Source organism: Halichoeres trimaculatus, unplaced genomic scaffold (assembly GCF_033239565.1).
Source record: "Halichoeres trimaculatus isolate MK-OKI-2021-1 unplaced genomic scaffold, fHalTri1.1 fHalTri1_scaffold_12, whole genome shotgun sequence".
In the NCBI taxonomy this organism is placed as follows: Eukaryota; Metazoa; Chordata; class Actinopteri; order Labriformes; family Labridae; genus Halichoeres; species Halichoeres trimaculatus.
Window position 1 is genome coordinate 27,324,547 of NW_027437190.1, and position 55,904 is coordinate 27,380,450.

Below are 55,904 nucleotides of genomic sequence, written 5' to 3' on the forward strand. Positions count from 1 at the left end.
CCAAATGTTAAAGACAAGACACCACGAAGAAAAAACTGACAGGACAATGAGGCTTCACATAAAAAAACTGAATCCAGGATTTACAGAGACTCCACACAGACATACATGTACACAGGCAAAATTTTTGTAACTGTAAAGAAAATAAAAAGTGAGACTTTAACCCAGTTACACCTGGCAATCAGTATCTGTACTCAACGTTATCAATTTTTGGTACTTGAGTGTGTGTTTATGTGGTAACAAATATGGTTTGATAATAAAATGTCTTTCTTTCTTTTTTTGTATATAACACTTTTTTTTCAAAATAAAGGCTTGAAATGCAGTGTGCATGTCCAAACATGGAAAATCCCCTGCTCTTCCACTCCCTCACAGTCTCAAGGATGTGTTTTTAAAAGTATCTAAATCGGTGCCCATGTCAAATTAGACATTTTAAATAAAAAATATTTTTTTCTCAAACATACTTAATGATAAACTTGCTGGGGAAGTTTTGCTTTTCTAGATATGTCATCAGTGCAGTATGAGATTTATTTGATGATAAAAACAACAACAACAATAACAAAAACAAAAACATGATTCTAATTTTATCTGACTGCTCTCTGGTGCTACATAGTACATCCAAAGCTTAGCTAGGAAAATGAAGGTTTACTATAAAACAACGCACTGAAAGACACTAAAATGCTCACTGAAGAACTGCTGGGTCTGAAACAACCTCTTAAATATTTTCCTGTGATTCTCCCTGCTATTAATGAGTGATTTTTAGACATCAAGTGAAGCAAAACTTGTCTGTAATAATATTAAAATCTGACTCCAGCTTTGACAGATTGTTCAAACACATATCTTGTAAAACAGAATAATACATAACTGATGCTGGAGCTCATCGACGTTGTCACCAAAGCATGTGAGAGTGAAAAAACATGATAACAAAGCCCTAGGGCTGTTTACCGAACTGTCAGAGGTGTTAAATTAAATCATATCTGAGAATAAAGTTTGTTGAATTGTTTGACAGATCCTTTTAAAAGTCTCAGCCACCGTGGAGGGATCTGTCACACTTTTTTCTTCAGCACATTACATAATCTAATAATGTGACTGAATCAACTATTGATGCAGCAGCAATTTAGGCAGTCAACACTTAATCATGATTACCAAAGCAGCAACATAAATCATTCTGATTGAAATAAACACCAACTGAAAGTATATGTCAGCTTCAATACATCTCTGAGTCTTTATTTGTACAAACCAGTTTATGAAGCAAATGACTGTAGAAACAGGTGTCTCTAATGGAGGTGATTACATGAAGGAGATGGAAAAATGCTGATCATTTGCAGTTTCTCTTTCCTCGTTTCTCTCATTAAGACGTCCAAGTATTTACGTTTACAGCAGTAGTGGGTGTATGTTAGCTCCAAATTCCTTCAGTGAACTGCACGGCTTCAGTTCAAAGTGTCGGGGCTGGTGATTGTATATAAAGCGAACGGCGTGCTTTCACTTCCTCCCATTGTGAGATGTGAAGCCAAAATACCTTCTCTTTGTAAGGCTTTGTAAGTGATCTTAAAAGAGTCTCAGTTTTATATATTTACCTGTTCATGATCTACAATTTCCAAAAGGGGATTATCAGCAACAAAATCTGTTATTTCTGAATCCCATTTCTTAGAACTGTGGCTGGGTTTGAGCTCTACATAGACAGCAAGATCTGAAAAAGGTTCTGGACTGTCAAAAGGAAAAAGGACGTCAGAGCAGAAGAAAGCTAAACAGAAGAATGATAGAGCGCTGGCTGAAACATGCAGCAGTTATTCTACAGTGGTCAGTTCAAACCTGAGAGTCTATCAATACAATGAAGAGGGAGGTTACTTTAGCTCTGTTTGGTGAGGTTGGAGTTGGTAGATGAGCAGTGGTAGGACTAGGGATGGGTCAAGATAACTGGGTACTAGTAAGAATCAATCAGAAATGGTTCAATCCATCAACATCATTAGCTTTTATGTTAAACTATTCCCTTGTTGATTCTTTACATCACACCAGAGTGACCAGATCTTACAGTGACTGTTTATTCACTTATTCATTTATTCATTTATTCACATTCATTTATTCTACTGTTCATTTGGATCCACATTATTCACGACTTGAATAGCGACTACTCTTACAATCAATTAAAAATTCAAGAGCACTAATACAGAACCTATTACAATCTACACACACACACACACACACACACACACACACACACACACACACACACACACACACACACACACACACACACACACACACACACACACACACACACACGCACACACACACGCACACACACACATCTATATATGTAAAATTTAAGAAGACAGTGACATCACATGATGTGCGATATGTCAATCATGCTTGCCAGTCAGCAGTGGAATTTCTAGGACAATAGCAGAGAGATCGAAGTGATTGAAAACTTGATGGAAAGGACCTGAACAATGAAAGTGCAACTTGTGCAATGCTGTAATGACATGCAAGGGTGACAACACCAGGAACATGTTAAAATATTTATCAGTGCACCATGTTAAATACCAAGAGTGTCATGTTATATTTGTTTACTTTTTCTCCCACTAAATGTTGACAGAAAACCTGTAAAGCCTGCTCTTTGTACACAGAAAATTCACAAGAGGAATTGAGAAGTGAAACAATAAGAATTGGATCAACATCAGATCAATAATGGCATTGGTATCAATAAAACTTATCAATACCTATACTGAGGTAGAACACAACCAGGATTCACTCGCCTTAAGGCAGGGATCTCAAACTGGTGTCATGGAGGGCCAAAGGCTGCAGGTTTTCTTTCCAACCAAGAACTCTACAAGCTGATTTCACTGATTAGTTCCTGCTCTCTGCTTGAAGGAGAGGTGATCAGTGAAATCAGCTGGTGGAGTTTTTGGTTGAAAAGAAAACCTGCAGCCTCTTGGTCCTCCATGGCACAAGTTTGAGATCTCTGCCTTAAGGAGATGTTTTACAGCATTGGTCTGTGACTAGCGCTATAGCTGGCTACAAAACTGCGCAAGAAACTGAGTATACCAAGTCTGATTGCAGTCTTTTTCAAACAGCATTACAAAAAAAAAATCTTGTTGCACTGGAGCAATGGAAATGGAGTCTTCATCCCAGAAAACACTACTGACTTTGTCCAAAGGTGTTGCTGCTACCAACACCGAACAAAAAGACCTCACAGCATCTTTAAGTTTATCCTACAATCACAACTTGACAGTGTTAATGAAGTTACTTTAAAAAAGTAGTGTTTGCTTGTTACACATTACTTCTTGAAAAAGTAGTCCCTTGCTTTACTTAGTTACCCTCTGTAATAAGAAACTTTTTACGTTACTCGTTACTTTAATGGTGCTCAACTTTGGGCAGAACCCCAACTTATTTCCTAAATGTGTATAGGCCTACAAGTTCTACTATGGAGAATATACCATAACAGGTAATTCTCTTGTGCTCTTTGTTCTGAAAAATGCAACAGAGCGCTTGACAAGAGAAACAATAATGCTGATGACTGACTGCTCTCTGAATGCTATTGCGAGTACCAGCCTCAGTATTAGGTGGCAACTATTGTGCATGAGTGCAGCTGAGGCAATGTTGCTGTCAAATCGGTCCGTGGGAAAAGTAATGTTGTGCCCAACCAAAAAAGGAACTATGTTTCTTTACTATATTTTCAGTAATAACATGTTACACTACTTTTTACCCCCAAAAGTAGTTACATCATGGTAAAGCGTTACTTTGTAAATCGTTACACCGAACATTGCAACTTGCTTATGCTGCAAAATGCTGCATCTTTGTAAATAATAAAACAGAATACAGACTACAGCTGCTTTTCTCTGTAAAGTGTCTCTTGATAATTTAGAGGATAAGATCCTTTGCTGCTAAATCCAACCCCTTCACAGAACATTCATATACTGATACACAAAAGCTGCTATGTACAGCCCCTGTTCATACTCTGTAGATCGTCTTCAGCAATCTACCTCCAACCTTCTGATTAAGTGACAACATCTCTTCAGCTGAACCTCAACTGCCCCCAATTTCACCTGGGTAATTGACAAAAAGTCTGAGTCAGAGTTCAGCTGAAGGACGTTCGCTTGAAAATGTTTTTGGGGGAAATAAAAACATCCAAATGGTCCTTGTAATTTTCTCCCTTGAGTGAAAACACCAATTTTTAATATTTTTGTTTTAGAAAGAAATTAAATCGAATGAACATCTGTTTACTTAAATTATTATTTAGCTGAAAGCCACATTTCCTGATAGGTTGAGCATTTATCACGTTAATGTGAATTGCAAATTAATTATGAGAACCCATTTTGTACAGTTTTTGACTAAGCAAACATATTTCAGTTGAGGCAAAATACATCTTTTTTTTTTTTTTTAATTAGACGAATGTTCAACAAGAAAAAACTCACAGATAGTTTATTGAAAAAATAATGATTCTTATTTGAAGTAATTATTAGTAAAATCTTTCATTTTAAATCTGTTTGCTCTGTTTATCTGTTCCCCATGCAGTCCCACCTCTTACCACCAGGGGGAGCAGTTCACTAAGAGAAAGCCTGCTCTCATAGTGTGGACGTGTTGCTGTGTCCTCCTCAGGCCTCATGAGAGTGATGTGTACAGGATGTATGGAGAGTGTCTGTGTTTTCTGAGCCGGAGCCAGGGGTCAGGTACTCCGAGCAGTCACGTCCAGGCCTGGAGCGAATCCACAAAGTTCCCGTGAGGACAGAGGGAAATGTGGACATGTTGAGACTGAGGCATACAGGAAAAATCACGCTTGATGGCATAGCTCCCAAAGTGCTTCTTTCCACGCCACAGGATGTTGATGTCTGTATCTCAGAGCTGTATCTTGACTGTGACGTTTTTATTTTACCTCTAACCTCCAGCGTTGTTTTTGTCAGGACCATGATAGAGAGGGAAAACAACTTGACTCTCAGGCTGCACACCGCCACCTCCACCACCTCCTCCTCCTGTCCTATAGATGACAAATGACTTGGAGGCACAGGCACTTATGTCAACCTGCGAAAGAGGATCCACCAGCTCTAGAAGAACATCCCAGTCCCTGCACAGGACTTGGCGTCTGCCGGGCACAGTCAGCAACAAATACTGAATTAATAAGAGCACAGGCTTTTGTGGATGTAAGCATAGTTTGTGATTTAGTGTCTGCTGACTGAATCTTCGGCTTTTTTTACGGATTCTAAAAAGTGATGAAGGAACCCAGGTTTGTTTTGATGTACTTTGATTAAAATTCATAAACAAATGTTCAGTGTTTGATCCAAAATGACATTAACTTATGGAGCAGTTTGGGGAAATATGCTTTTTCATTTTACTGCAGGAAGTAATAACACAGGATTTATGCCACTGTCGCATCTTTTCATTGGGTATATTTATTGCTACAGCCAACAGCTGGCAGGGTTGCTCGACAGCAGTTTTTTTCAGTCACCCATTGGGACATGATTTTTCTGAAAGTTTCCTAATATTCCATCTGAAAATTTCAGAGGATTATACCCACAGAAAATGTAAAAGTCAAAGAAGCTTGCATCTTAGATTTTGCATCTTTCCTGACAGCTCAGCAGCACTGTTTGTGTCGATTTTGGCGCCCTCTGTGGTTAAAATTGTAATACTTATCTTACGACTGATCTCGTCCTTTACTGGAAGTGAGTTGTCTCTTTTGACAAATAATCTCATCCTGCAGTCTTTTAACAGTCAAAGGTATCACTCGCTGAAGAGGTGGTGTGCAAAATATGAATTAAGTCTGTTTCCTCAGCAAGCTGTCAATCTTTGGGTCTGACACCCCCTCACAGCAGTTAAAGGCATTAAAAATTAAATATAGAAACTGTCGATCTTGCAGCGGAAAGTCTCATTTGCTTTTGTAGCTCAATAAAGTCATCCCCTTTTATTTCAGTCCCTTTCATAACTGAGTCAAAGAGTCTCACAAGGGCTTTAATAAAGTTTTAAAGTTGCCATCTGTTTCAAAGATCTTTTAGCTTGAAGATTTTGGCTCGGCTAGACCCTGTGAGGACTTTAAAAGTCATCTTGAAAAAGTTTCACTTGTACATATTGCTTGTAGAATACAAAGACTGTATAAAACATGGACGTAGTCTCCCTGACGTCACGTTTCGGAAACAGAACATGAAGCAGATCGGCTGTTGCGACCATGATTGAAGTGACAAGGGCTTCTCGAACAGCTATAGGGCACCTGTCAGTGACGTGAACTGAACTGTGCCTCTGATTGGGCAAGCTTGGGACCTTAATATCCTCCGAACCCCCAAGTTAGAAAAAAATTCACCCCCTGTACAGTGTGTGCCGATAATAAAGTTGACGATTCAGACGGGAGAGGTCTTTTTGAACCAGGCTGTAAATAGGTTAATTTCTTCTTTGAAAACTGCTTTTTTTTGGCGTGGTATGCAGTTGACTTCCGGTACTTTCGGAGCCAGTCTCAAGCAGACACTCAAGAAACAGCAGATTTTAGCACTTCCGCATTGTCTCATGTTCTTAGACCAGAGGCTGCCGCTTGGTAGCATATTGACACCAAAACCAGTATCCATGGTCAGATTTTTCTAGGAAAACACAGATTCGTTAATGGCGTGTAGGCCAAAAGTCCATATAATGACACCACTCTGGCAGGCTAAGTTTAGCAGAGAGAAGCAAAAGCTTTCCTTATTTTCTAAATTAAACAATTAAGCTTGTAGAAAGGGCAGACATAGGAGCTGGACTGGCGAGAAGAAAAAAGATGTTAGAGCAGAAGAAAGCTCAACAGGAGAGTGATAGAGCAGGAGCTAGAACACGGTCCAAGCTGCAAGTTGAAAATGCAGAAACAATGCATCCAAACAAGACCTGCAGAAGTAAACAAAAGCAAAAAGCAAAATACTGCGCTGACATTAAATCAGCTGAAAATACACAAATGATTTGAAGAAAAAAAAAATAATTTAACAGCTTTAAAAGAAAAAAGTTCTTCAAAGTAAGGCTTGAAAATGCAGGTACTCCAGGCCTGCAGGGGGCAGCAGCCATGCTAAGTATAGATGCTTTTGTTTGAACTTTTTGCAACATTATATTTCATTTGCAGTGTTTTTCCAGTTACCTTTAGACAGTTGCATGATTGCAATTGAACATTACCTGTCACTGTATGTAAGCATAGCTTATGGTTGTCTACTGATAAACTGTACAATACTGGTTATATCTCAAAAAGGAGGCAAAAAAGGGGAGTATATTTCACTTGGGGTTACGTGCAGGAGTTAGTGGTTTCCCTCCTATTACAGCCAAAATACACCACGTGCGGCTCTTGTCCAGCTCTGCTCCATCACAGTACTTGATCAGATAGATTTTTCTTCAAGTCAATGTGTCAACGCACACTTAATCCCTTCCATCGTGGTCCAGCTGCATTCCTGCTCCAGCAGGTTGCAGCAGATTAGCAACCATCCTATGATGCTGAAGCTGTGATGCATAAATTCAGGAAGTCGTGAATGGAAACTACTGAAAAAGAGCAGGTGACTTTCAAAATAAAACAAACCATGTCAAAACCAGATCATTGTTGGCTTGACTGCAATACACAAAATTCTAATCAAACCCTCAGCACTAGGAAAGCACATTTATAAAGATGTTTACAGACTGTTAGATCTATTGCTTGCTTGTTATTCTCATCATTGCAGACTAAGCTACAGGCTAATAAAAGCTTACTGTCTCCTGGCCTTGTAGCTTCACTTTGGAGTAAATGTATTTAAGTGTTATCAAATCCATCCCTGGGTAGATAAACTCTCCTCAGCTAAGTAGCTCATGAAAACAGGCTCAGATTGTGAAATGACAAACTCGGGGAAAGTATTTAAATGGTTTATTGTTTCGTGTCTCTAATCACACCAGGCCACTCATTTTCCCTTTGTTGGGCCTCTCTGCTCCCTTTCATTATAAACATGAATAGGTATAGTTCTGCCACGGAAATCGGGCCGTGATAAAACTCACAGCTGGAGTTTGGAGAGAAAGGTTGAATAATTGGGGTCAACAGAGGGAAGACTGGTCACATTTGATTCTCATGGATGTCAGAGAGTAGTGCACTGGGAGGCAGGGTGCACCCAGGACAGGTCACCAGCCAATCCCAGGGCCAACATGAGAGACAAACAACCATCTATGCACACACAGAGACTAATTAACAAAGTATGTTTTGAACTATGGGAAATGTGAAAAACCAGCAGCCTTGTCTTTCCTCAACAACAGTATGAATTTTCTGCTTTTACTCAATAACAAGTTTCTCTTGAAGGCAACATGAGCACTGCTGTGTCTGAAGTGCAGCCTCATAGAGCTGACTATGTGCCTGAAAAAACCTGCTTTGAGGAGCAATTTTCTGGGTCTCAGAGCACAATGATGTTAGATATTTTTGACCTTTTCTCTACAGACAGCTGGTCAGGGCCGTGCAACTCCAAACTGGCATAGAAAATACAATTCATATACTTTGGACAGCAACTGAAACGGTTCAGTGGTGATCTTTTTTTTCAAAGTACTGCATGTCATCCTGATCTCTGAGCCTAAGGGTTGTGGCTGGGAGTCGAATGCAAGACCACTGCCCATACCTCAGTACATGGACCTTTCACTTAGGCCATGTCCACACTTAGCCAGGTATTTGGGAAACCGCATATATTTTTATACAGTTAGGCCTGTCGTCCACACGAAACCGCAGCTTTACATCGTTGAAAATTGATGTTTTCTGAAAACTCCGGCCAAAGTGAAGATTTTGGAAAACTCTGGTTTAATGGTTTCTTGTGGACACCGGTAAACAGAGTTTTCGGGAGACGTCAGCATTAAATGACAGGGGCTCATTCAGATTGGCACGGGTTTATGTTTGGAAAACACTGCCAAATATGGGTTTGACATGCCTCGAGCTGCACTTTAGTGTTTTTAAAAACAAACAGGGTGGGTGGGTGGGGGGGTACCTGTTCTTGAAAATACCTGGCTACGTGTGGGCTTGGCCCAAACCAATAGACCGTTGAACGAATATGTAATACTTCACAGGTGGTCAGTATGCCAGTGTTGTCACATGAAGTTGTTAGAAAAATTGTTTAGCAGTCTGTAAACATCTTGAGAAGATTTGTTGCCCTTGTTTCTTTCAGTTGTTGTGGTCTGAAGTAATCTAGGACATCGTCATTGTTGTGCGTAGACTAGTAAAAATGAGCGTGTTAAATGATCGCATTTATTTTTTCATGAACGGTAAACTGAACTGCTCAGTTTTTAACCCATATGTAGGAACATGAGCGAAGTTCATTCCTGGGGCAGTCAGTGGCCGCTCACAATCTGAGAGGTGCTGAAAGGTGCCGAGAAATAAGGAAGGGAGTTTCCGACAGGTGACAGGAGGTGCCGAGCACTGTGATCTACGGCAGGCTCTACTCTACTCTCAGATCTACTACTACGGCACTCTCCGTGCTTTCAGGATGGCTTATCCCGCTGACAACTCACACAATACAGTTGAGGTTTGTCTGTCTCTGGGAAATTAGCTCGAGGGATATGGATTAAAGCACCGATGGCTCTACTATAAAAAATAAATTGTAGCGAAAAATGAACATAAACTACTTCATTTTGATTGGTGTGAACTGAACTTTGAGCTAGCTCACTTTTTGTATGAGCTGGCACAACACAGGACATCGTAAGCAGAATCATTGACCTTGTTCTTGTCAGTCATAAGAGTGACAGAATTCTTGTCAGTCTTTACGGAAAGGGTCGTAAGGGTCATAGGGTCGCAAGAGTCTTTTGTCATCTGAGGTGATTCTGATCAGGGTTGTTGACCCAGGTCCTATCAATGGATACATTCTTGAGTTGTCTTTGGACATCATGAGCAGAGTTGTGACCTAGTTCCTATCAGTCGTAAGGGTCTTTAATGGTCTATAGACATCTTGAGAAGAGTTATTGACGTAGTTCCTGTCAGTTGTCTACAAGCCTTTTTTTTTTTTTTTACTTTGGATTTGTTAGCAGAATTGTTGAACTAGCTCCTGTCAGTCTATACAGTCTTTAGTTGTCTGAAGACATTGTGACCTGAGTTTTCAACATCGTTCCCGTCTATGGTTGCCATCTGGGAACATTGTGAGTTGACTCATCAACCTAGTTCTTAGACTTTAGGGTCTTTTGTCGTCTGTGGACATCATAAGGAGAGTTGTTGCGTAGCTCCGGTCAGTCAATACCTCCTCCATTTATCTGTTGACATTGTCAGTAGAGTCGTTGACCTAGTTCCTGTCAGTTGTTGCGTTCTTTAATCGTTTGTGGATGAAGTGAGCAGTCTTTGATGTAGTTACTGTAAACTGTTTGGTTCTTTAGTCGACTGTGTTCATCGTGAGTGGAGTTACTGACATTGCTCCTCTTGGTCGTAACAGTTTTTAGTCTCTTTTGGCCATCATAAGCAGAGTCGTTGACCTAGTTCTTGTCAGTCTTTATGTTCTTTAGTTGTCTCTGGTTATTGTGAGCAGCCTTGTTGACCCAGTTCCTGACAGTTGTAACATCGCAAGCAAAGTTGTTGACCTAGTTACTACGAATCGTTGGGGTCACATGAACCTGGTGTGAAGGCGGCTCATTCATATGATTTTTTTCTTTCACATATATGGAAGATTTTCGAAGCAGGAAGAAATTGATCGAAAGCTGAAAGCGATAATACTTAGCCTTTGGTTGTGTCAGGCTTTGTGTTGTGTAATTTTTTCTCTGTTGGGACTCAGCATTAGTCTTATAACAGTGTTTGTTAAAAACTGAAGTCATAAAATGTTACCACACCTCTCCTGATCAGATCTCTTTTACTCCTTTATTCTCTTCAGAGCTGTTAGGTTTCTGACACCTTGAGTACATCCAGCTTCAAAGAAAGCGCTGCAGCTAGCTGGATCAGCTCCACATGATGGATGTGCCTTTCCTGCACCTCCACCTACTCTGTAGCCTGACAGGAGGCACATGAATGCAGAGGAACACATGGTAGTACAATGGGAGCTGCGCTAATGGGCTCCTGACAGGGGGGAGGATTTTGGCGGGAGGCTGGGTTAGGGAGCCGTTTGAGAAATGATCCTTCCTCCTCTCGTGCTCACATTGTCGTCTTGAGAGAGTGTTTTCCACATCCTCCACATTTACCAGCTGAAAACTGTTCAATAAATGTGTGGGGCACTTCCAGGCGGGTAGAAACGATGCAGGAGTCTGACTTTAGCAGTGAGTGATCTGTATTCAACACATATCACTCTACATTTCTCATTCCATTTTCATAAAATTTCATCATTGTTTTTTTCCTCCTCGGGATAAAGCCTCAGGGAGCTATAAGCTGTATCTACTATTCCAGCAAAATTGAGGACTTTTAGCTGCAAATGGAGCTGCTTTCCTTTGATATATTTCAAATTATCGGCATATGGAGCTCTTTGGTGAAAACTCATAGTGGCACACCTTAACTTTCATGACTTGTATTTGATTACTTTCTCCTTCTAAACATGAGATATAACTCATCCTGTGTTTGGCCTTTGGCTCCTCTGGTCTGACTTCCTCCATGTGGTCTAATTCAGCTCTGCAGGGCAGCCATAACACTACTAGGTGCTTGTGGGGTCCTTTCTTTTGATGCATGATGGGGGAGCTGTGAAAACTGATGGTGGATGATGTGCAGAAAGACAAGTAGCCTGAAAAAGAAGTGTCCCGCCGTGTTCGTTGTATTGTTTTCACACAGAGGAACAATTAATTTTCAACATGCAGCGATCATAACCAATACATATTAAAAAAGTCAGTGCTGTGTGAGCGTTGTGCTGTAAAAGCAAAAACAAAGAAACCAAAAGCAAAGCATAGTTGTCGGGTCAGCTGCTGCTCTAGCTTTATAAATGAGGCACACCGAGCCCAGGTGTGTCTCATCCTGCAGATTGGCCTGCTCCCAGGGCTGCAGCTCCAGAGACTGAGCACCAGGACTGTGTTAGCAGAGGGATCCAGATAGTCACAACTGTACAAAGAGCCCACTGTAACAGAAACATATGTACAGGATGTACTGTAACTTGCTCCACAACAACGACATAAACGGACCAGAATATCCTGTTATCCATGTTTCTTAGGGGCCGTTTACCTGACAGCGGTTTTAGGGTGAAATGCAAAAGTATTGTTGCGTTTCAGCTTCTGGTTTACACAGAAGTGGCATTTTAGCTGACCTAAAACACAACCTTTTGAAAACAGCCTCCAGAGTGGAATTTCTCCAAAACGCTGCCAACACCGTTGCCATGTAAACAGTAAGCCAGCGTTTTCAGAAATGCTGACGTCACACTCCGTTTCGTGCAAGTACATACAACGTCCATACACCGTGCTGCTCTATCTGCTGAATCTTTCGACGGTCTTTCAACAAAATGTGCATCTGTTGCTCCTCTTCTGCACTTAGTATTCCTACTACCAAAAGAGATCAGATCTACCAAAAGCCTTCTGGACAATACACGGCGCCAACTACAGGCCTGGCATGCTTACTACAGTGTTTCTGGTCTCTCAGTGTTTCTATGTAAACACAGATATTTTTAACTGCATCTTAACCATAGAATGTAAAAAAAAATGGACATCATCTTGCTTGGCTCGAAGAGACATCCCCACAAAAACTGCTCCCCCTGGTGGCTGGCTGCAGTATAGGTCAAAAAACCTGTCTCTCCAGTCATTTCAGATGGGCTGTGGTCAAACTTTAAAAAATTAATACACCTTGTACAAATGTTTCTTACTTCCGATTGTTGTGGTGATTTGAAGACATCATTTTGTTGCCTTGTATTCGAGTCGTCTTTTTTTCTGAAAAGCATTGTTTTCATTAGTTATAGGAGGTTAAAAACAAGGTTTAATGTTACAATTAACAATGATTGACAGCTGCTGTTCTTGTGTATTTTTTTCAGGGATTGTAAAATATGTCGGGAGGGAGAACCAAGAAGTGATTTGATTCTTAAAGAGAAAAATAAATCTCCCAGAATCCTTCAAAGTCTTTACCGCGCAGACTCTGGCTGCAATGGCTGTGCCTGTGAGGGGGGACATTTGGCTTCAAAACCGTACACTGGTAAATGGCAGAGCCATGCTGTCCACTCTATATACAGTCTATGGTCTTTAAGTTTTCGGATGAAACGTTGTCTTGTAAACAGGGTCTTAAACTGCAGTATACTTTAAACATCACTGAGATGTTGAACACAGCAATCCTGACATCCAGTTTGAACCTGCAAAGCTCCCATTGAGCTCAGAGAGCTTGTATTTCTCCCACCCATCCTTCAGATGCCACTGCCAAAACAAACACAATCTTGGGTGACAGAAATCTAAGACTCACTGACTCCAGGGAGTCAAAGGGGGCTCAAAGTTTTTCCTCTTCTAGTTGGTCATGGCTCCATCCTGGCTACTTCAAGAGATAGACAGAAAGCTCTTGCCTTTTTAGCTCTTTTATGGCATCCCTACACTCTTCTTTAATTTAAGATGATCTAAACTCTGTTGGATTTCACCCCGAACACCAGGTTTCATCACGTACATACTTTGGAAAGGAAGCTGGCATTGCATCAACCTAATTTTCCTACCTACACGTGTCGAGCCTGGCAGGAAAGTCGTGACTAGGAGAATCTTTTAGTTGGGTTAATTTATAGAACAGTTATAGAAGCAATGAAAAGGGGGAGAAATTTTTAACAGTACAGTAAAACAGCATTTCTTGTTTTAATCATTTCACTGTTCAGGCCAGAGACATGGTGTGGTTCCACCTTAAAGGGATACGTTGGTGTTTTTTAAGTGATTGAAAGGGTGTGCTATTTATACTCCTGGTGTCTTAAAAATGTTCCTCCTTGTCCAGTAAATATGTAGCATGCGACTGGGTGGAGAGGATGTTTAATATGAAAGACAATAGGTGACGGAGAACTGTCTCCATTTTAATCCAGTTCTAACAACTTCCATTTGTACTTCCTCCCCATTTCTTTTGGAATTTCTGAAGGCGTTGTCGTGATTTCTGTTTTTAAAGAATCCATTGGCTGTCTTTTTCTTTTCTTTTTTTAAGCTCTACACTGAGATTCTTTTCAGTCAACCATTGTTTTAGGTTGTTTTAATGTTTTTGTCACGTGTGACGATAAACACAAGGAAAGGACTCACGTGCAGACTTCCTTAAGATTTATTCACAAAGACAAAAACAAAGAAAACTTACTCACGTACTGAAACTCAAGGGCATTTGGGAGGAAACAACAGCAACAAGGGGGATAAAAACACAATGACCTGACAGACAGTGAGGCATGTGTGACAGACCTGCCAATGACAGCTAGCATTAGCCAAAGCTAGCTTCTTGTATGTAACATTTCCTTTTTACAAACTATTTTCTTGCAGATTTTTTAAAAAACTACAAGGATCACAGAATCTCATCAAAACTCACTATTATAAAAGGAAAAAAATACATTTCAGGACGATTCCCTGATGAAAAAAAAAAAAAACTTGATTCCACAGCTAGCTTCTGACTCTGTGGTGAAATGTTTAAGAAAACAGCAGAATCATCAAATATAAATGAACTTTTATCATTTAAGTTGGTTTAACTTGAACATTTAGGTGTCAACTTTTCACACCCAGCACAACCACCTTGTTTGAGCCCCTAGTGTTGGCACCAATAAAAAAATATGTTATTTTACTTAAACCTATAAAAGCAAATTTTAGCATCAGCTAAGATTCAATGCAAACAGCTAATGATGATAAAACAAAGCAAAGTCAGGCAGATTCCGTCCTGTAGGACTCTGTTTAACGCTGCACTAAGCTGTTTTTCACAAGCCTCACAGTAGAAAAATGGTCAATAAGCTGGTTTCAAATCATGGTTTCATACAGTTATAAAGATTCATTGTTTTTTTCTTGATGCTTAAAGCTCCTGTGTGGAGTTTTTAGCTTGCTATGAAATGCAATGACCAACAGTAATAAGATCCTCTGTGTCTAAAACAACTGCACTGAGTAAAAGCCAGTTAAAGTGATTATTAGAACTCTTTAAACACTACCAACATGAGGTATAGCTTTGACCACCGGTGGCGCCAAAATCAACACAAGCTAAAAGTTCCTCACAGGAGCTTTAATGTGTTTCACACTTTTGATATCATAAACATACATTTTTGAAACGGATATCCAGAGGCTGCATTTAGTTATGTTATAACATGTGCAGTCCAGCAGGGGGCAGTGTAAAGTCAAATCTGGCTCAGCAAGTTGAATATCCATTTTCAGATATTTTTATTAGCCCGCAAGCAGTTCACTCTTCACATTGTTTCCGTGCAGTGTAAGGTCATGCTGCTAGCAAAACAGGAAGTTCCTCCCTCACACTCTGCTCTCCACCCTGAGACCTCTGAACAACACGTGTGACCTCAGTCGTCATTTAGATGGCCTCATCCAAATGTTCATGCAGCCACTGTCCTCTTCTATTCTGCCTGTGTCTCCTGAAAAGAAAACAAACGCTCAATCCAGATCAAACAGCAGAGACCAGCTCAAGCCGACGTGACGTTTGTTTTGTCAGCCAACAGTCTGGACTGTCATATCTCATGTGTGTCACTTATCATGTAGGAGGAGGCTTGCTGTGTGGCATTTCTGGCACAGACAACCAGTGTCTGATCAAGAGCCACGAAATGAGAAGAAATCAAAGTACAGCCTGGAATGAGTGTGTGTGTTTCTGCCAGTGTGTGTTTGCAGGATTTTACCTCCACAGCAGAAATGCCAGCACTCCTCCAACCAGCAGCAGCAGGAGGACGAGACACACCACAGCCGCTGTCGTCCCTCTGCCCTCTGTCTCACAAGGTGCTGTCAACCAGGAAAATGACCCCAATGAGAAAAAAAAAACACAATTCATCCCTGAAAGCACTAAAAATATCCTCAATAAGATGTCTGTGAGAGGGCTAGAGTGACTCAAACAAGCAGGAGGATCCCAAAATACTCTGGTATGATCATCACAGCTTTTGACTAACACAAAGAATTTCAAGCAACAGCGATTGCAGCAGAAGCAGTAGTGGTGATTCATCAGTCGTTCTGTGAAATCTCCTTTATCACTGAAACATCAGCAGTGATGCACAGGGGCTCATTGTGCATTAGGGCTCAAAAAAAACTCAGGGAGTGGTATGACATAAAACTTCTCAGGGACCCCAATCTGCTTGAGTGTGGTGTGAGTCAAATATAAAGATGACAAGAAAGTTTCTCATTGTACCAAAAATGAGCATGATAGAAAATAGCAGGTACAATGCAGATGAATAGAAAACCTCTCAGTGAAGTACGATTCTTACCTTGTACATAATTTATCACTAACAGCAAGGGCCTGACCCTGGCATTAAGAATTAAACAATAGAATAATAAAATATATTTATATGTCGGCATGCATACACAAAACAATTCCCACTTTACTAGCAGCATGAAGTAGTTCAGCTTGAATGTGTACTGTGAGGAAAAAGAGCAAAAATCACAGTATGCCAAGGATACCCAGTTGTATGCTTAAAACAGTCTAAAATATATTCATAACTTCTAAACAGCTATCTGTTTCTGTAACATTATATCTGTGTTTGTGCAATGTGATCTATCTTAATAATCAATAGATAAATAAGTAAATGGCATGAAAAACAAAAATACCAATCACAAAATGTAGATTAGAGGCACAGAAACTTTTTTTTCTCTCTTGAGTTACAAATACTTTGGAGACTGGTTTAAAGCCATATGGATGCTGCTGCTAATGTTGATGTTCTTCTTCTGTTTAAAGAGGGTGACACTCAGTTTTAGACACATTACTGCCACCTACGGGTGGCAACTACAATGCTGTTACGCTAACGTTACATTTACACTAAAGTAACACAAAAAAAAAAAATCACTGATTGTCACTCATTATTGTTACGGATATGATACACAAAAATCCTAATAACATTATTACACTTTATAAATCAGAAGTTGATGCTAAACAGAAGCAGGTTTTCTATATGATTTACTTACACTTTCCAAAACCAAATACAGCGTCCATAATCCTAGAGCCATTTTCCTATTTTGTATTTCATTTCTATTTAATAATTTTAACATTTTTAATTAAGCATTTTACTCAGGGGTAACTACCAAATGTAAAATTTGATATACCTTAATGTAACAGAAAACAAAATTTTGATAACTAAACATCTCTGGTACAGAGGACATGCTATATTCTTCTGCAACCAGAAGAATACCAAACCTATCGTGTCTATAGCCGATTACTCTTCTCTACTACCAAGTACAGCTTGATTTCAATTATTTCCATAATACTATAAATTTACAGTGGACACAGCAAAATACTGTAAATTCAAACACAATCACTCACTGTCTTTTATTTTACCCTAAAAAGTTTAACACCGAACTAATACAGGTGGTCCTTGAGTTACGAACGAGTACAGTTCCTACCATGTATCGTAACCTGAAATTCTACGTAAGTTGGATTTTTACCCTAAATCTTTTAACAACTATCCAAATACATGTATAATACTTCATATTCATGGGAAAACAGTACAGACAAATAAAATAGACATTTCAATTAAAATAAATAATCTACACTATGACGCGACTCAAGACAAAGTGGACGATGCTGATGACCGTGTAGCACTGCGAAGTTGTGTATTCATATGCACTCAAAAACTAGTGCATAATCCAGGAGCTTACGCACAGAGCGGCGTAACTTAGAAACCTTCTCTATTTTCTTACCTGCATATATTTATTGGGGTCATTAACTTGAAATGACGTAAGTCAAGAACCGCATAAGTCAAGAACCTCCTGTAACAGTTTTGAAAACAGAGTCCTGCTCTTATTTAACGTGGAAGTTCATTTTATATGCCTTTGAATTTTGTATTTTTGAGTTTGTGATGCCTCATAACAAATGTCAAAATTATTAAAACACTATTTTTGAATCGATCCATGTCTTAATTACGACGCATTCAAAAAGAATAGTTTGGTTCTGTCCCCCCTCTGTGAGAAATGCCACTTTCTGCTCTGTGTTCCTCTACATTCACCAATTACTCAACTGTTTTTTATGTTTCTGAACAGGAAACAATAAAAGGTTAGACTGTAAGAAAATTTTGCCTCATTATTTGAAGCAGAAACATTAGGGTGTCATCTGGTACCTGCGCTGAAGGAGGCAGAGCTGTATCCCAGCTTGTTACTGACAACGCAGGTGAAGTGTCCACAGAAAGGTTTTCTGGTTACAAACAGCGTAGTTCCATCTTTGGAGACTGTCCCCACAGCCTGACTGATAGCAACTCTCTCATAGAGCCAGCTGAAGTGAGGATCTGTCCCCCAGGCCTCGCCACAAATCAGCGAGGAGTGAGACACGTTGATGCTGACCGAGACGTGGTGAACCGCCTCTGCAAAGACAGATGGGAAAAGGCAAAGGAAGGAGTGAGACAAAGGGACAAGGATGAAGGTTAAACTCAAGAAACGTGGGGATGTGAGGTGCTGTGTCCTGAACTGAGAGTAATGGCAGACGGCTGTCTGAGAGGGTCTAACACAAAGAGTCATGAGAGACGTTTAATGCTGTCAGGAGAAACTGGCTCGTTTTCAGAGACAATAATGAGACCGCAGTGAGGCATAATGTTGCAGAGCGGGATGATGGAAAACCCTAGAAGCTGAGAGAGCAGATGTAGAGGAGAGTAGAGCTGATGAATTGATACTGTTAGAGCAGACGGATTGAGGTAAAAGCAAAAGAGCTCTGACAGAAAACTAAAAGCTACGACAAGAACAGAATGATCCAGAAGACCAGAAACAAAGACAGGATCCTGTGAGCAAAGCCCACAGAAAAATTAATTCCAGGAAATTCAGAGAGAAACAACAGGCGCTGATGGGAAATTAAATAGCATTCACTAAAAGCTATAATTAGTAATTGTCTAAATCACCTCATGTAAGGCCAGGACAAAATCAGCCTATCAGTGTATGAAGAATTTCTGCTTTCATGACATAACTTTGCTTGAGCTGGTGTTCACATCTCTTCAGCTACCGATGGCAGCATTTAAAATTCCCAGAGGCCTCTAAAAACCGCCTGACAAAAAAGGCCCAAGGTTAAATGAGAAAGTGAACCCAATTATTACAAAATTAAGCTTGAAACTACTTGTTTTCATGAGGCATAAGTTATACCATATTTCATTTGAAAATTATTAATTTCTCTGATGTAAAAATATAAGAAATCAGAGAATTTGGAACAATCCAAGTTTTTAAAAGCCTTTGTTTGCTCAAAGACTGAGAGTAAAATTAGGGGTATGGGTGTAATTGTTCCATACACTGTAAAAAAAATAAACATAGTCTCCTCGATGTAACCTGTCTGCTTCTGAAACAGATTTTTGAAGCAAATGGTTGGTGCGACCATATTGGAAGTGGGACAGGCCCTGCGTCTCCACGCTAACAGCTTTAGGGCACCCGTAAGTCATGAGAGCTGAGCTGTGCTTCTGATTGGGCGAACTCTGATATCTTTTAAAGTGTTGAATTAGTAAAATATTCACCCCCTTACCTGTGTGCCGATCGTGAAATTAGCGATTTGGATGGAAGACATTTTTTGTACCAGATTGTTGAATAATTTCCCGCCTGGGGATTGATGAGTCTTTTCTTATCTTTAATACGCCTATTTCAGCTCTGCAAATGGCTTTTTTTTGGCTTGGTGTTTATATAACTTCCTGTACTTTCAGCCGAGCCACAGCAGATTTTAGCCCTTCCACATTGTCTTATATTTTAAGGCCATGACGGCACGAAGCTGGGTATTTGGAAAACCGCATTTAATTTTATACATCTAGGCCTGTGTTCGACACGAAACAACAGTTCTATGTCACTGAAAACAATGTTTTCTGAAAACTCCCGCCAGAGTGAATATTTTGGATAACTCTGGTTTTGTGGTTTTGTGTAGACGCCGGAAAACAGAGTTTTTGGATTTCGAACATCAAAGCTGAATACAGGGGGTTCATCTTGATTGGGTGGCACAAATATGAGTTTGGCATGCTTTGAGCCACATTCTGCGGCAGATTTGCCTGGCGCGTGTGGGCGAAAGTATTTTAAAAACAGATGAGGAGGGGATATTCGTTCCTGAAAATACCCAGCTATGAGTGTACAAGGCTTTAGACTGGAGGTTGCTGCTTGGATTGATAGAAAAAAAAACATTTGGAACTTTTGAAAGCCAAATAAATGCCAAAGAAGTGTTCAGAAAAAAGTATTTTCAAAAATTAAAAATTATCTACTTACAAGATTGGTTTGTCTTCATATAGTGTGGAAAAATGTCAAGAAACTTTCATATGTCCTGAAACGAACACTGCTTGAATCTGCATTCTTCATAATGTCCAGCAGGGGGAGTCCCAATTTACCGGGAAAAACTCCCAAACCTCACCAAACTGTAAATCTAAAGTAGTCTAGCAGAAAGTCAAAACTGATTGCAGAAAACCTTAATGCTGAAATCCTTAAAACTAGCAGCCATTTAATATAGAGCAGGAAAAGTCTCATGTGATAACAGAAATAGTCAAATGCTAAATAAGTTGCGTTCTTTTCTTACGCACAGAAGGAGCAATCTCCAGCAGTTGCAAAAAATGTAATATCAAATTACTCAAAACCTCCAGCAGTCTCCAGCAGAGAGAGCCTCAACTAGTTACAAGTTTGAAGCTGAAGTATATTTTTCAAGTTGCCAACAGGGGGAGCCTCAACCAGTTGAGTGTGGTATTACAACTGGCATTTTCACTGGAGCCCAGCAGAGGGAGCTTTGGCTCTGGTGTGACACACAAAAAGACAAGCAGAATATTTTGTAAATAGACTTTACAAATATTGTTTGGCTCCCCCTGCTGGATGTCAGAAATAATGCAGGTTTTAAACACTTCCGTTTTGGATTTATGTCTCAAACAATGAAAAAATGTTAAAAATGTGGAACAGTTCTCCCTTAAACGATAAATCAGTCATGCACAGTGTTACTTAATTTAGGATTCATGATGTAACATGCTGCTGTCATACTCTACCATACATCCTGACGATGCAGTGTGCAGTGGTATTGACGCCTCTTTGATCCGTCACCATCACAGCGTACACCCCGCTGTCTGTGCTGCTGTATCCATTAATCTGAAGTGTCGTCTTTTGATGCTGCATGTTCCCATGGACGTTTGGCCTTTTACCAGCACATTTGGAGCCACTGCCAGGGCACGTGGCCAGAATCTCCTTCCCAGAACCGACTCCAGATTCAGGCTCCCGTTCCCAGGTAACAAGAGAGATCCTCTCCAGGGGTCCCAGCTCAATGCGGGCTTCCAGAACCAGCGATGAGCCAGGAATGACATACATGGGCCCCTCATTGAGGATGTGCACCGACATACAGTAGAGCCCACATGGCACTGACAACAGAGATCAGTTTGTTATTGCATGCTCTCATTGTTGTGCATATTCAGGCGACAAGTAAGCTGCAGGTTTAATTGAATCTGACCTTATGATCTTTGTATGGTTTGCACGGATTGGTCAGAGGTGGATGCTTTTAAAACAAACATTACCATACATCATCCTTCTTCTCAGCGTGTACCTCATAAATATTTATGGCTGCTTCCTGTCAAACAGCAGTTTATAGTGCATGACAGCCATGCCTAATACGATATCCATCAAAGCACATCAGAATCCTAAAATCTGTGTCAGAATTCCACTGCTTAGTCTTTGTGCTTTCACCACGCAGAAGATTAATCATAAATAACCTTACAAGCAAACGTTAGAAGAGTGGTAAATAATGCAGTTGGATTAGATGCAAAATGCTGTTTTGCTAAAGATCTTTTGCACTTAAAGCATTGTGTTTAATCACTGCCTTGAGCTCTCTCTCAGTCTCTTCTCTCTTGCACATGAAAAAAAAAAAAGAAAAAAACATTTTGTTTTCTCTTTGCAGTTTCATGCAGTGTTTTCAAACAGAAATCATTAGGATGCTGGGTTACAACCAAAAAGCCTTACTCAAGAGAAGCAGCAGGGCCGCTCTGCAGCACAGGAAACACTGAAGATCCATAACACCTGCTGATGTGGACAGAGAACACAGAGAGGAATCCGTTCATGACCTGAACACCAGCACTCTGCTTCACCCTGTTCTCGTGCAGCAGCTGGGGTGCAAGAATAATCAAACCACCTCCAGAGAAAATGCAGATTCAGAATAAGAGCAACAAACAATTAAAGTAGCACGCCTCCCCTATTAAGAAATGTAGACTAAATGTGTAAGGTATTCTTTCACTTTCTTATTTTTTGTGAAGTAGCCACAGAGCAGTACTACTGGCACCGCAGATGGTAAAAATTGGAACAACATAGGGGGACAGGTTTGGTGCCAAAACTAAAATGAACCCCTTGAAGCACAGCTGCTACAACACAAAAAACACACACACAGAGGAAACTGTGATAGTCATGCAGGAACCCAACCCATACATTGCATATCACCAATTTCCTCCTGTTGTTTACATTGAAGCAACCAAAAAAAAAAGAAAACTCAAAGTTTGGTTCACCTACCGCTAAAGTTGATACAGAAGAAAAAAGTTAAGGTGCAGCGCACTTCACTCTGCAGCTCAGAATTTATGGCTCTAAATAAAACAATATCTTCAAAGCGTTTGCCATCGCATTCCCGAGGAATAATCTAGTTAAAGATGACAGCTCCTCGATCTACAGCTGTCACTGGAAACAACATCAAACACAGTGAGTAAAGCCCAATGTTTCAGGGACTTTCCTCACTCCGCTCTGGCCTTTTTCTCTGCCTGTCAGTTCTAGTCAGTGTACGTTAGCACTGTAGGCGTCACCTTGTTTTCAAGCAGTTTCCTCCCCGCCTTTGACTCCCCCTCTTTCCTGTACAGTAAACGTTTTGTGTCTGCTTTGTGTTTTTAAATAAGTGTACTTTCCATTGTATAGCCACCCTTCCTTATCCCAGCATTTTCCTCTCTTTGGACCTGTGTTCAGGCTCAGGCATCCCACAATACACAGTGTTCCATCTGGATTTTCACACCACTGTTTGTAAACAGAGATAAAATGTAATGGTATTCTTCAGAAGGGAAACCAGTGACAATGTTGTAACTCAGTCTTATGAAACAGGCTTTGTACTGCAGGCTTCTTATCCAGCACGTACACTGTTTGCCCTGCAGACACAATAATACACTGTCTTTGCTTTGGATTGTAAAAGAGGGGGGAATACATGAATAAGTCTATTCTTATTTTTGTTTTCAATAATTGTGCTGCATGCAAGCCAGAGATACCTTCAAGGGGAATGCCGACAATTGTATTCTCTTTTTTTCTGGGAAAGTTCTGCAGAGAAAACCTCATAAATTTAAATGGGGTTGCTGAGTTTGTTGTATCTAATTCAAACTAGTTTCATATTCTGGCTTTTTGACATGTTTCAGTCAAGTTTCAAACCCTTGTTGGTCACATGACCTCTCAATTATGACCTACAGTCAAAAAAAAGGAGAAAGTTTCAGTAATGAGATCAAAAGCCACAACATCCACGCTGAGATGAGACTGTATTGTCAGTTAAACACCGCTCAGAAACATCTCTTATTCAGGATTTCGCTCCACCGCTCCTCACTATATGAAACACATCCCGGGGCACAGATGTAACAAGTGATTTTAAACAGATTATAAATCCATTTGTATTTGCAGAGTGTTTATGAATAATCATAGGAAACACAGCTGTGGCTCCCACTGTGCTCTTTGACGACAGACGAGCGCTGTTAGCAGGAATTAGCCAGTGGGTGGCACTAATACATCAGCTGAATAATGTCAACATTTAGCTCTCACTTAATGCTCAGCAGACAGCATCACAAGCTTCTGGTTCAATTGCAGCATCATTTATGCCTGGTTTTGCTTCACATTAATTCATGTCATTGCATAAGAAAGCAAATTGAGTAATAAATTGATTATATCAGTCTATTATGTGCTTTCTCAAATAGTTCAACTCTTCCCTAAATCCAATCTTATCCGCACTGTAACAGCGTCAAGGGCACATTGAAATAAACCTCAGGCATTCATAGCAAAAATGTGACAATTAAAAAGATGGCAGAATATAAAAATAATACTCACTACAATCTTTAAGTCTCCAAAGAGCTGGTCTTCATGAGAGTTTCACTGTCTCTCATGGCCTCATCCACATAGATCAATCCAAAACCCCTTTTGGACGAGAAGGGCAGAGAAAATTGGTTTTAATATCCCAAATTTAAAAACAATAAAACACTTTCATAATATTTACATATCACTTTATGATGATAACATTAAGGCTTCTGCAATTAATAATGCTGATGAGAGTGAAGATGATGATACTGCAATTAATAATGACAATCGACTTTGATGATAACCATGAAGATGATGGTAAAGATGATAATGATGACAGCAAATATCATAACGGTCATGATTACGACGGTTATGTTTATGTCCATGATAATAGTGATGATCATATAGTCATAACTGTGATGTTAGTGCTCATGGTGACTATAATGATGATCATTAATATGATGTTGATAATTGTAATTAATACGGTATAGAAAAATATGATAATAATGATGTTGATAATGGTGATAATGGTGTTGCTGACAAATATAGGACCAGTAATTGTGATGATGATGATAAAGTGATGAGACAATGATAATGCAATCTAAATCATATTGATGATGATCATGACTTCAAAAAACAATGATGATTATTATGATCATGGTGATAGTGTTAATGATGATGATAAGTTTGAACTGCAGAGTTCAATAAAAATAATGATCAAAACAGCAGCTGCTGGTTTTAATTCATAGCCTGTACTTATTTTAAACATCACTCTTTACTTTCTTGTTTTGAACCTTTTTCAGCTGTCCAATCACATATAACCGAAAATGTCAAACATTTCGAAAGCCCTCACTTAAGATCAAGTCAGTTAACTATTAAAAAAGAAAAAAAAAATTGAGAGGAAAAGTCTGGCTATTGAACATAACATAGTTAAATTAATTGTTTGTTTTTGTATATGTTTAATCTGAAAATGTATACAACTTTATTATTTTTCTTTACAAAATAAAATTTCAATATCACATATCTACATGTGAATCAGTCAAAATGTGCTTTACATGCAGACTCTGAGCTTTAATTTGAGGGTATTTACATCCAAATCAGGTGTACGGCCTAGGAATGACAACACATTTTATATGTGCCTTCCTCCTTTTAAGGGACCAAAACTAATTGGACAATTGGCTTTTCAGCTGTTCCATGTCCAGGTGTGTGTTATCCCCTCATTATTTCATTACCAAGGGGTAGATAAAAGACCTAGGCTGTTTTCGAATTTGCATACTATACTAGCAGTGCCTACTGATTTGACCAAAATGCAGTATGCGGTGTGCAGTATGCAAACAAATGTCAGAGTTGTAGTATGGGAAAAACAACCGGATGACGTACTGAATCAGGTAAAATCCACAGTATGCATCGGACCAGTCTGCTTCGCATACTGTTACCCACAATGCAGCGTGCCTGGTCCCATATCAGAAGTGAAAATGGCAGAGGGCGGAGCAACAACAACCGGAGTAGCAGAGGAATATAAATATAAGAGCCATTTCTTTTTTTTTATCTTTAAATCCTCATCATCTCCACCACTGAAAGTTAATATAAAATGCTCTTTCTGGCAATATATTTGCAGATAAGTTACTCGTGGTTCGTTTATTTTCTACATTTTCAATAAAGTTTTTTTGGGAAAAAAAGTCAGCCGTAGCCGACTTCCGTTTTCTTCGAACTGAAAACCAGCGTAGCATACTACAAAAATTAACCCAACTGAACAGTCATACAACATACTGCTTATGAAAGTAGTATGTAGTAGGCAGTGCCTACTACATACTACTTTAATAAGCAGTATGTAGTAGGCGAATTCGAAAACAGCCCTAGAGTTCATTTCAAGTGTGTTGTATTCATTTGGAATCTGGTGAGGTCATCTCTCAATATGAAGTCCAAAGAATTGTCACAATCAGTGAAGCAAGCCATCATTAGGTTAAAAAGTCAACAAAAATCCATCAGAGAGATCACAAAAACATTAGGTGTGGCCAAATCAACTGTTTGGTACATTCTTAAAAAGAGAGAACGCACTGGTGGGCTCAGCAACACCAAAAGACCTGGAAGACCACGGAAAACAAGGGTGGTGGATGACAGACGAATCCTTTCCCTCATCAAGAGTTGGCCAGATCAAGACAACTCTCCAGGAGGTTGGAGTATCTGTGTCCGAGTCAACAATTAAAAGAAGACTCAACTAGAAGAAATACAGAGGTTTCACCACAAGGTGTAAACCGTTGGTGAGCCTCAAAAACAGGAAGGCCAGATTAGAGTTTGCCAAAAAACATCCAACAGAGCCTGTTCAGTTCAGGAACAATGTCTTATGGACAGATGAAACAAAAATCAACTTGTACCAGAATGATGGAAAGAGAAGAGTATGGAGAAGGAAGGGAACTGCTCAAGATCCAAAGCATACTACCTCATCCGTGAAGCATGGTGCTGGTAGTGTAATGGCGTGAGTGTGTATGGCTGCCAGTGGGACTGGATCTCTTATTTTTATTGATGATGTGACTTCTGATAAGACCAGCAGAATGAATTCTGAAGTGTTTTGGGCAATATTATCTGCTCATATTTAACCAAATGCTTCAAAACTCATTGGACGACGCTTCACAATCCAGATGGACAACGACCCAAAGCATACCGCGAAAGCAACCAAAGAGTTTTCAAAGGCAAAGAAGTGGAATGTTCTGCAGTGGCCAAGTCAATCACCTGACCTGAATCCGATTCAGCATGCATTTCACTTGCTGAAGACAAAACTGAAGAGAAAATGCCCAAAGAACAAGCAGGAGCTGAAGACAGCTGCAGCAGGGGTCTGGCAAAGCATCACCAGGGATGAAACCCAGTATTTGGTTATGTCCATGGGTTCAAGACTTCAGGCTGTCATTGACTGCAAAGGATTTGCAACAAAGTATTAAAATGTGACAACCTGGTTAAAGATTATGTTTGTCTGTCCAATTAGTTTTGGTCCCTTAAAGGAGGAAGGCGCATATAAAATGTGTTGTCATTCCTAGACTGTACACCTGATTTGGACATAAATACCCTCAACAGTGTATATGCTGAAATCCTGAGGTTAAATTCAATACCTTTTTAAGACTTTTTAAAAATCTTTCACGAAGTCTTAAGACCTTACTGCAACTTTAAGCTGCTGTTAGAAATCAATCTTTGATGATTGTAGTTTTCATTTCAACATAAATTAGATAAGCTGAGAAGGAATAAAGCTTGAAAGAATAAATGAAACTAAAGGCAGGTTAATTGACATTCCCATTACCACAACAAGTAACAGTTATTTAAGGCCAACTTGCATAAAATACATACGAATGGCTACTAAAATACTGCACAAACTGAGTTTGTTGTCACATTAGCCACGGATATGTTGGGCTGCTAGCGATACATATAGCCTGCACCTCATAAAATGACAACTTTGCTTGTTGTCACGTCTCAAACAACAGCGCTACGTGACTGTATTGATAAATACCGTATCTCATCACATTGTATCCAGTAAAAAGGTGATTCTAACAAAGAAAATTTGTTCCAAAACAACTGAGATCAGGGGAAGCTTTCTCTAAATCGTAAGAATCCAAGATCCCAGGTGATCAAAAGTCCGAGAAATTTTCTCAGGAGGCTTGAGAAACTCTTATGATCTTGAGTGAAATATTTTGAGCTGCTTTGAGCTTTTTCCAGATCCTCACGCTGGTCTGTGATGAGAGTGATGAGCAGAATGATCGTCCAATCACCAGATGTGGTTATTTTTGAAGGTTCAGACCCTGAAAACATTTTTGAAACAGATGGACTATTTCTGTGGCGGATATATGGAGCTGTCTGTCTGGTATGTCAGGTTAGTTTTAGGGATGCACGATATTATCGGCACAATATCGGTATCGGCTGATAAAAGCTTAAAAACACGTTTATCGGTATCGGCAGATATGAAAATTTCTGCCGATATGCACAGCCGATAAGGTGCTATTCAGTTAGGATTATTATTATTTTCCATCTGAAAAATAAGCTCCTTAAATAAAATGTAGCACTTCATTTATTTTCACTGCAGAGCTCTGTGTCTGTCACCAGGTTGTTACAGTAGCTCCAAAATAATCAAATGCAACTTGGTTATGTCTAAAAATACACTGTACATTTAAAGTTCATGTGATCTAAAGAAATTATTTTTCTGTATTTCAATACTGAATGCGTTGAGTTTGAAAAAATAATACATTTCTTATTTATGGTAAAATCAAATGTTTTTTGTCTTGTTTAATGTGTTTCTTAAACAAATAAGACCGTCAAAATTAGAGTAACATATAAATCCCAGTACAGGATAGACTTAGCTTTCTTAACAGTGAAAAAAAACAAACTTGTGATTATCGGTATCGGCCAAAAGGGGTTCCGATATATCGGCATATTGGATATCGGCAAAAATCCAATATCGTGCATCCCTAGTTAGTTTGTAACAGTCACAAGAAGAAAAATAAATATTCATGGATACGTTTGGAGTCAAAGCTTGAATACCAATAAAATTTAATACCTCATAATATTGCGATTAATACTTTTTAATACTTTTAAGGGCCTTAATTTTCCCACAATTGATTTATCAACTTTTAATACTTTTTAAGACCCAGCGGACACCCTGCTCAAACTAAAGCTCAAAGTCTGCATTTACAGCACATTTTGATTGTTTCATTTCAATTTCATTGTGGTGTCATAAAGAGCTGGAATGCTGAAAATTGTGTCAGTATCCAAATATTTATGGACCTGACTGTATGTCACTACAAGTGATTGGTAGACCTCCTCTATTTTGTCAGCTGATGTTTTAAAGCGCTGCAGGTAAAGGCTGCTGGCCCTTTAAGAGAACAGGTGTGGTCTCATAAGGTAAAAGTGGAGTTACAGGAAGTTGATTCATTAGTCAACAAAGTCGAAACCATACGGTGCGATTTTTAACACAAAACAAATATGAGGGCAGGAGGAAAACACTTTGGTAAGTTCCACTTGTTTCGTTACGGTTTAGCTTGCTAGTTTCTAATGTTTTTAAAGGCATGTACATCCTTTGTGAAAAATACAAGCTAAAATACGTTTTAAATTAAACAATTATGCCGTTCAGTCGTGGTATATTACTTTAAAGAGTGTAATCTCTCCGCAGACTGGCCTGACTGACGACATGAGACAACCTCTGCTCCTTATCAGCCTGGTACTGGCAGGTAAAAACAATTTGCACTGACAGTTTCTCTCCTCCTGCTCCGACAGCAACGTTCAAACAGTTCAAACAAAAGCAGAGTTTCTGTTGAGTCTGTACTGTGGGAAATAAAACAGGTCAGGGGAGAGAAGCCGCGGTATGCTGAGCACGTTTATAAAACAATTGCATTTCAAGCAGATAGCTCGTCTTTACCGCTCTTAAACCTGCGAGGCAGCATTCCCGTCTGTGCTCCGACTGCTGAGTGAGGTGGTGCCTTCACGGACTCCTCCCAGGCTCAAACATGTGAGCTCCTAGACTGACGCAGAGTGACAGGGAGCGGTTAATGTTTCTATATTTGTCTCTTCGTCATTTAATGTTTTGCTTATGGGGATGGGCACTTTTTGAATACAGGTAAAGGAGGCAATGATGCTCTTAGTCATGCAGAAGCAATGGACCTGTTAATAACACCAATACTTGACTATTGTCACTTGAAATAGTTTGTTTGCATCATTTTAAGGTAATTAAAACGGATAAAACGACAGTAAACATACATAAAAAACATTAACTTTTTAATAGGGTGTCATAAATAGGTACTTAAAAGTCAGTATGATGCGTTCATGTCACAAAATGTATATTATTGGATAGGATATTCTATAGTTCATGTCCAAAAAATGATTCAGTTATTCATCCAGGTTGCAGAGATCAGTAATTTTTCAAAAGCGCTCACAAGCATTGTGCTTTGTAAATGTTTCATTCAGCAGTAAATACCCCGAAGCCTGTCAGTACAATGTGTGTTTTTCTGCACATAAAGTAGTGTCCAAGAGATTTGCTAATAAGTACTTTTCCAAGCTGTTGGAAGACGCTCAGCATTCGACATCACTGGTAGCGCTTAGAAGCCTGTTCCAACTTTGATTTCTAATTAATTTCCTCTCTTGAATTGCAATCAGTTAATGAAACTTCACTTCATGGATGTAAATGGAACTTTCTAGTGAGAATACAGCTCTGTGAAGCTGAGCCTTTCAATCCAAGCCAGAATCCAAATGCACAATGCAACCTGGTACATGTAAGTCATGCTGGCACAACACCAAGTCAACATAAAATGCACAGAGGAATTATTTGGTTTGCAATCTATTCAGACTGAAATGAAAAGTGATGTCTTTATATGAAAGAAAAAGCAAAAATAATCAACAGGAGCAACATTCAGCACTTTTAAATAGTTAAATTTGATGCCAAGATGACAAGATAATTAGCATGCTGCTAAAATAGACTTGGCTCAAATTTGCTGAGGTTAGAGCGTTGAAGACAACAAGATGAGATGTTCTTGACATTTAAAACAAGTTTTGGACGAAGATCAGAAAAGAGACAAATCTGTTACTTAATATAAAAACACAAATAAATCCCTGTGCCGAAAAGATACCTGTCAAAGACACATCGTCCTATCCCCACTTTGACCACTGGGGGCACCAAAATCAACACAAACTAAAATTTCCTCACAGGAGCTTTGAGTATAGCAGGAACAAATGGGCTCAATGCAGGGTACTTATCAACGCTTCCAAATGTGTTGTTGTTTTTTTAATTGAGATTTCTTTTTGGTATCAGTAGCGTAGCAACAAAGTGCGAAATGAGAAGTTTATCTCTGACTCTAGAAGTTATTTCCTTTCCCAGCACAGTGTTGGCTGCATTGATATGAAAAAGAGCCAGCATTCAGCTGTGTTTTTTTTTTAACAAGAAAGTGAACCCCAGGAGTATAAATGATGTTTTAATTTGTCTCTTAACTAAGGTTTGTTTTTCATGCATGAAAAAAAAAACAATCAAAGCAAATTATCTGTGATTCTTTCATAGACTTTAACACTTATTTTTGCTTTCATGTGGCACCTGAAACCAACAGGAAGTGATTCTGCTCACATTGGTATCAAAGATCTTGGAGTTTGTTATCACAAACCTGCAGATTAGTGGATGTGTCTTTGACAGGTGTCCTTTGGGTACAAGGATTTATTTGTGTTTCATTTTCTGAAGCAGGTTTGTTTTGAATTAAGTCTAAACAGTGTTGACTTGAGTGTGCAAAGAGCCTCCTACAGGAAGGTGTCCAGCTATCAGAGCTGCAGCATCACAGGTTCCACCATGACCTTTTTTATTCAAAGGTTAAACTCACCACTGAATATATTTTCTCAGATTAATTAGTTTTTAGTTTAACTCTTATAGGATCTTATTGAATCTTACACTCACATGTTGCTTTATCTGTAAAAATCCATGTTCTGTGTACAGCTCACAAAGGCATCGATACTGTGCTGCGTCACTCCTGGGTGTTACTCACTTCTGACTCATGACTCTTTCTCTCTGTGCTGAAAAAAACACACAGCTATTGATATTTATAATCAGACATTGAAACACTTGTCTCAGGAGCCTGAATGTAATCCATCTCACTGTTGGCTCCTGTCATTTTATTCCCTGCTCCCCGGCGAAAACCGTGTCAAGGCAGTCCAGCGAGACTGATCAGGACCATATTGATTTAATTCACTGTAATTTATTGGCCAGAGAGTTTCTGTGTGGTCGCTTTATGTAGCAGTAAAAGAATATTGAAAATTCATCCCGGGTTTCTCTATTTGAATCTGTAATACCACACAAACAAGAAGACGAGGGAGCGCTGGCAGCCAAATAGAAAAACACTCTTTTGTTCCATCTGTATTCACTCAGAGACTGCAAATGAACAAATGGCATGTAGCAGTTAAATGTCTGAATGTGTACAATCAATTGTTCATTAAAATATTGTGCAAACCTCTGAATCTCAGTGAGAGAGACAGCAAATGTAATTTCAACTTGGCTTATATTGAGTCAGGCTAACAAAACACAAAATGTTTAACATGGGATCATTTACAGTCCAAAAGACATGGTGTACAATCTGAGTTGGAGCAAAAAGTGTGTATGTTACTAATGGCTTCTCAACCCCTGAGCCCAGTCTGTGTATATCTATAGATTTTCTTCCTTGTGTGGTGGAAAAAGTCCTTTGTTTGAGTAAAACTTTAAATACAGTAGTTTGAAAAATCCATTAGAATAAAAGTTCTGCTGTAAAAGTTAACTCACACAAAGGATTTATGAGTTAAGAAGTATCAGAAGTCACGGCAGAGAAACGGCCTCCTGCATTCACAGTTGGAGCTCCACAGAATGAAGCTATGACTACTTAATACCCCTGAGTTCACAAGCTCACAAACTGATTCTGAAGGGTTGTAAAAATAGATGAATACCTTATGATGAAAAACTGTAAAACTGTCTCACCAGCCTGGTCTCTCTTCTCTCCAATCTTTGGTTTTGAAATGTTTGATATCTTTCTCTTTTGCCCTCAAACTCTTATTCAAATCAAACCATTAGAGAAGTTTAGAGGGAAAATACTCCTCTGGGAGCGATTACAAATCACAGACATCGAGAATATTAAACCTACACTTCTATTTGTGTAATTGATACCAAGCCAAAATGTGTGGACTGCATGCTCTTTCACAATCTATAATTGCTTATCCCATTTCCTCAGCAGCCTAGTCTTTTTCTAACAGACTGATATATCATAAGATTGATGCTCCAAAATTTGACACTTACATTCCTGTTCTTTGGAGGATATCACTTTGATTTTCTCTTCAAGGATTAGGTCAGTGCTATCTCATGGACTCACAAGATGCCTATCAAAATATCAGTGAGAATTAAATCAGAGGATATTGTCAGCAAAGGCAGCTACAAGCGCTCTTGTGCTGAAGTATACAGCCTTTTTGAGCTGCAGCAATGATGCTGGAATCTGAATATTGTCATAATTTGACAGTCTGGGTTTTTTCAGACTTTAAAAGTCACTTGAATGAAAGAAACTGACAAGTTATGAGGGTTAAACCAGTAAGATGTTAAACATATGTGATTTTAAAAAAGGTATTATATTATTCTACACTAACCTATTTTAGCTTGTGGCCTCCATTAGGGTTATAATAAAGCGTACCAAAGGCAACACGCAGGATGAGTTTAAAACAGAGAAATACACTGCCTGGCCAAAATTTCGCTTTGGTATGGCACGCATTTGCTGTGGCATTGTTTTGATAAGCTTCTGCAATGTCACAAGATTTGTTTCTATCTAGTGTTGCATTAATGTTTCACCAAGATCTTCACTGATGATGGTAGAGTCTGACCGCTGTGCAAAGCCTTCTCCAGCACATCCCAAAGATTCTTGATGGGGTTAAGGTCTGGACTCTGTGGTGGCCAATCCGTGTGTGAAAACGATGTCTCATGCTCCCTGAACCACTCTTTCACAATTCTGGCATTGTCATCTTGGAATATGGCCATGCCATTAGGGAAGAAAAAATCCATTGATGGAATAACCTGGTCCTTCAGTTTATTCAGGTAGTCAGCTGACCTCATTCTTTGAGCACAGACTGTTGCTGAACCTAGACCTGACCAACTGCAACAACCCCAGATCATAGCACTGCCCCCACAGGCTTGGACAGTAGACACTAGGCATGATAGGTGATCACTTCATCTGCCTCTCTTCTTACCCTGATGGCCCATCACTCTGGAACAGGGTCTATCTGGACTCATCAGATCACATGACTTTCTTTCATTACTCCAGAGTCCAATCCTTATGCTCCCTAGCAAAATGAAGCCTTTTTTTCTGATTGCTGACATCCCTGATTGCTGACAGTGGGCAGACTCTACCATCATCAACACAAGATCTTGATGAAAAATTAATGCAACACTGGATGGAAATAAATCTTGTGACATTACAGAAGCTTATCGAAACAACGCCACAGTGAATGCATGCCGTAATCAAAGCTAAAGGTGTGTCTAATGAAATATTGGTGTGTGACCTTCATTTGGTGGCAACTTCTTTTTGGCCGGTCAGTGTAGTAATTAATATCTACATACATGTTAGCCAGAAGGGCTTCTGCACAGGTGTGTGCATTCATGATTTGTCTTTGCTGATAACTACAACAGCCTCTATCTGCTTATGGAAAGAAGTGATATTCTGCACAAGAATAAAAAAATCTTCTATATGTGTAAATAAGCTAAAATTAAACTCATTTTGAACTTATTAAATGCCTTTGGTTGAAGTTTTCCTGTCTTTATTTCCTCCTCAGGTCTCATCACTGCCCATGTGCTGGCACAAGATCAGGTCCAGATCCAGTTCCAGACCGACCCAGTCCTTGTCCAGACTGGCACTGAGATTGTTTTCACAGTCCTGACTGTGTCCCAGGTCCTGTCCATGTCATGGTCGTACCAGGGAGTTACTCTGGGTCTGTGGACTGGAGGGAACTCAGTTATAAACACAGTGGCCCAGTTCCAGGGCCGGGTCACCATCACCGCCACCCAGTTGAAAATTGGAGGCGCCCAGCTCCGAGATGCTGGAAACTACACGGTGGAGGTGGACCCCATTGATACAACAGGCCTGGTGGCTAATTCCAGATCAATACAGCTGAGGGTGTTTGGTAAGAGATAAAGAAGTGCGTCTGCCGGAGGGAGACGAGGGAGGGGAAGGTGGGCGAGGTGGTGAAGTGTGCAAGAGAGGGAGGTTTTAAGGGAGGTGATAATGTTAAGGAGGAACAGAAGGGAGTAAAGAGAGGAGAGGGAGGATTTGGAAAGTAAGAGAATTAGTCTGGGAGGTGTAATGAAATTAGTGACCCATCGTAGGCGAGCTAAAATTAATGGAAAAGGAGGAGGGGATGGAGCTGCAGGCTCAGGGCTTTATGCTAATTAAAACTCATTTGATATGCAGCTCTCATGCTCTTAGATGTTTGATTTTGAAGTAGTCTGAATATAGCGTTACATACAGTACATACAGTATCTGCATCTATTTTTATGTAGCACTAAATTGGAGCCTGAACAGCTGAGTGTCTCTTCACGCTGGATGGATGACATACAGTCTCTTTTATCCCTCTTACAACGACAATAATGGGAAGTCAGAGTGACCAAATTGTTTGAAGCACCGGTCTATTATTACTGAAAAGGTCACATCCTCCAGCAACTTTATATCAAGGCATATATGCATCCTTGAACACGACTCTCAGCCTCCCACTTACTTGCAGCTAAAACCCAACAACACTTAGTGTTTCTGCTGAGTCACAAGCAAGAGGAAAAGGTGCAAAAATCCAAGTGATTAGCAGTGATTTTGTTGTTGCTAATGTTTTGGTTGTCGCTGAGGTCCTCTCTTAGTCACAGCCTCCTCTGTCCTCACGCCCCCCTCTTCTCCCTCTCCAATTATTTAACTTAGGCTGCCCGCCAAGAGGCATCTCGGCTACCACTCACACCGTCTGCCCCCTTACTCACCATCTGTGCCTCTATCTGAAACCGTGTCCCTTCTCAGCGCTCACTTGCTTTGATTACAACAAATTATCCTCAACAGAATCATAAAAACTGCCCAGCATTATTCTGTCAATCCAACTTTTGTACTGAGCTCTTCTATTCCCTCATTCTCCAGAGGAATACTATTTGGAGGACTTTTCTTTGTATTTCTTCTTCTTTGTTAACCCTTTTTTCTTCTTTTCTTGGTAGATGCAGTGACGGGGGTGAGTCTGCAGATTCCCACAGTGGCCATAGAAACGGGAAACGTGTCTCTGAGGTGCACGTGGACCGCAGGGACGGAGACTTCCGTCTTATGGGGGAAAGGAGGTGCAACCATCACCTCAACCACCGACTCCAGGATCACAATCTCGGGTGGCTCTCTGGTCATCAACCCAGCCAGACGCGGGGATGCGGGGGAGTACACGTGCACTGTCAGCAACCTTGTCAGCGCCCAAACTGCCACACAGAGCCTCACTGTCTACTGTGAGTTATCACTGATCAGGACAAGTGGCGGCTAATCTGCTGCAGCCACTACAAATAGCACTAGCTTATCTGTTATCCACTGTACAGAGCACTGAATTAGACAGGACATCTTTTCACAAGCTTGTTGTGCTGTTCCCGCTTTGTCTTGATCATGATTTCTGAACACTGTTCAACATCACCAAAGCGGCTTCTTTAACCAGGTAAAAATACCCCAGTTTAATGGTGCTGGTAAAATTAGTTGGAGCTATGAATGAAGAAGCGTTTAAAGATGTGTAATTAAATAAAGTCAAAAGCATGAATACTGGAGACTGTCATCAACAGGAGCTGTTGAATTCCTGCTCGCTGATCAAAGCACCAAAGGTGTAACTAAGGATCATGGTCATTGATTCAGCTCTGAGATACTTTTTAATTAATTTGCACATTTTAAATCTCGAAGCACAGTGAAAAAAAAGCTTATCAAACTTCCTGTAAAGCTAAAGTGGTGTCCCAAATTGACTTGTCTCCTCTGTGTCATTAAGGAAAATCTACTCGCCTGTTCTTCTAAATAGTTTTTCTTTCACATGGTGGCACACTATAGCATTTTTATAACTACTAGAGGTCTAAAGTATTTTCCTCCAGCTTTTGAACGCCTTGTCTGCTTCTGTAAAAAGCCGTGTATAACCTTGTAAGAGCCTGAAAGAGCAGAACCTTTTTTGTTTTCAGGAGGCCCAGGGGAATCAGAAAATGTCAAGCAAAGGGATGTCAGATGGAGCTCTATATAGTTGACATTATAAATACAATAGAAAACACCAAACAAAATGAGAAACAAAAAATGAAGAAATAATTATAGAAATGAACATAAAACAATGATGTCTATGATTGTATAAAAGACTTTTGACTTTCTAGATTGGTTCTACTTTGAGCTGGGAGATAAGGTGAAGTGAAATTAAGCCTGTAGATATTCTAGATTGAGAGCAGAAGTCCTTTGATGTTACATATGTACTAAATATCTGGACAATCCCGAGTTATAATAATAGTAAAACTAGAATAGCACTCAGAGAGCGCAGGCCTCAGCCAAGCATATTGTGATATCACACAACACTTTACTCCCTTTCAGCAGACTGTCTGCTACAATTTAGTGTTAGTTGCAGGTTTGTACAATAATTTGTTACCTGACAGTGTTAAAAATTATGATGACCCAGTACATATTTCATATTCCGGATCTTAATATCCAGAATATTGCCAGGATCTGGATTGTACTTTCACATCTGTCAGGAATTATGGTGACCTTGTCTTGTATTGTTTTGCAAAGCAATCCAACCATTTATCCTGGAGTTATATACACATGTGGTGAAAACGTCCCTATCTCAGGATGATGAAGAATCTTTAAAAAAGTTCTGGATCCAGATGGTGATCTGTATCACATCCAAAACATAATTACTCCTTCCTTATCCCATTTCGAACATTTCCTGAAATTTTCATCAAGATCTGTTGGTTACTTTTTGAGTTATGTTGTTCACAGACAAACAAACAAACAACAAACTCTCTCAAAACATAACCTCCTTGGCAGAGGTAAAAAAAAGTTTTGTAGCGACATATTTTAACCACTAGGAGAGCCCTTGGACCATTGATAAGGGTCTTAGGATCAGGTGATCCATTTAAAGCCACAGGATGATAGACTGGCGAACCAGATAGCCTCTTTTTAGCAACCTCAGCTTACAGGGAACTTCATGTTTTTCTCAAATTTACCCATAAATCATCACAGATTGCCTTTGTTTTTGGAGACACAGTCTGAATAGTCTCTTGAACAGACATTGATTTTCTCAGAGGCATAAAAAACAATCCTCTGGGTGTCATAGAAACAAGTGAAGTTTCTTTGACGCACCATTCTATTTTTAGAGATGATTAACGAAACAAAGCCCATGTAAGATTAAAGTGTTCTTAATTTCACTGCAAGGGTTGATAAACTATTTCTTAGTTTGTACAAAAAAAAAACTCAGAAAGCAACAAGTTGTGGTTTTGGAGGCAAAGCTTGGTGCACCCTGACAGGATCCAATACCTTTATTGTGTCAAGGAAAATAGGAATCTAGATAATCTATGAATAAGCTCAACTCCCAGAATGTCTAATATGTCCATTGAATAGAGTGTGTTAGAGCACGGGTTCCCAAACTTAACTATGCCATGGCCCCCAAACAGCATTTGCTTCTGGCCTTGGACCCCCTTTGGATACCAACAGACAAAGTTTCAAAATACGTAAAGAAATGTCAATTTTAAGAATGTTTTTTTCTAACTTTTATTCACATTTCAATAATTATTACATTTGTTTAGAACAGAAAATTATGAACAAACAAAAGCCAGACTCACACAAGTAGGTTGTTGCAAAAGCAAGAAGGCATTCAGGGCTTTGTCAGCTAAGGTGGGATACTCCTTTCTTACATGTAATCAGTTGTAAGTCAGGGGAAGAGCCTCAAAGTTCAGTTTAGTTTTTTTTTAATAGCTTTATAACAGACAAAATACGGCAGGCCAACAGGGATCATGACATCATCATGCCCAAGTTGCAGCTGTCACACAAGGTGTGGTTAGGTACTATCAGAAACTTGAGAATCCAACAATTGTGCCACTTTACTTGTATGTTCAGGACAAATTGTTACAAAAAAATTTAAAACGCCCCCCCCAGGGGACTGTGGCCCCCACTTTAGAAACCACTGTGTTAAAGGACAGACATTCTTACATTTCCCAAAATGTGAAACCAAAACGTTCAAAATATTTTTCTTTTGTAGTTTTCTTCTTCTGTGTATTTTTGGTTTTGTGTCATTGTGTATCTACAGTGTGTTTGCTGTTGATGCAACTGCTGTGAATTTTTGTAGTTCATTTTCTGGTTTGCAGCTCATCTTTTACTGTTTTTAGTGCAAACTATTGCTTGTGTTTTTAAATTTGTGCCATTTCAACATTTTCAGCACAAAGCAGATCGTCTGCTTCTGTTGGCCTTTGTAGTTTTGGCATCACTTTTTTACAAAGAAAGGAGGCAAAGATATGTAGCCCATCTTGGTAAAGACTAAAAAGAAACAAATAGTTGTAGTTTTCTGTTTGGAGTTCCAGTCATAGTAAACAAAAATATCCTAGAGGTGTCTCTTTCTTATTTGGTGCTTTTCTCTGCCTTTGTGCTGAATTTTAACACAAGATACCCCAGGCTCTCTGAATTGAGACGTGTGTTGATGAAGGAGGTGGCATCTGGAGTGATTAAGATCTAACATCAAACCAGACGCGGCAAAAAATCCTTCATTAACTGAGAAATATGCTGACAAGATCAGAGTGCTATCAGAATGTTTAGATCGGGGTGAGATGATTTAAACCAGTTATTGACAAAATGATAAACCTCTTGGCAGAATTTGTTGCGTGTGCTTTAGTCAGCTTCTTTTAAAACACATTCATCCTTTTCATGTTTTTGATGCTGATCACCATGTCCTCTGATCTTAACTAACCAGATGGCCCCGACGCCCCAGTGCTGACCAAGGAGAGCCCGAAAGACTGCGTCGGTGAAGGGGACGTGTTAGTCGGACAGACGGTGCGTCTCACCTGCTTGTCCGACTCCCTGCCCCCCGCCCTCTTCACCTGGCAACGTGACGGGCAGACGGTGGCGTCCGGTCAGCCAGACAGCGGGGTGCTCAGCCTTCAGACCTTCTCGACAGATGAGAGCGGCCGGTACGTCTGCACAGCGAGGAACAGCATCACCACAGGCACGTCAGAGCAGAGCACTGTCCTGACCATCGTAGGTGAGTTATGGCAGGTGCTGACCTCCCTGTGACTGATAATGATGACGGTTGGTTTTGGACTCCCTCCGTGTATCTGTCTTCGCGACAGGAAAGAGACAGAAAGTACCTGGGGAGATTGATCTGGTGGGAATGTCGTCAAAGTCGTTCTGTGACTTTCACACACTCTCTTTTCCCTTTATTTTCACGTCTCTCTTTCTGTTTCTACTTCATCATCCTTTTTTAGGAATCATCCCCTCCCTCCTCTGTCGTTCGTCTGTCTGAGTCCAGACTCATTATCTTTATTAATTCTCCCCCTTTGACACCAGTCTTTCTGTTTCAGACATATGTCTGGATGTCGGAGAAGTGGTGGGGATTGTGATTGGCTGTTTGCTGCTGATCTTAATCATCGCACTCCTCATCTGGCTCATTGTCTTTCTGGTGCGACGGAGGAGGGGTAAGTCTCTCAGCGCTGTCATGGACATTTTGGTTATCCATTTATTGTGTATTATGTTGAGTCAAACACTTGTGAAAGATAAGATATAACTCTGTTTATCCCAAGAGAAACTTCTTAATTATCCTATTGTCTGTGTATATTTTATATAAGGGGCCCAGTTATCTCGTACTATGGTAGTAAATTGTTGTTATTTCTATTACAGAACAACAAAGGGAAACTGTGCTTGTGCAACCCAAGTCCAACCCAAATCCCAGGCCTTTAGTAAGCCGCAGTAAAGTTTTCATATGATTCACTATTGATTTTGTCTTTATCTTGTCCATTTTCTCAGATTAACCCTCTCACTTCATCCTCCTTTTGCTGTCTCTTCTCTTTCTCCTCTCATTTTTCATCTTGTCCCATTAAGCCTCCAGAACCACAACTTAATGGTGCGAGGGATTTGGGCCGAGGTCCCAATCCTCCGCTCTTTTACGAGAACACCCGCCCACGCCGCCTTGACCGCTTATACACAGCCCCGCGTGAAAACCGCAGCAACCCGCAGACACTGCAGATGAACGGGCTGCAAAACGCAGATACACACCGGCACAATGGTCGCACAGACACAGATCGACTCCTCCACAATTCTTTTCACAACAGCAATTCAACCCCCCACAATGGCATCGACAACCCAGCCTTCACGCGCGCAGATGCTCAAAATGTAAGCACACGGCCGAACACACAGCAGCAGAATCCAAACGTTGTCATACAGGGCGGAGCCCAGCAGCCAGCCGTGCATGTCAACCTCAACTCGCTGCCTCAAACCGCCCAAAACAACAACAATGCTCAAATGCCAACTATTCATGTCAATCTTAACTCGTATCCAACAAACAGCCAGCAGGCGCAGCCAGACAACTCTGCTCCTCTTTCAAACACAGCCAATAATAACCCTCCACAAAATGAGCCAGGCTTATTAGAGCGACTCTTCAGAAATGGGCAGGCCAATCGTAGGGAGCCCTTTCTGACCCCTGCTCACATCGACGCAGCTCAGCAAGAACAGCCTGCGCTTGTACCAACAGGATTCACTCACTTTAACAGTAATAACATGTCTCAGAGGAATGCAAACACACAAACGTACACCACACAAGAGCCAGAGCCCTTTCACAGAGAGCCAGGTACCCACGATCCCTCCGTCAGCTCCTCTTCTAACAGACAGATGCCGTGGGATCGCCTCAGAGGGACACCAGCGTATCCAGGCGGCACTCTTCAGAGGGGACAGACATCTGACACTTCAGACTACACGACCCATCCTCCCATACGACAGCCCGTAACAAACACCAGACCTCAGCCCAGACCTCAGAGTAAAACCTCTCCTGAAAGACAAAATGCTGCATCAGCGGACAGACAGAGACGTGGCAGATCTGCTGATCTCCGAGGCCCAGACTCTCGCAGTGTAACACAGCTTGAGGCTGCTCGCCACACACAGAGGAGCCCCCGCACACAAAGGGAGGGCACTCAGCGAGACATCAGAGCATCTCCTAGTAGCCAGACCGCCCCCAGGCAGGAAGCCACACGCAACAATAACCCCCAGGCTATTCCTGTAGTGAGCCAGCAGGCCTCAGTGGGCCGCTCTGCTGTGTCACAAGGACTGATGACACAACAGGGACCCACTGCTCTGCTCAGCGCAGATACAAGAGCTTTGGCTGATCCTAATCACCTTCCACAGGCACACATGGCCCCGCAGTACAGAGCAGAACCGCTCCAGCAAACACCACAGGGTCTGGGCACGCAGACACAGCCTGTCATACAAGCAGCCAACCCGCCTCGCCAAGGAGGCTTCGCTCCAGCCCCGCAGCCTAACCGCAGCGCCCTCACCCAGGCTGCACTTACAGCCCACACTCAGAGGGCTCAGACATTTCAGAACAGGAAGGAACAAACCCAGGCCGCTCTGCTTCACTCTGGACCACAGACTCTGAACACTAATCCTGTGACACAGCGCCCACCGACTCCTCCACCTGTGATCCCTCTTGAACAGTTTCAAAACATCCCCAAGAAACACACGCAGCACAGATCTCCAGCCAGAGGGCCTCAGCCGCCTAGACCTCCTGTGAACATGCCGGTGGCTCAGAGACCTCAGCATGTGCAGCAGCGTCACGGCACCGCGCCTGGCCACCATCATCATCATCACCACCAGCATGCAGGAGGGCACAGGCATGCGCATACACACAGCCATCCACGGCAGGTGAGTGAGACACAGTTTGAGAGTTTAAAAGTTCACCCAACTAATATTTGATACCACAGATTGTCTCAGAAGTGTGCTTTAAATCTGTCACACCACACCATGCTCACTGTGTTGTAGTCCTGTTATAGTCCCCATGCACCGTGTCCTCTCCAGTTTGTGCTTTTGTCTGTAGTTTTCATTTATTGAAGGAAGCCTGACAGCTCTTGGATGCTGCATCTTCACGACTGACAGTCGTCTCGGTGCCACAGAAATCTATTTAGTCTTGAATGTTTGTGACACTTTTTTAAAGCAGCATTGTGTGTCAGAGGTTCAGCTCTTCTTCTGCATGACATGTTGGCAATGAAGGGCTTGTTGTGTCTTTCCAGCAACAGGCTCACAGAGGGAGACCGAGATGATGACAGATGTCAGCAGACTGCACTGCGACTGTCCCACATCCACTGACACAAACAAACAGCTGACAGACGTGATCCAATATACCACCAAGCAAGAGTGACTGCACAAGGTTCTGCACTCAGAATAACTGTCATATCATGGTATCGAAGTGCTAAAGTCTGTATTTTATAAAGATGCCTCACATGGGGATGAAAAGTGACATTAGTTTAGGGAAACAGGCCTGATTCTGTGCACAGAAAGACAAATTGTTATAAAGAAGGAGCCTTTTAGTGAATTAAATCAACCATCTTAAAAGCTGCTCATAAAAATCATCTCTCCACACACACACAGCTACCCAGACACACACATATTGTTCTATTTTGACTTGCACTGCACAGGTCATGCATCAAACTTTGCCAAGAGGCTGCTCAGAGAAGACAAGCTCAGTGATCCATAGCTCTTGACCAAGCTCACATCCGCTCTGCCATTCATCATGAAAACTAAACAACACCACCTTGACAAAATGCACTTGAGGTGCCGGCATGAATATCTGTGTGTGTGTGTGTGTGTGTGTGTGTGTGCCTGTGTGTGTAACACTTAAGAAAATCTAATAGTGACAGTTAATGAGATGGGACTCACTCTGCACAAGATGGACTTGTCCTCCCCCGGGGAACACTGACAATTATGAAAGAAGAAATTAGCAGTAGGGGTGGTCTTAGTGCAAGAGGAACTATTTATTTTGTGCCCTCTGTTTACAGATGCCTCTCATGACACCACTCAATTAAGGGGATTCGCCTCGGTGGCGCTGAGAAGTAATGCTCAGCTAACTATGAAGGGGATCCCACGAATGGATGGGCGCTTATTAATTAAATGCTTTTATGTGACTTAAACGACTTGGAAAATAATCACACTGAGTATGAATGAGGTCAGCACAAAGACCTGAGCCGCCATCCTTTCTGCTGAAAAAGCAGACGGGAACAATTTACTGTGTCACAGAAGCAAATACGAAGGGAATGTCATCGTTCATTCTGCAGATTATGTTTTAAGTGGTTTATAATGTATGTGTTGTTTTTAAACTCAGGGGAGTATTTCTGAAATGGGTTATTTTAGTTGACTGTTTTATTATTTATGAACAGTTTGATCTAATCCACATGGAATATGAAGACTACAACAAATACATTTATCTCCACATTTTTCATATTTTTTGAGCAAATCCCATCATGAGACCATCACTAAAAATGAACTGATTCTACTTTTAAGCTGCCAAATTGTGATTAACCTGTTTTTCATGTGTGCTCCATGATAATCAGTACACTAAAAGCTCATTTGAGGAGTTTTGAACTAGTTGTGCAACAAACTGAAACTGATACTGGTGCATGTTTGTGACCAACATCAACACTATTTAGAATCACATATATCATCCATTATTCCAGAAACATTAACAGACATAGGGGTGTAAGGCAAGTACAGGAAAAAACCTTCATTGCAGGTTTTAATGGAGTGGTTTGACCCTACACTATTAGCATAGCTCTGAATACTTCCAATCACATCAATACTCTGATAAATGAGACATATCCAATCTATGTTTTAAAAGCAATAAAGTTTACCAAAGTGATGCACAGTAAAAATCAAATAAGAAGATCAATAAAACAAATTAAAATAACACATAGAAACAAATAAGAGCCATAAAACACCATAAAGACATAAAAGGACAGAGATCATAAAACTCTCATGCTGAATTAAAAGCCAAAGAATAAAAAAGTTTTAAGATGTGATTTAACAGTCTGCAGGGTGGGAGATGTTTTAATTTCTTGTGGCAGATCATTCCACAATTTGGGAGCCACCACAGGTTTTTGGGACCAGGATGTGAAGGTGATCAGCAGACCTCAGGGACCACGAGGGAGGGGAAATATTTAAAAGATCACAGATTTAAAGATTAAAAAAAAAAAAAGCTTTTAAAATAAATTCTAAAATGAGCGGGAAGCCACACGATCACACTTTGATGCTTTAGCCCAGGTAACACTGAGTGAAGCAGAAAAACATCTTATTACCTTATTTTACACCTCATCTAATTATCTAAAATGATTTAGCATTAAATAAAGAAAAACAACATTTTGCTGCAAAGAAAACCTACTTGCTGGCCAAAGCATCATAGCTTAAAAAGTTATTTTTAAAAGTTTTTCCCGCCTGGAATACAGAAAATGTGTAGATTTATAAGTCTGAGCCTAACACAAACAAGCTGTTACATATTTAACTGTGTCAATACCAACATAACCAAAACAAAATAGGTCAAGATTTTGTCTACAAGTTAGAAAATACTAGATAAATAATCACGCCTACAGTGCCCACAGACACTGCCTGGTTAAATCGCTTGGGCGAAGACAGTATCACATTTGCTTTAGATAAAATGAATTAAACTCAAGGTAACGCCACTAATACTGAACAAGTGAGCATGTTTCCATCATCACTGGCAATGAGCTTTTTTACATAGAGAAATATTCTTATTCTGTTTGGATAGGAAGAATCTTACAATAACATTACTCAGGTGCTGACGACAGAAATACAAATGAATGAACTTTGGAACTTTTTTTCGCAAATGACAAAAATTTAGATTATTTGGTTCATTGTGGGTGCAGGTGGAAATGTGAACTCAGCATTGTAGTGAGTGTTTTGTTTTCCCCCACAAGAACAAAATCACTGTTTGCTCATTTTAATTTTCACTGCTGATGGTCTCATTTCCAGTAATCAGTCCCCAACAGATGCACTTTTTAATGTGTAAAGAACAGTCTGAGGTAGGGTTTTTTAACATCAAAAGCCTGTTTTTGGAGTTTTGTTTCAGTGACACAAAACAGATTTGTGTTACTTTCCTCTACGCACAAGGTATGGAAGGAAAGATTTTATGCACTATTGTTGGCAGTCAGAAAGAAAAACCTGACTCTTAGGTCATCACATCCTCATTGTTTTTAATCTAATATTCATTAATTAATTAAACATGGCTGCCTTTAAAATCTGATTTCTGTTGCTTGTAAATTATTTGTACAGATGCTGCATATCCATGTGAGATGCTGAGCACAGTGTTGTTATTTTTTGTTCCTCAGGAAGGATTTGGGCTTTGTAATGTGTTCCAAGGTCTCTTTTGAACTACAATAAAAGAATATTTTGTTTTATTTTTTTGTGTTTGTATATAACCTGGGTGAAGTCCTCTGTTGAAAATTACACAATGACTCTCCAAATTGGCTCATTGTCTCTTGCGATCAAACTGGAAGTGAGTCACTTGTAGAGACTATTCACAGCGGGATGAACAATCATGATTTAGTTTGGCCTCTACGTTCAGAGTAAACACAGTCTACCAAACATGAGGATCTTTTGATTTCCACATTTAAATGCCTCCTCATGCCTGTTGACAATAAATCCACAGAAGCACCTATTTATTCTGTGCTTCTGCAGAACCAGGGAGCTGTTTGCAGTCTGAGCATATTTCTGCACACTGTGTCTATAGTGCTAATTATGCATGGCGCCTGTGTACACTGGGCGCTGTTGTTGATTCTCCTCAGACGAATCTGTTCCTTGGGCTTGTTGTGGAGGTGCGGAGCGTGTGTTTGGATCACAGCTTCATCAGTCTCCCAATCCCCTGCTCCCACTTGTGCGTCACCTCTGATGAACAGTCCTGCTGCTCACTTTTGGAGACACTTCACGCTCGTCTAGCACTGTAATGAGTGGAGATGGAGTGCATTTGAGTACCTGGTGCCAGGAAAGGTTACGGCATTGCCTGGCAGCTACACATGAAAGCATTGATTTATGAAAAGTTTGGAGCACTTTTCTAAATGCAGCACTTTTTACACTCCACTGTTCCTGCTGTCTTCAGAGTGTAGTGTTTTCTTTATGGCCCAAACAACTTAAATCGTCTCACTCTCCATAGTGTTGATACACACAACGCAGTAAACCTCAAACGCTGATGTGGCCACCTTCCCTGGGCCAATTTGCATGTAAATCTGCTTGTGTTGTTTTAGTATACTGATTTAACGTGATTTACTGTGACTGCCGCAAGTAATTGTAATTGTTTAGGCATCCCTTTAGAGGCGTAAATTAAACTCAAACATAACTCAAGTGCGGTGTTTGCAAATAGGGCATTTTTTTCCTTGATGAATGCTCATTTTGGTGTGTGTCACCCGGCAGTCAGAGCTTTCCTGACTCAAGTGTGCAGGGAGCTGTTGTGATTTGACTCCAGAGACAGCACTAGACTCGTACAGGAAAACTCAACACCACAAACTGTCTGGTACGACTGTAATCCCCTTTTAATTTAAATTCAGCCGGTGCTCATATTTTCCTAATTTTCATGCTGTTTAATAGCTTGAAATAACATAATTTCCAGCACCAGGAAAGAGTTAAGCTGGTTTCCTGAGTGAATTGAAATTTATGTTGCTAGGCGCCGCCCTGCTGTGGCTGCCTGTTACAGCAGCTTGTTTTTGCATTGGGAGTGGATCATTACTTTGTATGGCTCATTTGTTGGTATTGGACACCAAACTGCTCCTGTGCTTGTCTGGAGATCCTGCATGTAACCATGGCTGCATTATTTACATGCCACATCAGCTGTTAGCATCCTTTAGCATATCAGTGCTAACTGGTGCAAGGCCTGATGTTTCCCCACAAGGTGAGGAGAAGGAGGTGAGGGCGACATGCTGGTTCTAAGGTGTGAGCCAAGAAGTGATGACATTGACCTGTCCTTTCATCCATCATTGTTGGGAATGTAAGATCTATCTCCAATAAGATGGATGAGCTAGCCGTGCTAACCCAGCAACAGAGAGAATACCAGAAGGCAGAGTGGTATCATACTATTCACAGATATGGCTAATGGAGCTAACACTGGGCACCAACACCACATTGGAGGAACTCCACCTGCTGTGAGCAGACAGGATCCAGGAGACAGAGACTGAACAGACTGATGAAGAAGCTCAGTCCTGGACCCTGTGGAGGTGGAGACTGGCTGACTGGAGAATGATGGACAAGCTGTGCCACCATTCCTTTATGCACTGAAGTGGCATCTATTTCTCCCTTCCCCCAGGGAATAGAAAGAGGTCAGAAATGATAGTCTTCATAAGTCCATATTACCATTGTAATAAACTCTTCAAGTCCCCTAAGATCCATATGTCCATCCCTGTCAAAGTGTCCTTGAGCATCACCCCAGACCTCTGACCTCCTTTAGTGACTCAAGGCTCAGAGGAGTGCACAAGGAACAAATTTCATGATTAAACTTTGCACACCAAGGCTGTTGCAAAAAAAAAAAAAAAAAAAAGGAGCAACATTTAAAAATGTTGACAGCATGACCTTGAGTTTACAGCCCCGGCATGTGCCAGCTATCTCTGCTGCGAAAACGTCCTTGGGCAGGACTGTGAATCCCCAACAGTTCACTAACAGTAAACTGCTCAACGTGTGAGTGTGTAAAATGCTAATCGCACTCTGAATGTGCACTGTGGTAGCCACTGTGCTCCTCATCCCACAAGGGGGAGCCATGTGAGAGGCCTTCTGAGGTTATCTATTGATCACTCCCCATCGCTCTCTACTCCTCAAGGCATTCACCATCCGCACAACTTTGATGGCGAGTGCTGCCATTTAAAGGAGAGCCATGGGCAAGTCTTTGATTGTAGTCCAGCACATACAAGCAAAAGAAAGAAAGCACAGGAATTACAAAATTATACAGTCATGTGCAACAACAAGGAAATCCTCAGCTGTCACTAGCTTGTTTTAGATGCTAAAAGGTGAACTGCTGCCTTCAGGGATACAAATCAAAAACAATCGCATCAAAGAATCTGTATTTATTGTAATCTTTTGTTGTTTCAGTGGAGCGTATCATGTTGTTTCATGTCGTCACCATACTTTCTCTCCATTCAAACAGGCTCCTTCACTGCTTTTCTCCATAAAATACATTTGTTAGGGACCCGAGGGGTTTTGTAGAAATGCAGCATTTAAAACCTCTGAAAAAAGGAGCTTTGGTACCCTCTGTGGTATTAAAATACAACAGTTAGAGAAGTCCCTTTTCAGCATTATGTGGGCCAACGGTTGGCTGCGATAAAACCATGCTATAAAAGACTTCACACCTACCTATGATGGCAATGACCTTCACCCCACCAAGTATTGTGAAGGAAGTTGTGGTTTGGTCCTCACAAGAGAAGAAGAAGAGAAAAAAAAGTCAATAACAGCCACAAAACCATACAGGCTCCTTCTGTCAGAAGCTCAGAGAAAACAGTTACTTCAAACTGCAGCACTGATAGTTCTCATAATTAAGCAATGTGTTACAGCAAAAGCAACAGTCAGCAGAAAATGGGAAAGATGGATTTATAACAGATGTATGAGTCATTAGCAAAAACAGAGAAGAAAGCATTTCAGTGACACATCAGGGCTCATGTTTCTTGTTGTATAGCCTTCTTCAGTTGACTTGATTATACATATATATTTGGATGTTTTAAATGGAGCAATCTAGCATGTAGACCAAAAAGATGTTTCATCACATAAGTCACTCAATGCCTATCTGTGGGCATTTACCTCCCATCAAATACAAAACATAAACTTGTGTCAATGAGCCAGTAACCCTCCCTTCAAAGACGAGCACAGAGACTAATGAGTATGAGAATTGAGTCACCATAGAAGAATCAGGAAACTACATTCAGACTGCAAATTTCATCAATAATATCATAATAATAATAATAGTGGTTTTGTATATGAGGGTTGCTAATTAGCATAAATAACAGTCTGAAAAAATATAGTAGTTTTACTGTGAAAATGTAACTTCCCATTGTGGTTCACTGTCTATATTGAGTCCTAGTGTCCTATTTAGACATAACCCCTGCCAAAACCAACTTTATTATTAACTTCACAAAGAATATCCCAATTAATGTTACTTGGTAACATTCAAACCTGGCAAACCCAGGTCTGATTTAAACCACATTCACAGCCAGATGTCACCAGTGTGTCAAGCGTGACCCTGTTAACTGGTGACTGTCAGCCAATAATGGCCATAGATTGTACAAAACATGAATGTTGTCTCTGTGACATCACCCGTCTGTTCCTGGTGCTGTGAAGCGAAGCCAGTCCGCAGATGCAGCCACATTTAATATGGCCCTGACGATGAGTTTCCTTTCGAAACAGCTACGTCAGTCATGTGACCGGAGCTGTGTCTCTGATTGGACAATCAAATGATCCAAATAACTTCTAAACAGCAGAGATGAAAAAAAAAAAAATCACTCAGTGTGTGCCGTTTGTAACATCAGCGTTTTAGACCCAAGCCGTTTTTTTAACCAGGCTGTAAATATGTTTTTAATGCCACAAGACATCTGACTTCCAGTCTTTCTGCAGCCAGCGGATTCTTGATTAACAGCAACTTTTAGAACTTCTGCAAAGGCTTAATTTTTACTAACGGGAAGTCGCCCCTTGATAACACCTTACACGTTTGGCTAAAGTTCGTCAGTTAGCATGGTCACTCTTTATTCCAAAACACTGTTTGCTGTGTAACGGTCATGATCCCATCAGAAGTCCATAGAAGTTGACACCATGTCATAGAATCATTTCTGACAACCAGACGTTTTATGTTGCTTACAGTATGAACTTAAAGTTTAAAGAATGCTAGCCTGTCTGAGTAAATGGAGCTGATGCCTCTTCCACTGCCAAAATGTGTGCGCATCTTTTTCATGAATTAAGCGGTAAAGATGACACATTGTTCACTGTAATTTCATGGCCTTTTAAAACTGTCTGTAATCTTGTTTTCTTGATCTTGACAAAGCAGACTTTTGTGTCTTAAAGGAGTCTTCCATGAGGTAATTTAGGATTTCACACAGAGAATCTCTGTACAAACACAAATGGATCTGAAATGGAAACTTCAAGCATAGTCCTTAAGTTAGCATAAAGTTATGGTACATAACTTTCTACATGTAGCTTATGCTTGCTACTGGTGTATCATTTGCTTAAATGAGTAACTTTTATTATTATTATTATTTTAATTATTATTATCATTATTATTATTATTATTATTATTATTATTATTATTATTATTATTATTATTATTATTATTTATTATTATTATTATTATTATTATTATTATTATTATTATTATTATTATTATTATTATTATTATTATCATTATTATTATTATTGTTTTTTAAATCAGGTCATAAACAGCCACACTCTGAAAAACAGCAAAGCACAGCAAAGCAATGGTAGCAAAACAACACCAGACTAAAGAGACTAAATATAGACAGCTTTTGTTTGAACTGTTTGTGAATGTATTGTATAAGTCTTGACACTATTAGACAAACTAGAATCTTGTGCTAATTTAAGCACAATGCTACCTGTCAACACTTTTGCAGGCAAGTGAAGGACCCCAAAAATAGTAAACACATTATTGATGACATCGGATCCAACACATAGATGGCTAACCTCCTCATTCAAGTGCAGTTTTTTTTTCTTTTGTACAAATGAACTGTCTGAAAGGTGTTAAGGTTCAAAGCCATGCATTAGAGGCAGGGATGAACTTCATCTCTAGCCAGCTAAGCTAATGCATTAGCTTTGAGTATGGGCTGTGCGACTATGATATTGTGTGTTTGCTCAACTCTCAAACTCCACCTTTTTTGGTCACTTCTGGCCACTAGCATTGCAACACAAAACACCCAAACTCTGACTATAAAACCTCAACACGCAGACTAAAGGGTGACATCAGTGAGGCTTTGCCCACTTCTCAATTTACAATCTGTGGTGAGTTTGCTAACATAAGCTAATGGTTACAGTAGACCTCAGAAGGCTGTGGCAGCAGTTTCCTGAACAAATTTGACTTCTTAGAAAGAGATGATAGACATCTAAGTTAGACATGTAAAAAGAAAAATGTACAACCCACAAATGACAGACATCAAATGATGAATCCAGTGTCAACACACAGCAGGTGTAGGACGGAAAAGCTCAGATGAATACCGTAAATTGTGCAGATAATTATGGGAGGGAATAAAAGAGTTCAGTTTGGCCTGTCTGTGCTCCTTTGACGGTGTCAGTGTGAGGTCTGGGGCTGAACGTGGCAGGAAGAAGATGATTAAAGAAGCAGCCTGCGATACTGTCCTTTATGCCATGCCTGCAGAGAAAACCCACATATTTTTTATCATAAGGCGGCCACTGTCACTGTAAATACCCTGCAGGACACACGCTATACTCTGCTAATAGGGGGGCTGATTTTTGACGCAACAAAAGCCAGATAAATTGCTCTTACTTTTCGTCTGGTTATACAGCCCCTGCCTTCTTCTTTGAGAAAATAAAGCAGGTTTCAAACAATAAAAAAAAAGTAAAAATCCTTCACTAAAATCTATATGCTACATCAAGGATGAAAACTTTCTCTGCCTGTGTGTTGTTTAGAGTCTCACCAACTTAGGATCAGCAGGACTTTTTCAGATGTGCTCATAAAACAGTCATAACATACACACATTGCCAAAACATGTGCAGCAGAGAAAAATAAACTATGTGACTGTTTTTATCTATCCCACGTGCCTTATGTACACTACATGCTGTACATTTCCTCAATCTATACCAGAACAGAAATCAGTGACCTGTTATCAGCTGTAGTTCAGGTTCAGGCTCTTGTTTACTTCCTCATTACAGTACAGCATATCTCCTCTGTATGTGTTATTTGACATGGACGGGTTGCCCTACTTAAGCACTCTGCAGCTCCCACTAAAACTTTTAAACTCTAAATATATCTTTAAACCCACAGGAGGTATTGAGAATGGATTTGATTGACGTATTTGTCAACAGAAGTGAATTAATCTCATTTTTAGCTGCTCGTTAAACCTTTCTGATTTCAGAGCAGTGTCAGGTCACATTTATTTGCATAGTCACAGTTCAAGTCTAAAAAGGATTTCAGGGTTTAAAAACAGAATCATAATGAAAAAAATTATATAAATTTTGACAACTTCAGTATTATTCCCTTCCAAAACATGATCATACAAGACAAGAAAACCAAAAGATGGAGCATGGGGTTAAGATAAACTTACCTAATAGCACTTCTAAATGCTAAAGTAGGCCACACTGATTAAACGGGTAGTGTTGAATACATATTTCAGTGCATGCAGAGTCTGAAAGAAACTCTGGCTCAAGATAGAGCTGCTTCTGTTTTTCCATAAATTTGCAGTCATGGCTTGTTTCTCTGAGCATTCAGAAGTGAGCAGGTGAGATTTAAATCCTACAGACTGCTCCTTTAAGCTGAGATACTTAAAATGAATCTGCCAATCTGCTTCTTGAAAGCAGTGTGGTTAGAGTATGCGCTCCATAAACATGGAGGATGAGTCCTTGTCTTAATAACCCAGGGTGCAACTTCCTTTTAAGGCATGTCATCTTCAGTCACTAGAGGTGGGCGAAACTGGGAATTTTGGTATTGATAGGCAGGTAAATACAGGGCCAGTATCGCCGTTAACAATCGGTCTTTGTCAGGTGACGTCACATTTGCAAACTCCGCAGTGCATCTTAATGCACCGATCAATATTTTTAATTGTTGAAATTTTTTAAAAATATCTTTCCCTGGCATCTTTCGTCAGCTTATCTCGATATGGTTTCCGCTCATTTGGCTTTTATTTCTTTAGTTTTAACATTGTATAAAATCGTAGAGCTCCTCACTGCCTCTCTGTTTACCTCTCCGTTTACCTCTATTGTTTACATCCGTTTACCCACCAAAATGGCGGGAGGGGCTTGTAGATGACATCACTGACAAAGACCGATACTGATACAAATACCAATACAAATACTGATACCAATACCAATGCTGATACTTTTTAATATTTAAGGTTGATGCATCATCAAACTGCAGACCTTTAGGTGTTTTTGTGATTTTTTTCTTTTGATTATGTTGTTAAAACCTAGGACAGAATTTGGGCAAAGTTTAAAGGTGACAACAAACTACTTAAGTGTCATGATTAACATTTATTTTCAGAAACAATAGGACAGAAACAAAACTAATTTTCCCCAAAACATTGTTATATGTGGAATTCTTTTCTTAAGAAAATAAAGTGTGAAAACTGATCACTTTTAGGTAAAATTTCAAACAAAATCTTTATGAGGTACAGAGTTGAAGACTACCATACAAAAAAAAAATAAAAAAAATAAAAATAAAGTTCTTCCATCATTGTACTCATTTTTGCTTGTTTCCCTGACGCCGCTGAGCCACGATGCGTCAACAAAACACAGGAGGGGTCCACCCTGTGACACAGCAACACTAATACAGACACAGTCAGGACGCCACTTTTATAAAACTGCAGCAGTCAGTGCATTCAAGAGAAAGAGTTAAACTATGATTCGATATTAATACCAACAGTGGCATCGATATTATCGATGCTTGGATTGATCCGCCCACCTCTATCAGTCACTCCTTTCAAAGTTTTCAATCAAAGAACCACCAAAATGAACCAAGACCAATGATTGTTTGTCATATTAGTTTTAGCAACACCAACTTTCTCCTGGCCAAAAAAAAACCCCCTTCAAAACCAAGAGAGCTTCAAATTAACCTCCACTCTTTCAAAGGAAATACTCTGCTCCTTACACTAAACTTCATTTTCATTGTCTCAAAGTGACACATTTCTGTCACTTTTCACAAGAACAGTCAAGTGTAACACTGAATATCAGCCTGTCTGAGAAGGCACAGCATTTCCTGAGATTTAAAATCACACCTCGGATATATTAAGAACTTGTTGTACTGTGAAGATCTGATTATGCAGAACCCACTTCTTACATAATATGACGGGAGGTAATTTAAAAGGTACATCAAGGCCCTGTTTTATTTTGGAACACACTTTGGTGTCTGAAGACTCAAAACGACTGAAACAAGTACAGCTAATTCCAAAAAAGTTGGGATGGGAGCATGTTCCTCACTGTGTAGCATTACCTCTTCTTTTAACAACAGTCTGTAAATGAGGAGGAATGAGGAGGCCGGTTGCTGGAGTACTTGTCTGATGTAAGATTTGATCTGACATTGTACACCCTGACCTGTGGCCAGAAAGACTGGCACAATCAGTTGGACTTAGGCCACCCTTAGCGTGGCATTGACTTCTGAGGTCATGTCCACACTTAGTGGCAACCTCTGTTGTAAAAATACGAGACAGTGTGGAAGTGCTTAAATCTGCTGTTTCTCGAGTTTCCGCTTGAGTCTGGCTGCAAAAGTCACATACAAACCAAGCCAAAAAAAGCCGTAACATATTTACAGCCTGGTTAAAAAACAAACAGATTTTGTCTGAATCATTGGTTTTACTATTGGCACACAATGTACGGGGGTGAATTTTTTTCTAACTCGTCGATTGAGAGGATATTGAGATTGTGAGCTCACCCAATGAGAGGCACAGCTCAGGTCACGTGACTGACAGGTGCCGTATAGCTGTACTCAAAGCTTCCATTACTTCCAACACGGCCGCGATAGCCGATATGCTTCAAAAGTCTGTCTCAGGAGCAGACAGGTGACGTTGGGGAGACTACATCCATGCTTTATACAGTCCATGGTCCACACGTAGCCAGGTATTTGGAAACCACATATATTTTTATATGTTTAGGTTTTATGGTTGTAGATGCCGGAAAACAGAGTTTTTGGTTCTTGAACTTCACAGCTGAAGAAAAGGGACTTATCCTGATCGGATGACATGGGTTTCAGGTCTGAAAAACACTGCCAAATATAGGTTTGGCATGCTTCAAACCACATTAGTAACAACAGTGCTTGTGGATGAAAGTGTTTTCAAAAACTAATGAGGGGGGCGAAATTCGTTTTACAAGGCCTGAATCTTGGTGGAGCTTCAGTCTGGAGGTCTAGAGTCTAAAAAGTGCTCGAAATTATGCAGGAGGTCATAAATGTAAATAAAACACAACTTCAGGCTGTGATCACCCCCAACAGTAACAAACACAGGTTGCAGAGTTTTTGAGAGCTGACATATCCCTGCTTATTTATGACTTTATGTCTTAAATTGTGTCCCAGAGAGTCTTCACATATCTCTGCCCTACAGAATGTGACTGCTGTGCATCGTGACCTCGCATTAAGCTCGCCTGCAGGGGAGTAAACGGTGACATTTACAACTTTTTTCCGGGCAGGGTTCACTTCTTCAGTCGCTCACTATCATTTATTTTTTGTACAGCGTTTGATAAGCAAAATGTTTTCTGTGGTGTGTTGAAGGTCTTTAGGAAATTATGTTTTTGCTGACATTAAAAAGGTGCTGTTTGTCCTATCAGCCTTTATTTCACATTCAA

General features: G+C 40.2%; 2 protein-coding genes across 5 annotated transcripts; one reads left to right on the forward strand and one right to left on the reverse strand.

Moving 5' to 3' along the window:
- Positions 1-14,085: 14,085 nt before the first annotated feature.
- LOC141800581 (uncharacterized) lies at positions 14,086-29,355 on the reverse strand. 3 transcript variants are annotated; one of them, XM_074683196.1, is made up of 7 exons: positions 29,312-29,355; positions 23,950-24,036; positions 21,856-21,915; positions 20,895-21,260; positions 18,039-18,278; positions 15,621-15,720; positions 14,086-15,362 (listed from the first exon to the last, which is right to left on the reverse strand). In XM_074683196.1, the coding sequence occupies exons 3-7, from the start codon at positions 21,905-21,907 to the stop codon at positions 15,302-15,304; spliced, it is 819 nt and encodes a 272-aa protein (XP_074539297.1). In that variant the 5' UTR covers positions 21,908-21,915; positions 23,950-24,036; positions 29,312-29,355; the 3' UTR covers positions 14,086-15,301. The 3 variants fall into 3 exon arrangements, with proteins under 3 accessions (XP_074539297.1, XP_074539296.1, XP_074539295.1); XM_074683195.1 differs by lacking the exons at positions 23,950-24,036; positions 29,312-29,355 and adding an exon at positions 22,396-22,667 and having other exon boundaries at positions 21,856-21,912; XM_074683194.1 differs by lacking the exons at positions 23,950-24,036; positions 29,312-29,355 and adding an exon at positions 22,396-22,667.
- Positions 28,819-45,747, forward strand: LOC141800580 (uncharacterized). 2 transcript variants are annotated; one of them, XR_012599347.1, is made up of 10 exons: positions 28,819-28,903; positions 29,066-29,123; positions 34,204-34,551; positions 35,615-35,887; positions 39,352-39,639; positions 39,959-40,072; positions 40,275-40,333; positions 40,476-42,287; positions 42,653-42,789; positions 43,418-45,747. XR_012599347.1 is itself a non-coding variant. In XM_074683192.1 (9 exons), exons 2-9 carry the CDS (start codon positions 29,084-29,086, stop codon positions 42,680-42,682), a joined length of 2,964 nt encoding a protein of 987 aa, XP_074539293.1. In that variant the 5' UTR covers positions 28,819-28,903; positions 29,066-29,083; the 3' UTR covers positions 42,683-45,747. The 2 variants fall into 2 exon arrangements, 1 of the variants encoding a protein (XP_074539293.1); XM_074683192.1 differs by having other exon boundaries at positions 42,653-45,747.
- The last annotated feature ends 10,157 nt before the right edge of the window (positions 45,748-55,904 follow it).

Coding starts and splice junctions, on each gene's coding strand:
- LOC141800581 (XM_074683196.1), bottom strand. CDS start 21,907: ATGGATCTTCAGTGTTTCCTGTGCTGCAGAGCGGCCCTGCTGCTTCTC. Junction 18,279..20,894: donor CTGCATCGTCAGGATGTATG/GTAGAGTATGAC, acceptor CTGTCTTTGCAG/AGGCGGTTCACCACGTCTCG. Junction 15,363..15,620: donor CTGGCATTTCTGCTGTGGAG/GTAAAATCCTGC, acceptor TTTTCTTTTCAG/GAGACACAGGCAGAATAGAA.
- LOC141800580 (XM_074683192.1), top strand. CDS start 29,084: ATGAGACAACCTCTGCTCCTTATCAGCCTGGTACTGGCAG. Junction 34,552..35,614: donor AATACAGCTGAGGGTGTTTG/GTAAGAGATAAA, acceptor TTTTCTTGGTAG/ATGCAGTGACGGGGGTGAGT. Junction 39,640..39,958: donor CACTGTCCTGACCATCGTAG/GTGAGTTATGGC, acceptor TTTCTGTTTCAG/ACATATGTCTGGATGTCGGA.